A 60,948-nucleotide genomic window follows, 5' to 3' on the forward strand; every position below is an offset into this window, starting at 1 on the left:
ATTGCTTACAATTATCACGACTGATTTTTTGGCCGAGTTGTTACTCGCATCTATACGTCCATTTTAGCGAAGATGGGCTATGAGGATTTAGAGCAAGGGCGACCCTTCAATAAAGCAACTAAAACAACTGCTTTAGGCCCTACATTTGTGAGGGCCTCATTTTTTGTTACATCTAATATGTTATGTATAAGTTTTAAAAAAAGGTTTTGTGAAGTGAAAAAATTTAATTTCTTTCTTTAACAAGTATAGAGAAGAAGGATTTACTACTGCTATGATTTCTGCCACGAAAATTGCACTTGAAATGAATATCGAACCCGAATTTCGTAAGAAACGTATGATATATAGGAAGTAACAATTTGATGAAAATGTTGATAATAAAATCTCAAAATATTTTGAAGAGTCATTTGTAGTTGATTACTTTATACATAGTAGACAAGGCTGTTTTCTTACTTCAAAATAGATTTGAACAATTCAAAGCATATGAAAATATTATTGGTTTTCTATTTAGCGATAAAAATTAAGATCGCTAGATGATAGAAATTTGAAAAAATATTGCCTTAATCTTGAATGTTCCTTAAAGCATAATAATCAATTCGATATTGATGGTTTAGATTTATTTTCAGAAATAAAAATATTAAGAAAATAGCACAATTAGAAGACAACAGATTAATTGATACACTTGGCCAAATAAAAAGATTTGATTCTTTTTCAATGCCTATATTACTTATGGAATTATGTTAATAACTCTTGTTACACTCGTTTCAGCAGAAAGAAATTTTCAAAATTAAAATTGATAAAATCTTACCTAAGATCATCAGTGTCTCCAGAAAGGTTAAATGAATTGGCTATATTGTCAATTAAGAAAGACTTATTAAGAGTTATTGATTATAATAAAATTATTCATAACTTTGTATCTAAGAAACGATAAAAAAGTAGACTTCAAATAAATAAATGAAATTTAAAAAAAAGTTAAGGCCCCTTATAAAATTTGGCTTTAAGCCACAGAATTGGTCGGGCCGCCCCTGATTTAGAGTAAAAATTACGTGGGGTGGCCATTTTTTAAAGTGATATTTATTTTTTATCTAGCATTTTTAATGTTGAGTAAAAGTAGCCACTAGTCTATTAAAATTAATATGAAAAGACGGTGTTACCCTTTCTTCTATCTCTTTTCCTTCCCAAACGGCGTGAGTGAAAGCGTCGGATTTTCATGAGCTGTAACTTGGCTATAGTCTATTCTTTGTCAGCAGTCTTCCATCCGACATAAAATTCCTGCAAGCTACTGTTATGCTCGATCTTTAGGATTTTTCTTGTTAGGATAAAGATTGAGGAAAAGTAAGTATATAGCTTAAAAAGGTGAGTGTGAAGAAGAGAGAGTGGGAATTGCAAGTTGCCTGAAAAAATAGAGGAGGGCCATCGAAGTAGGGAGGTTATCGGAATAGTTAAGGACAGGTGATCCTTAACTTAGACTTACAAGCTCATAAATTATGGACAGCTAATCCTGAACTTACAGTAACAAGTTCATAAGTTAAGGACACTTGGTCCTGAACTTAGAGTTGGAAGTTCAAAAATTAAGGACATTTGGTCCTTAACTTAGAGTTACAAGCACAGAAATTAAGGACATGCAGTCCTTAACTTAAGAGTTACAAGCACAAAAATCAAGGATAGGTAGTCCTGAACTTCCAATAAAACGCCACGAAGGCTTTACTCTCTAAATGGGAGTACACAAAACCACAAAGGTTTTAAGTTTCCAGAATAATAAAAGTAACACAAATACAGAAATTAAAATTATTAAATTCCTTAAGCTTGTTGTTGTTGTTTCCTGTATAGTACTTCTTATCTGGTATAAATATGGAATGATGGAAGATCAAGTTTTAACTTTTCCACTCTTAGATATATATTATCCTCTTTATCAGCTACCTACAGCAGTAACATACGTAAATATAAATGATATAACTGAAACAAAAATTAATTCGAGCCCACTGAATTCACAGTGTTTCCTTAAGGAATTTAATCCCCTCCTAGTACCCAAGGTTATGGATTATTTCCTCCCAGGATAGAACGAATTACACACTGGTGTAGCGGTACTTCAAACCCCAGTATTTCAGCGAACGCAAAGTTCGGCAGCAAATCACACTTACAGTTGCTTTGTTTGTAGTTTTAAAACAATGCAGAACAAGGGAGGAGAACTCAGAAGTCAAATGGAAATTTTGAGAGGAAGGAATGCAATGTATAGCTGATGTTGAATTCTTACTGAAGAGGATATCAGATTGCAATTTGTTTTTCCAGTGTATACACAGTGTATACAGAGTGTAGTTTGAGCGTATACAGAGTGTATATCAATTATATACAGAGTGTATATCAATTGTATACTGAATGTTTCGAGTGTTTTTTTCCGGTGTGTTCTTCTTTCTCTACAACTTCTGCTCTATTTATAGCAGTCATGTGAGAGAAATTCTCCCCTTCCATGGTGGGACAAGCATTAGGATATCATGGAGGAAGCACTTACATGGTGGAATGAACACTTGCTTGGTGGGAGGAGCACTTGGCCATGGTGGGAGGTGCACTAGGCATCTTGTTGCTTTCTTGGTGCAACACAATACATGGATTGGAAAACATCCGTTACAAACACGGATTATATCACGTTAATATTCACTATTAACAAATAAATTTGGTCCAAATAATTAATCAATCGATCGATCATTTGATCAAATCCGAATCCAAATCCAAATCCAAATCCCATATCTCATTCACTCTCATTTTAAGACTATTTCATCTTAAACAAAAACTCAACAATCCAAAACTCAACAATCCAAAACTCAACAGTATTTTCGTCCGAGTGAGTAAAAATTTATTAAAGTCTTGGCTTAAAACTAAAGATATTTTAAACAGTGGCTTAAAGTAAATATATGTCTTATTACTGGCTAACTGTGCACTTCATTTGGACCGTGAAATTGGCTTGAAGTGCAAGTAAGAAAGCTTAGGGGCATTTGCATCTATACCCGCTTTTTGTGTTACGTTTTAACTTGTGCCCGCTTTGCAAAAAAAATTGCAAGCGTACCCACTTTTTCGCATAACTTCAGCATACGGGGCTGAAATAGCAAAGACAATCACGCAAAACTTCAGCATTCTAGTAGACGGGCCTGAAGTAGCAAGTGTGCTGAAGTTTTGAAGTTTTTATTTTTGTAACTGGCGAACTTCAGTTCTAGAGCAGAAATTTTTGTTTTTGTAACTGGCGAACTTCAACTCTAGTATTGAAGTTTTTATTTTGTAACTTGTGAACTTCAGCTCTAGAGCTGAAGTTCTTGTTTTTGTAACTGGCGAACTTCAGCTCTAGAGCTGAAGTTTTTGTTTTGTAACTCGCGAACTTCAGCTCTAGAGCTGAAGTTTTTGTTTTTGTAACTGAAGTTTTTGTTTTGTAACTGGCGAACTTTAGCGCTGAAATTTTTATTTTATAAATAGCTTGTATGAAAGAATAAGTCATTGCACCAGTTGAAGTAACCTTGGACAAATTTTGTTTATCAATTATAAGTCATAATTAGCTTGCTTAGGTTGATTAACTCTATTTATTTGAAAGAAAGATCAAAACTTAAGATGGAAAAAAAAAAAGAATTTTACTTCTGTTTCTTGAAAGTTTTGATGATCGTCGCAACCACTGAAGGATATAACCTCTCCTCCATTTGTTCCTTTCCATACTCCTGAAGCAGTAGTGTTATCAGTAGAAGGAAAGTCAAAATCTTGAAAAAAACTGAAGAAATTTGAAGGATAATTCTCCGGAGTGGGAAATGGGAAAGACGAAATTTCCATTAAAAGTACGGAATTTAAAAGGAAGAAGAAGAAGAAGAAGAAAAGGAAGGAGGAGAAGAAGGAGGAAAAAGGGGGCTGGAGTTATTTAAAAAGTGGGTACAAGTTAAAAAAATTTAGAAAAATGGATATAGGTTATATGGGGGCGACCAAATAAGGTGCCCCGTGCAATTTTTACGAAAGCCTAAGGTACTAAGAGTTGGGCCTCAACAAGATGGCCTGGGAACTAATAAATACATTTAATTGGCCCATTTATATAATAACTCAATCAATTTCATAAGTGTTTGGCCAAATAAATGGAATAATTTAAAAATGAATATTTTTTCATTCCTATACACTATTTAAAATCTTATTACGAAAATGTTCATATTTTTGAATTTACCCGACCTAAATACGGTTTAGCTACAAAATATATACAATCAATTATTAATACCTTAAATTAGGGGATTTAGTTATATCTTTTTCCTATTTTCTCTTCACTCATCTTTTAATAAGACTCTTTCCAATTGGGTATTTGAAGCCATAACAAACGGAACTATGTTACCCAATTGATATATGCCTTTAATTGGATGGAAGGTTTCTTCGCAGATTATATTCTGATAATTTCAGACAAGGCAAAGCATATTAAATTTAGAAGAGAAAACGAAGTTATGTTTATTATTGGGAAGATTTCTTTCAAGCAGATTCAATCCTTGCTTTGAACGCAATTTGCCAAATTTGTCCCTGTTTCCATCTCTACGATTGCTCTAGTTTATTTTTACTAAACAATTTCTTAATAAATTGTCAACCTACAACACCAGTCGCAGTTGAATCAAAAAACATAATTAGCAGATTCAAAGTTTTACTAGATGTCAAAATTTAATCGCCTCCAAACTTCGGATTCAACTTTGTATTAGTATTCCCAACAAGAATATATGCTACCTAGTTAATTTCTCACACAAAATTCAGATCTCACATAAAACTCAGTTTCTCCAAAAGTGCGACGATGACGCTTTAATGTGAAACTCGAAATTTCTCCACCTAAATCATTCAGTTCACATCAATATTCAAGTTTTTCAGTTCATACAAATATGAATCAATGCACATGAGCCTATTTGGAATTCATTCTCTATTTTATTTTCTTAATAAATCAATTGAGAAAAGAACAATATATAGCACATTAACATACAAATTATAAACAAATTTCATATAAAATTAATGCAAACTTGAATATCTACAACAACATGCATAGTAAAAAGGAAAAAGGGTCAGATTTACCCATTTACTATCAAATATTGTCTACCCCATTACTGTCTATTTTGGAGGTAAGAAAGTTTTTGCTCCTCCCACTTTTCATCTTCATTCAAACGAAGGAATTATGAGAATATGTTACGTTAACTTTCTCCTCTGCTAGCTCTTCCATTTTTCTTTCCTTGACCAGTGAACTGCATATATGAACAAAGTAAAGCATCGAAATTACATATGAAAGTCGAAGAAGGTTATTCCAGAAATTCCCAAAGAAAGGAACTAGAAATCTTTAAGTAACTTTTAGCATCACTATAATTTTCTGTTAACTTAGAGCATTTTCCTACTTTCATGTCACGTCAACTGTGGCATTATAATAGCTGGGTCCACTGCCACTTAGGAGCACCTTTTAAATTAAGGGTAGATTTGAATACTTTGCTAACGGTAGGGGTACTTATGTTCCGAAAGTACAACGGAGATTAAATATAGACAATATTTGAAAATAAAGGGGGTATTTCTGACCCTTTTCCCTAATAAAAACAAATCTCACAACTAATTATCTATTATACAACTTATTTACAAGTTATCTACAACTTTCATACATTATTTCTACATAGTTAAATACAATTACAATATCATACAAATTTTATACAATATTGTCTTTTGTATATTTTGTATCTGATTTATACATAATAAAAAAATAAATTCATACAACTAATTATATATTTTACAACTTATTTACAACGTATCTACAACTTTTACACATTATTTGTACACAGTTAAATACAATTACAATATCATACAACTTAAATATAATTTTTATACAAATTTTATATAATATGTCTTTTATATATATTTTGTATCTGATTTATATATATATTGTCTGTGGTGTATGCTTCTTCCTCTCTAAAATTCAATCAAAACTTACTCTCTTAATACAATTTTGATACATATCAATAACTTTGTGTAAAAATATTTTATTGATAACTTAAATACAAATTTTACTACAATGGTTCATATATTATACAATTATTTTTCAACTTTCATACAATATTCAAATAAAAAATATATATAACTACAACAGAATACAATTTACATACAATTATACTACAGCTTTACTACAATTTCGTAAGTATATTAAAATTCAGCCAAAATCAAATCTAATCTTCACCAAACACCCTCAAAATTGAAATATAAACTCCAAATAATATTCCCAATTGTTTGCAACAACATCCAATCCAAACAAATAATGATTTTGAAAATTTATATTCGAATTCAAAGTTTCAAAGCTTTTCAAAGTTAAACAAGTGTGGTGTCATAAGTCCTCCATTTGATGTTGGAGTTAAGGAGATTGAAGGATGGACTGCTAGATTACTCCCTTCTCGTCAGGTATGGTGATTAATATATTCACTTTGTTCCTTTAAACAATATGTGAAACTCCATTTCTGGTCATCTCCAATTACGGCTTCTATTCTTTAGCTTCCCCAATTGATTGTAGGGATGAATGTTTAGTTATGGTCATATAAGCTTGTGAATTAAACATTTGAAAAGTTTTTTTTTTTCTTTTTTGATCAATCATGATTTGCTTAATGCTTCTATACCTTTTTGGTTCGTCTTAAGCTTCAACAATTCTCTGTAATTGGGGCAAGCATCTGTATGCTCACAAAGAGAGAGACGGAAAGAGACAGCGCACACAGGAGAGAGACAGGAGGGAGAGAGAATAAAAATGAAAAATAATTGATTCTTTATTCAATGCCTAATCTAAAGGGATACTTATTTAATTCTTAAAGTGTATATAATTGGTAAATTGTATATACCTATGTAATTAAATTGAACCTTGAGCAGGGACAGTAATAAAGTTTCAAATAGTGTATAGGAATATAAAAATGCTAGAAAAGCTTTACACATGCTTTAAATATTAGCCCATGTATTCATACCCGAACCTTGAATTGATATACATGAATTTTAATAAAAGGATCATGTGTGCATTTCCGCGTCTTAATACCTTTAAATTTAGAATTATTATGCTTTAATCATGTGTACATTCCGTATCTTTGTTTAACATTCAATTTCAAAGAAGTACCTTGTGTGCATGCCGCATCTAGATCAAAATAATTAATAAAATACAATAATAAGTTAAGTGATAATAGGCATATCATAACCAGTGGCGGAGCCACATGCATTCAAGGGGTGTCAACTGACACCTCTTAGTCGAAAAATTATACTATGTAGTGATCACGTCAACTATGCCTATTAAAAGGACACGCGGACGTTGCAAATATAATCTGAGTATTCAGCCCAGAGTCCAACCCACAAGGAATCAACCTATCAATTACTTTCGTTGGATTTACTAAATTCTACGGAATCAACTTCCCAAATGTTGCCAATAACAATTGATGGTGTTTTTACTAACTAAGAATGAAAGTAAATAAGCAACTGAAAACTAACTATGATTAAGTTGTAACCAATTAAGAGAAGGTTCTAAGGTTATGATTTCCCCTTTTGATGGAATCCCTTCCATTTATATTTCATGTAGATTCACCAAATCATCTCTATCAATCATGAGCACTCCTATTACCATAAATCTCTCCCGAGTAATCACGATAATTTACTAGACGCACTCTCCCGAGATACGCTAGCTGACTTTGTTTATTACAACTCACTTTAGATTGCACTTAAAGCTTCGTTATCCCTAATCCCGCCTTTAAACCCGTAGTTATTGATCCCTCGTATACTTTGGGAGTGGTGTTGTTCAACAACTGTCTAAATATACACTCTCTCCCAAGTTATGCACACTAAATAGGCATAGCTAATTAAGGATCCTGTCAATTGAACAAATAGAGATTAAACTGGCAAACTATATTAACATCACAAGAATTTCACCCTTCAATAGGTTCCATCAAAACCCTAGACTAAGGAATTAGCTACTCATGACAAAACAAGATGAAAATACTAAATTATTCATAATGGGTAATTGCAAGAAAATAAAAGAGATAGAAAAACTCTAATATTTGGTTGTTCTTCTCACACTTGTTCTTGCCTCCAAAATAGTCTAAAAGCAAGCTTAAAACAATCTTGGGCGGGTTTCTATAGCTTATAAGGGTTTGGAACAAGTTTTTCCGAAGTTACACTTTGGTCCAAAAATTTCTGACGCGTGAACAGTGCACCGCGATCGCGGCTCGACCGCGGTGGGAGCTGATCATTCTGCCTCGAGCTTTAGTCTGTCGCGGTCACGGTGGAATTTGCTCAGGCCATTTTCTCGCTTCTTTGCGCTCGGGTACTTCTCGAGTGGGGCGTTTTCTTCACATTATTGCCTCCAAAACACTCTGTGGTGCTTCCTCACTTAGAATATTTCCTGCGAAACAAAAGAACTCCATTTAGAGCATTTTGTTGGCAATTTACCTATAAAACAACAATAAAGCATGGTACTATTAAGGTGTAAATATCATCTATATAGCCTAATATCAACACCCCACACTTAAATCATTGCTAGTCCTCGATCAATCCACCACACTCCATCAAAGTTCCTTCCCTCAGCTTTTCCCTTAACGACTCACACCTTGAACATTTTTCCAAAGTTGCACCTAGTAGTGAACAACCTTTACCTCAAAAGTCAAATCTCTCGTACCATGCAACATTCACACTTACTCAAACTACTCTATACAAGAGTCAAGACTTACCTTTCCTTTGTGAATCACATGCCCTCACATCACACAAGAGAGTAGTTCCACATATGATGATAATTAGAGCAATTAGGAACTTAGATAGACAAAATTCGCTCACTCTCAAAAAGAACATTCACATGCCACAAAGATGCACCATAAGCTTTCCCGTAGTATAATACTCTACTAATTGAGCTCACTCAGTCTAAGATCAATAGAACTTCACGTGGTTGTAATGTAGGCTAAAGGACGGGTAGGATATATTTGGATATAGTGACTAACCTCCCTAAGCACTTTTAATACAATTATATTAACCTTCAAGACCATACTTATGTCAACCAAACACTCCACCACTTTTATTTAAAAACATCCTTATCCATTAGGTGCAGTTGTAACAAACCACCACTTATCAATTACTACATTTTACTCTTTTTTTATGGTTCTCATTCTTTTACTCTTTAACACTCTTCACATTTTCTCTATTTCAATGGTTCCACTCAAAAACCAAACCACCACCCCACACTTGTGCTTTTTACAAAATTTCAATACCATTCAAGTGTTTATGGGAGGTAAAAGGGTTCAAACAGCATGCTATTCAAACAATTGGGTAAGGCTCGCAATGTGGTTGCCAAAAAAATAGGCTTATAGGCTCAACGGGGTTGACTAAGATGTATTACATTCAGGTGGGTTTACTTTATGTGTCTGGCTCAACAAAGAAATGTCTATATCACTTCTAAAACTGAATGAAACTACTATTTCACTTTGCAAACACACAAGACAAGTTCTAGGCATCAAATGTGAATCATAGAATATAGTAAAACTCACACACACATGGCACATGACTCACTTAGGATTGATTTATCAAGACATTCCCTTTTGAGTGTTCAAGTTAGATACAAATATACAATTTTAAGGCACTTTAGCAAGATTCAACCATTGAGACTAAGCGTTACACTCTAGTGTCTATTGTGTTCAAGTGTATCAACGCTAAGGGTTTCTCCTTTGATTTTAGCTCATAGTCCATTAATCCTAATCTAAAAATTAAAAAGAAACAAAATGAACAAAAACTACCTACACCTGGTTCAAGCTAAACCATTGAAAAAGAACTGTGGCCCAAAGCAAAACCAAGGGGGAGTTACTACACTACCTAAAAATAAAATAAAAAATCTTTTTGGTATTTTCTCTAGACTAACTTCCCTCAAGAAAATTGTCTAAAGGATCCGTCATTAGGAAGAGTCTCTATATTCCCTTTTTTTCTCGACTTAGTCCCTCAAGAACCCCGCCGAAAGAGATCCGTCGTCGGGACAAGTCACTTACCTATTTTAACTTACCTAATGAACAATTACTCAAAACACCAAAACAATCAAAGAAAAACAAAACAAACTCAAACAGTTAATTGTTACAAATACATACATACAGTGAAGTATCCCCCACCCCACACTTAAATTGTAGACATGTCCTCGTGGCTTAAAAATTTAAAGAACAGTGAGGTAAAGGAACTTCCCTAGAGGATCACTTCTGATCGGAGACGGTGTCTGGGTTCACATTGCAAGCACGACCTAGAGCTCTCAGCCAGCCTAAGAATTTCTTCTCCGACTTCACCTGCCAGTCAGCCACCGCGTCTACGCGGGCACCCAAATCAGTGACTGAGGTACGCAACCCAGCCATCTCTTGCTCCAAATATGTCATGCAGGTACTTCGGTGGAGCTGTGATGGGCCCGCCTCTTCAACTCTTGGAGGTGGTGGGACCTCAGCTGCCTCAGCATCATCATCATCATCATCATCAGATTCATCATCTGATTCATCAACATTCACCACCGGCTCCATCCCAATTATGATTTTTCTTGCCAAGAACGGGGCTTTTAGTGGTAATTTCCCATCAATTCTAAGGTCTTCAAGGACTCTAGCAAGGCGGCATAGCCTGGTGACTAGAGAAGGGAAGTAGAAGCCTTTGAGCAACTCAGGTGATCTAATGAGCATCTCGTCATGGAGGAGCCGGGCCACATCAAAATCCCTGTAAGCCATGAAACAGTAGATTGTTGACGCCCGTGGTAGATTGACATCAGTCGTGTTGCTGGAAGGCAACAACCGACTGTTGATAATAGTTAGCCAATACTTAGCCTCCCAATTGATAGACTGGGAGTTAAGTGTGATCCTGGGCTTTATCCATATGTATTCTCTGTCTGGCACACAGATAGTTTCAAGAAGAGTTCCCCACAAGGCATTTGTTCGGCTAAAAGTACGATACTTATCAGTTTCTCCCCTGAATACTGGCAGCCGATAAACCCAGCGGATGGCCTCGATAGATGCATTTTCCGGAGTATTGCGCACATTAACAACCCCATTCATACGCTCCAGGCAGTTCATGTAGAACTCCCTGACCATCTGAACATTGGCCACCTCCAGTACCTCGAAAAAGATGTCCAGCTGACACCTCCTCAATTCATTGAAGATGTTCGGGCATTCCACCTCTAAGGCTTGTCTGTCAATATGCACCTCATGTAGCAATTTCTTTGCTGCCTTTGCATTGTATCTGTCCTCTGCCGGTTAGGAGACAAACCTAGTGCTGTCAAACTGTGGTGCACTGGCCTGACTCCTGGCTCTCGAGGAGCATCCCGGTCCACTAGTGGAGGACCTGGTGTTGCGTCTCTTCCTAGATAAACTCATTGTACCTGTCAAACAGAGAAACGCCTATTAGTGAGTGTGTGAAATGTGTGACTATGGGTGGTTGCTTAGACTTCACCATAACCATGTCACATTAGCCCTTATAACTCCATTGGGGCAATTTCCCAAACACCTTGTGGCAAGGCACTATCCTAACACATATAGCCCTCATGGGTACATCAAAACATCCCCCAAATCAAAGATACTACTACACCATCACACCCCACAATACTTCATTCAACACCCACAAATATACACCTTTCCAGCACATTAAACACATAGCCCATTCACCAACCATTCTCAAAAATGAAATTCACAAGAAAAACAAGAAAAAACTAACAAAAATCGACTAACATTACTACAACATTACAAATACTAGGCTAGCATATACTACAATAAAATACAAAAAGAAAAGAGAAGGGAGAGATGAGTATTACATACCTGGAAGGGTGAAGGAGTAAGAGGAATGGAGATGGGGGAAGTGGGACGAGTGAAGAAGAAGAAGAAGAGAGGGATTTGGGATTTTGGGGGGTTAGGGTTTAGAGAGAGAGAGAGGATTGAGAGTTAGAGAGAGGGGTTAGTTGTTTATGGGGGGGGGGAGATTGTTTAAGTGGGGGTTATAAAATTAAAAAAAAAGATAAAGAAAGAAAAACGGGAAAAAATAAAAGAAATTAAAAATACCTGGTACCCACCGCGGTCGACCGCAGTCCCACCGCGACCGCGGTGGGTTTAAAAATCGGAGGCAGAAAGGTTAGTCTCACCGCGGTCGTGGTGGGTTCGACGATGTTGAGGCAGAATGCCTGGCTTCTACCATGGTCGCGCCGCGGTGTTGACGCTATTTTTTTTATAGGAAGTTACAAAAAAACACTAACAACAACATTCGTGGGTTGCCTCCCACGCAACGCCTGATTTAACGTTGTGGCACGACACAGACAAGTGCATTTAAGGCTCGCTCGACCTCTGAGGTTCCATCAGGTGGATCTCTAACACTTCCTTTGGTTCTTTCATGCCTATGTATAGCTTCAATCTCTTCCCAATGACTCTAAATGTGTAAGAGTCTTTCTCCGAGGTAATCTCCACAGCTCCTGAAGGGAATACTTCTACCACTCGAAATGGACCAGACCATTGTGACTTAAGCTTACTAGGGAATAACCATAATCTTGAGTTATAGAGCAATACCATGTCTCCGGGTTTGAAATGTCGCTCAACAATGTTCTGGTCGTGTAACCTCTTTATTCTTTCCTTGTACAACCTTGTGCTCTCAAAAGCAAGATATCTGAACTCGTCAAGCTCATGCAATTCAGTGATTCTCGTTGTGCCTGCAGCCTCAATGTCTAGGTTCAGCTGTTTCAGTGCCCACCAAGCTTTATGTTCAAGTTCCACTGGCAAGTAGCAGGCCTTCCCAAACACCAACTTATATGGTGACATACCAATTGGTGTTTTAAAAGCAGTTCTATAAGCCCAGAGATCATCTATCTTTTTTGCCCAATCAGTTCTTGTGGCATTCATAGTCTTGGTTAGCACACTCTTTATCTCTCTGTTGGGCACTACAACCTGCCCACTAGTCTGGGGATGATATGGGGTAGCCACCTTGTGGCGTACATCATACTTTGCTAGCAACTTCTCGAAGGCTCTATTACAGAAGTGGGTGCCTCCGTCACTGATAATCGCTCTTGGTGTCCCAAAGTGGGTGAATATGTTCTTCTTCAAAAATCCCACCACCACTCTTGCATCATTAGTGGGCAACATTACAGCTTCTACCCATTTGGACACGTAATCCACAGCAACAAGTATGTACTTATTGCCAAAGGAGCTGACGAAGGGTCCCATGAAGTCAATCCCCCAGATATCAAACACTTCCACCTCTTGAATCGGGTTCATGGGCATCTCATGGCGACGGGAAATGTTCCCGGTTCACTGACATTCATTGCAGGCCTTCACCCATTGGTGCGCATCTTTAAACATTGTTGGCCAAAAGAAGCCGGCCTCTAGAACTTTTACAGTTGTCCTGACTCCTCCAAAATGCCCTCCATATGCCGATGCATGACATGCCTGCAAAACAGAAGATTGTTCTATCTCGGGGACACACCTCTGGATCATATTGTCAACACATATTTGAAACAGGTAAGGTTCATCCCAATAATACATGCGGCAGTCACGATAAACTTTTCTTTTGTACAGAGGAAATGTCATAGGGAACTATACCGCTGGCCAGGTAATTTCCAAAGTCTGCATACCATGGCACTTCCTCAAGACTAGTAGCGAGCAGCTGCTCGTCTGGAAAGGTCTCCAAAATATCCTCGACCTCAACTGATTTTTCAGCTCCCTCAAGTCGTGATAGATGATCAACGACTTGGTTTTCTGTGACCTTACGGTCACAAATTTCGAGGTCGAATTCTTGCAGTAGCAACACCCAACGAATCAGGCATAACTTAGACTCCTTCTTCTTAATCAAGTACCTAAGAGCTGCATGATTAGTGTATACAATTACCTTAGAGCCAATTAGGTACGATCTGAACTTGTCGAAAGCAAACACCATAGCCAACATCTCCTTTTCAGTCACAGTGTAGTTTAGCTGGGCTCCACTCAGCATTCTACTGGCATAGTAGATAGGGTGCATCAATTTGTCCTTTCGCTGGCCCAGCACTGCCCCCATTGCGTAGTCACTAGCGTCACACATTAGTTCGAATGGTTGCTCCCAGTTGGGGGAAACAATGATGGGTGTTGTGAACAGCCTCTTTTTCAGCTCATCGAATGCTACCCTGCAATCATCAGAAAACAAGAAAGGGTGATCTTTTTCTAACAACTCACAAAGGGGGTTGGCAATTTTTGAGAAGTCTCTTATGAATCTCCGGTAAAAACCGGCATGCCCGAGGAAGCTCTTGATTGACTTGACTGAAGTTGGAGGGGGAAACTTTGCTATCATATCCACTTTAGCACGATCCACCTCAATTCCTTTGCTTGACACCCAGTGCCCCAAGACTATGCCCACTTGTACCATGAAGTGGCACTTCTCCCAATTAAGAACCAGGTTAGTCTCGATACATAGTTTTAGCACACGAGTCAGATTTATAAGGCACTCATCAAATGAGTTCCCCACTACTGAGAAATCATCCATGAACACCTCCATTATGTCCTCTACCATGTCAGTAAATATGGCCATCATGCACCTTTGGAATGTGGCGGGTGCATTACATAGGCCAAAGGGCATCCTCCAAAAGGCATAAATGTCATACGGGCAAATGAAGGAAGTCTTCTCTCTGTCCTATGGTGCAATAGAGATCTGATTGTACCCTAAGTACCCATCCAGAAAACAGAAGTGTGACCTCCCTGCCAATCTGTCTAACATCTGATCAATGAAGGGAAGTGGGAAGTGGTCTTTTGGGGTGGCGAGATTTAACTTTCTGTAATCCATGCAAATTCTCCAGCCCGTGACGGTTCTCGTAGAGATCAGTTCATTATTTTCATTTTTAAATACCGTTATGCCACCCTTTTTAGGTACACATTGAACCGGGCTAACCCAGCTGCTGTCAGAGATTGAGAAAATGATTCTTGTATCTAACCATTTTATCATTTCTTTCTTCACCACTTCCTTCATATTGGGGTTCAGCCTTCTTTGGTGTTCCCTGGAAGGTTTGTCTCCCTCTTCCAACAGAATTTTGTGCATACAGTAGGCGGGGCTGATCCCCTTTACGTCTGTCATATTCCACCCAATGACAGTCGTATACTCTTTGAGTACCTGCAAAAGTTGTTGTGCCTGCACATCTAACAAACTAGATGAGATAATAACAGGTAATGTGGAGTCAGGTCCAAGGAACTCATACCTGAGATGGGCTGGCAGTGGCTTCAATTCCAGCTTTGGTGGCTCTTCGATGGATGGCTTGGCTAGGGGAGTTTCTCAATTTTCCAGGTGTAGAGGCTCAAATTCAAGAGTTCTATCCCAAAACCCTCTGCCCTCTAATGCCAACACCCATTCCACCAGTTCTTCTCCATTTACCTCATCTAAATTCATCAGACATGCAGTAAGAGGGTCTTAATAGTCAGCATCTCAATCATCAGTCTCTACAATTACATTCACGACATCAATAAGATAGCAATTGGCAAATTCACTTGGTCGCCTCATAGATTTCTGCATATTGAATGTTATCTCTTCGTCGTTCAATCTCATCTTTAGCTCCTAGTCTCACAATCTATGGGAGTTATCCCAGTGGCCAAGAACGGCCTTCCCAAAATTATGGAAATCTCTTCATCCACTTTGTAGTCTAAGATCACAAAATCTGCAGGGAACACAAACTTCCCTACCTAAATCAACACTTCATCCAGGATACCAGAGGGTCTTTTTACAGTCCTGTCAGCCAGCTGCAACAACATGGAGGTGGGTCTAGCTCTTCCAATCCCCAGCCTCTTATAAATTGCCTGGGGTATAAGATTTATGTTGGCCCCTATATCGCACAGTGCCTTAGCAAAAGCAAAATTACCAATAGTGCATGAAATTGTAAATCTCCCTGGGTCAGACAGCTTTTCCGCAATTGGTCTAGTCACCACTGCACTACAGGTCTGAGTAAGAGTAAATGTGGCCAAGTCTTGGAAATCGAATTTTCCGAACATCAAGTCCTTCATCATTTTTGCATACCCAGACATCTCTTTCAAAGCATCAATCAATGGAATATTTACCTGGATTTGTTTCAGCATCTCCAAAAATTTCTTCTATTGCTCCTCTTTTTGGTACTTAACCAACCTTTGAGGGAATGGTGCAGGAGGTCTATTTTTTCCAATGATTTGGGATTGATCTTTGTCAGCTGCCACCTCAACGACTGGTTCTTACACTGTCTCAACTTCTTTCCCAGTCTCAATCTAAATGTTATTTTCTTCCTGGGCAGGCTGGACTATCACCTCTATCAGTTTCGTCGACTCATCCAGCTAAATAGGCACTGGTATGAGTGTCTCAGCCTGTCTGGTTTCTTGAGCCCTTTCTTGCTCTACATACAAATCTCTGCCATTACGTAGACTCACTACCATCAGCTGCTTTGGGCCTTGATCTTTTGGATTTATCTGGGTATCAACAGGTAATGTCCCATGAGGACGATTGTTCAGAGACATCGAAATTTGGCCCATCTGCATTTCAATATTCTTGATAGCTAAATTGTGTGAATCTACTCTTTCACTAATTTTTGCATTAGACCCAATAACCTACTGCATCATTGCCTCAAGTCTAGCAAACCCATCTTCTTGTCGTCCACCATGCTGCTGCTGAGGAGGGTGATACCCCTGTTGTTGATTCTGATTGTTATATCCTTGTGGCCTTGGGTAAGGTGCCATATTGTTAGGAGGTCTCATACCTCCCATGTTCCCATTGTTGAACTATGGCTGGACTGGCCTGTACGACTGATTTTGTTGGCCCTAATTCTGACCACCCTGTCTCTAGCCTCCATAATTAGACACATAGTTCATGTCTTCAGGGTAGTGATGATGATCATGTTCTGAATTCCACTGGTTATCAATTGGCTGACTAATGCAAGATGTGCACAAGCCCCCATTGGTAGTATCTACGATGTGTACCTGCTGCTTCTGCCCTGACTCTTCCACATTTTTAGTGAGTATATTCATCTGTGTCAATAAAGTGGCCATATTTTCAGCCATAGAGTTGGATGGATCTAAGGGCACTGAGTGAACCACTGGAGTGATAGGTGCATTCCTGGTTGTCCATCCCGAATTCTGCGTCATCTTATCAAGCAGACTCTAGCCTTCTCTCCATGTTTTGCTCAAAAATTCTCTAACAACTGAAGTATCAACAATGTTCTTCACGCTATCTGACAATCCCATGTAAAACCGCCACCCCAACATTAGATCTGGAATACCATGGTGCGAACATATAACCAACATCCCTTTGAAACGTTCCCATGTTTCATGCAGTGTATCCATTGGTCTCTATTTAAAACTCAAAATTTCATCAATTTGTTGAGCAGTCTTGTTGGGTCGGTGGAACCTGTTATGGAATTGCTTGACTAACTCCTCCCAAGTTATTATGGAATTTATGGGGAGTGAGTTTAGCCAGGTCTGGGCAACTCCTGTCACTGAGAATGGAAACAATAGCAACTTGATTGCTTTCGGAGTTATATTGGGCTGCCTTTGGGTTTTGCAGATTGACAGGAAATTCTTCAAGTGTTGTTGAGGATCTTCGACTTGTGACCCCGAAAATAGTCCCTTGTTTTGCAACAAGTGCAGCATGTTATTCGTGATTTGAAACGATTCAGCCTGTATCTGCGTGACTACAATCGATGTGGCCAGATTTTTAGCTGTGGGTTGTGCCCAGTCATAGAGAGCAGCCTCTGGCGCTATTGGTACAGTTGGGTCTACTTCGTGATCTCCCATGTCTGGTTCGAATTGTTCAGTTGTTTATTGTTGTTTGTTTTTATGGTTCGCCCGATTCAAGGCCTTGAAAACTTTCTTGGGATCTGATAATACTTCAAATACTTCACCAGTTATCGATGAATTTCTAGGCATACACCTGTACAACCAAGTCAACAGACGTTAAAATTTCAATGTATAGATTTGGTGTAGAGAAAATTGACTACACTAAGAATTTTTGTATTTCGTTCAATTGTAATTGATAACACCGTTAATTCCCCGGCAACTGTGCCAAAATTTGATCACACCCAACTATGCCTATTAAAAGGATACGCGGACGTTGCAAATATAATCTGAGTATTCAGCCCAGAGTCGAACCCATAAGGAATCAACCTATCAATTACTTTCGTTGGATTTACTAAATTCTACGGAATCAACTTCCCAAATGTTGCCAATAACAATTGATGGTGTTTTTACTAACTAAGAATGAAAGTAAATAAGCAACTGAAAACTAACTATGATTAAGTTGTAACCAATTAAGAGAAGGTTCTAAGGTTATGATTTCCCCTTTTGATGGAATCCCTTCCATTTATATTTCATGTAGATTCACCAAATCATCTCTATCAATCATGAGCACTCCTATTACCGTAAATCTCTCCCGAGTAATCATGATAATTTACTAGACACACTCTCCCGAGATACGCTAGTTGACTTTGTTTATTACAACTCACTTTAGATTGCACCTAAGGCTTCGTTATCCTTAATCCCGCCTTTAAACCCGTAGTTATTGATCCCTCATATACTTTGGGAGTGGTGTTGTTCAACAACTGCCTAAATATACACTCTCTCCCGAGTTATGCACACTAAATAGGCATAGCTAATTGAGGATCCTGTCAATTAACTACAACAAACACGTAGTTGAACAAATAGAGATTAAACTGGCAAACTATATTAAAATCACAAGAATTTCACCCTTCAATAGGTTCCATCAAAACCCTAGACTAAGGAATTAGCTACTCATGACAAAACAAGATAAAACTACTAAATTATTCATAATGGGTAATTGCAAGAAAATAAAAGAGATAGAAAAACTCTAATGTTTGGTTGATCTTCTCACACTTGTTCTTGCCTCCAAAGTAGTCTAAAAACAAGCTTAAAAAATTCTTGGGCGAGTTTCTAAAGCTTATAAGGGTTTGGAACAAGTTTTCCCGAAGTTACACTTTGGTCCAAAAATTTCTGATGCGTGAACAGTGCACCGCGATCGCGGCAAGACCACGGCTCGATCGCGGTGGGAGCTGATCATTCTGCCTCAAGCTTTAGTCTGTCGAGGTGGAATTTGCTCAAGCCATTTTCTCGCTTCTTTGTGCTCGGGTACTTCTCGAGTGGGCGTTTTCTTCATATTATTGCCTCCAAAATATTCCGTGGTGCTTCCTCACTTAGAATATTTCCTGCAAAACAAAAGAACACCATTTAGAGCATTTTGTTGGCAATTTACCTATAAAACAACAATAAAGCATGGTACTATTAAGGTGTAAATATCATCTATATAGCCTAATATCATGTAGTTCGGTACTTTCTTTAAAAATATGTCTATATACTATGTATTGACACCTCTTGACTTCTTGATGAATTTATTTTCTTATATTTTGACTCCCTTTCATGAAAATCCTGGCTCTGCCATTGATCATAACCAATAAAATACAAGAATAACCAAGAATTGATTTAAGCCTTACATTAGCCAATAAAAGCGACTGTGCTAGAACCACGGGAATGGAGGGATGCCTTACACCTTCCCCTCGGTCAACAAAATTTCTTACGCAGTCTTATGTTTTCGTAGACAATAAATTAGGAATCAAACCTTCTATTTGACGAGGGATCCAAATAAAAGGTGACTTGGAACACCAAAACTCAATTCCAAATGGCGACTCTAAATAATAAATAACCCCTTTTCAAAACGTCACTTTAATTGGAAAACTCTTTCAACCCTCCGGGGTTGGCCGGTGGTAATTCATGTTACTTATGTCTTCCTTTGCTAACTCTACGAGTCTTTTTCATTATGCTTTTACTATGATATAAGAATGATCGTCAATCGTTACTGCTCAAAATTATCAGTAGATACACTGCCTCTAGCTTTATCCTCACCGCTACTTGACCTGCAGCAATATTCCCATCCACCATATACTTGATATAACTTTTCTTTCCTCTAGAGAGAAAAAAAAGGTTTTGTATTGTAATGACCATCAGCTAATAAGGTTGCCTTGAAAATTAAGATAGTGGGGCCATAAATGGCATCTTAATTCTTGAAGATAAGATGGGAATAAGTCAATGAAAATATGCTATAAGAATAAAACTAGTACTACTAATATACTAGGGTCTGCCGTCCAAAAAATTACACTTGTGATCATAGCAAATGACATTCATTAAATTGAACTTATAATTTTTGTGGTCGTAAACTCCCGCGAGGATTCAAATTCAAAGATACGCACACAGAAACGCGACGAAAATTTATCTATCTATTTTATATTATACTAAAAGCGAAATATCGTTCGTCTTTTTTACTCTTTTAAAATAGAGTTTACATTAGACAAAATAATCACTGTTATCTTATTATTTTCCTAATATTTAGGATTGTTAAATTAACTGAAATTTTAATAAATTTTAGAAATTTAAATCTTTCCATGACTAAAATATTCTCAACATACTATAGAAGAAGTAATCACAACTAGGCGTTAATGATTACTTTAGTTTTCATTAAAAAAACATTTTTTTTAAAGAGAAATTCGTATTCTTTTATTTTCATAATAAAAATAAATTAGATTTGGAAAACCACATTGGGATGAAAAAATTAGCAATAAATACTCTCTGATATAATAAATAAAGCTTAATAATCCGAGCATCAAAGTTAGCCCCCAAACATCTTATTGTCGATATGTATATAATACTTTTCTTTTAAATTACCCATTGAAACAATGTCCTCGTAAGGCTAGTTTTAATGGAAAAGAGAAACTTGATAGTTTAACGGCGTGCATGATTTTGAAGAATTAGGAGAAAGAGAGATGAAGAAGACGACGTGCATAGATAGAAGAAGAAAGGAGGAAGAAGGCTCTGCTATGAAACCGTTTCATTGAAGCTTAGAAAGAAAAATGAAATACACATATATATACACCCCATATGCTTAGTTGTCACCAACTAATTAACCTCTCCACTAACTACTTACTTAAACTAACTAACCAACTTAAATAATACAAAGTACAGCTATTGCTTTAAGTCTTGTTACTCTCAATACTCCCCTCAAGCTAGGTGGTTCAAGTTAGGTGGTGCAAACACATTAAGCATCCCTAGCTTGGAACAAAGATATTCGTGCTGAACTCTGCTTAGCCATTTGGTTCGCAAATCTGTTGATTGCTCTTTGGTGGGAATGTACTCGGTTCTTATCAGTCCCTTTGTATTTTTTCTCTTACAAAGTGGCAGTCAATCTCTATGTGCTTGGTTCTCTCATGGAACACTGAATTGGCTGCTATTTGCATTGCTACTTTGCTGTCAATGTAAACCTCAACCGGAAGTTCCACCTTTATTTCAACTTCTTTGAACAGCCTCAAAATCCATGTTAGTTCTGCAATTGTGGATGCTAGGCTTCTATATTCTGACTCAGCTGAGCTTCTAGATACAGTACTTTATTTCTCGGACTTCCAAGATATTAGTGAATCACCAAGCTTGACAATGAAGCCTATTACAGATTTGCGAGAATGTGGACAGGCTGCCCAATCAGCGTCACAGTAGGCTATGACTTTTTTGTCTGCTTTACTTGACAGAAGTACTCCTTGCCCAGGATGGTTTTTTACATACTTGACCACTCCTAGAGCAACTTCAAGATGTGATTTCTTTGGTTGATGCAGAAATTGACTTAAGGTTTGCACACTGAATGCAATTTTTGGTCTTGTTATGGTTAAGTAGAGTAGTTTGCCTATAAGCATTTGATAGGAGCTTGCATCAGACAGTAACTCATCCTCCCCCTGGCTTGGACCAGCCAAGTGATCATCAAACTCTTTTGTAGTGAGCCTTGCATTTGTTTCAAGTGGTGTAGTTGCTGGCTTTGTTGCTCCCAGTCCTAGTTCAGAGATAAGCTCTAGAGTGAATTTTCTCTGGTGCATTAAGATTCCCTGCTTGAACCTTGCAAATTCAATCCCTAAGAAGTATCTTAACTCTCCTAGGTCCTTCATTTTGAAGGTCTGCTGTAAAGAAGATTTGGCTTCTCTAATCAATGCTAGATTGTTGCTAGTAATTAGCATATCAAGACTAGGATAAGTACAAAGTCACCTCCTGATCCTTTGATGAACAGAGAACGATCATGTTGACTCTGAGTAAAACCAAAGTGTAACACAACCGCGGAAAGTTTTGCATTCCACTATCTAGGGGCCTGCTTGAGACCATATAAGAATTTGATGAGTCTGCATACCTGCTGCCCCCTGGCTCACAAAGCCCTAAGGCAGGTCTATGTAGATCTCATCATAAAGATCACCTTGGAGAAAAGCATTTGACACATTCATTTGATGAATGTGCCAATGTTGCATAGCAGCAATGGAAAGAATAGTTTTGACTATAACTATTTTGACAACAGGAGAAAAGATCTTCTGATAGTCAATGCCTTCTCTTTGGTTATAGCCTTTGGCAACTAGCCTGGCTTAGAACCTGTCAATTTCACCAAATGCCCTATACTTTATCTTGTACACCCATTGCATCCAATGAGTTTCTTACCATGAGGTAAGGGCACAACATTCCATGTATGATTATCCTCTAAAGTAGCAATCTCAGACTTCATAGCAGCTACCCATCTGAGATCCTTGATTGCTTCAACATAAGAAACAGGTTCAACTTCAAGAGAGGAAGAAGCAATGGAAGCCTGATAATGAGGAGACAGGTGATCACAGGACAGATAGGTTGATAGGCCATAAGGAGTATGTTAATTGGCATGAAGAGAAATAAAGTCCTTCATCCATAATGGTGGATGCTTGTCTCTAGCTGATCTTCTAAGGGCAGGACGACTAACTTGAGAGACATCAACACCTGGTGATATATCAGCTGGTAATGATCTTGCACTTGAGTCGGTGCTGCTAGGAGAGGAAGAGCTTGCATGTGGTGAGACTGAAGAGTCATGTGCAGTAGAATTCTGGTTGGGTTCTGCTGAAGCATCTTGAGCATTCCATCACTTAGTAACATTGGTAAGACAGAAGAAGATGTATTAGGAAACACAGACTGTTTGTAAGAGGAGAACTGCTGAAATGGGAAGATAACTTCCCTGAGTGTTACATCTCTGTTAACAAAAAAGGAGTTAGTTGACAAGTTAAGAAGAATGTATCCCTTATGTGAAGAAGAGTAGCCCATGTGAACAGCAATGATAGCTGTTGGTTGAAGCTTATCAGCCTTATTGACAATCTTGGCATAACACAAGCAACCTAGGACCCTGAGGTGTCCAAGCAATGGCTTCTTTCTGTACAATAACTCATAAGGAGACATGTGACTTAGTTGTGAAGATGGCATCCTATTGATAAGATAAATATCTGCCAACACACAGTGCCCCCAAAACTTTAAAGGAATGCAACTTTGAAACCTTAGAGCTCTGCATACTTCTAGAATATGCCTATGTTTTCTCTCAACAACTCCATTTTGCTGAGGAGTATAAAGACAAGTTCTTTGATGGATAAGGCCAAGGTTTGTGAACAAAGTATGGCAGACAGAATTGACAAATTCAGATCCATTATCAGTCCTAACACACTTAACTTGTTTTGTCAAACTGAGTTTTCACATACATCAGGAAATCATGTAGGACAACACATACATCTGACTTGAGTTTTAAGAGAAAAATCCAAGTCATTCTAGAGTAGTCATCTACTACAGTTAAGAAATATCTATTGCCATCAATAGTTGTAGTGCTATAGGGTCCCCATACATCCAAATGTAGTAAGTAAAAGGAAGCTACACTTTTATTTGTACTGCTGGGAAAATGTAGTATAGTCAATCGAGCACATGGACAAACAGAGCAGTTTTTTACAATAGAAATACAGCTTTCCTATTTTATTGAAAATAGTTTGTTTAGGACTGAGGAAGACACATGACCAAGTCTTTTGTGCCAATCCACATATGTAGGTGTTCTCTTAGAGAGTATATCCTCATTCTGTGTGGCTGCTAGTGATGTTTCTGCAGCATGCTTGTTGACAGTTAATGAGTTCCAAGAGGGTAATATGTAAAGACCTTTATCTTCTCTACCAATCGCCTTCACCCTCACACTGAAGAGATCCTGGAATATGCAAAAATCAGGATAAAAGGCAACCAAACACTGCAGCTCTTTGGTTACCTTTGATACAGACATCAAGTTAAAGTTGAATTGTGGTATATGAAGCACATTTTTGATAATACTCTTGTCTGAGATAGCACTAGTACCAATATGTTTAACATATGAAACACCACCATTAGGTAGGAATACCTTCTTAGAGTAAGGAGGATCAATTGTATTAAATGAGGTTAACAGGCTAAGATCAGAGACCGTGTGATCAGTTGTACCTGTGTCAATAATCCACTCTTGAATATTATTAGTAGCTAAGAATGTAGTACTTATACCTGCAACATTGGCAGTAGATGAAGAGCTGGATTCCTTGTTGAGAAACTGAAGTATTTGATCATACTGATCCCTAGTAAGAGTTAATAGAGCCTGTGTAAATTCCTGATTCATTGATGCAGATGAAGCTGCAGCATTGCCTGTAGTATTGCCCTCTGTAAGGTGAAGGTGAGATGCTTCTGGAATGCAGCATGTAGTCACACACATTTGAGGTGTGGAATTCTTTACAACATTAGTAGTTTCAGAAAACACATTGTAAGCATTACTGACAGTGGTAGGTGCTCCCCCTTCCTTCTTGTATTTGTAGTCAGGTGGATAGCCAATGATCCAATTCTCTTTGCTATGTTTCTTAAGCTTGCAAAACTCACATTGTATGTTATAATTTTTCCTGAATTTCTGATCTATAGTTGGTTTAGAACTAGAAAATGCTATAGATTCATAGTGACTAGCATATTCATTAGGTAGAGGACCTGGAATGCCAGATGTGGCTGCTACAGCTCTTTGACTTTCATCACTAACTAGCATAGCATAAGCTTGATTCAGAAATGGTACTGGCTTCATCATAAGTATTTGGCTGCGTGCTTGCGAATAGGAATCATTCAAGACCATGAGAAATTGATAAAGTTTCTGTTTGTGCAAATACACAATAAAATCCCTAGACTTAACACAGTCACAACCAGGTTTAGGCACTAATGCTTCAGCTTCACCCCAAAGATCTTTAAGCTTAGAATAGTAAATAGAAACAGAGGAGGTACCTTGACTGAGAGTAGCAATTTCTCTGTGCAAATTGTAGCATCGAGTGTCATTTACCTTATCAAATCGCTCTTATAGATCCATCCATACTGCATGTACATTGGCGGCATAAGCGATTCCCCTGATTAGGTTTGGAGCAACTACATTCATTAGCCATGAAAGCACAATTACATTGCACCTTTCCCACTGATACCAATATTTTTCACGAAATCGTTCCTTTTTCCATCTGCCATCCACAATTCCGAGCTTGTTTCGATCAAGCAAAGCAATTCTCATAGATCGATACCACAACGAGAAGTTGTCCGTACATGTAAGTTGAAAAGCGATAAGAGAAATTCCACTGGTATCTCCAGGAGCGAGATACAGAGGATGAGTAGCAGTGACTGTAACTCCTTCTTCAAATTCATCATCCGATGAGATTTGAGAATTATCAGCTATAGTAGTTGTATTTCCTAAATCTAAATCATTTTCTGCCATTGTTGAACATATTAGGGTTTCGATGAAGAAATTGAGCAAAAACAACAAAAAACGAAATTGAGAGGAGAATTCAGAGAATGTAAAGCAGGTGTTGGATCGAATTGATTATGAGCTACAATCCATAGCTCTGTGCTCTAATACCATGAAGAATTAAGATAAAGAGAGATGAAGAAGACGACATGCAGAGATAGAAGAAGAAAGGAGGAAGAAGGCTCTGCTATGAAACTGTTTCATTGAAGCTTAGATAGAAAAATGAAATACACGTAACTTCTATATACACTCCATATGCTTAGGTGTCACCAACCAATTAACCTCTCCACTAACTACTTACTTAAACTAACTAACCAACTTAAATAATACAAAGTACATCTATTGGTTTGTCTTGTTACTCTCAACAAATTTACTTCTTGGATTTCCCTTTTTGATTTGCCTGAATTTGTCTTTCTTGTCTAGAGAGGCAAATAAGCAAAACGTCATATAAGTAGCTTAAAAGAAAGGAAAAAAGGGATCTACTTGACAACTCTCTTTGACCCAGAAACCTATTTATCTTTTTTTTCCTTTTTGCCTTTTCTCCCTATTTTTTCCTCGTATAGTAAGAATGAAAGCCTCAATTATTACTGCCTCAACGTTTCATATTCCTTAATAAATGCAGACAAGGAAGTTTACTGCTGGTTTATTAATTTAATAATTGCTTCTTTATGACACCAAATAACATAATTGTAGTTTACAAAGAATTTAGAGAGTCAAGAACTTCAAACGGCTTAAAGCACTAGGAAAAGCAAAGAATGTTTTCTTCAACTTCCCCTCACTATCTGATTATAAAATGCATGTCTTTGTATTTTTCGGTTCTATGGATAACTAAATTGCACTCTCTAAATCTCTTCCCAATTTATAATGGTTATTGAAGGATGTTTTCAGTGTGTGTTGGTTGTGCTTGGTGTGTTTAGCAAGGGTAGGTTAAAGGTGCTTTGTACTAACAATTGTCGTAATTGGAAAATGTTACTTCTGTTATTTAGCATTCCTCAACACATTATAGGAATTTATTTTGGTCGATACCAAAAGGAATGTGAAGAGTTCTCAAGCTTGTAAGATAAATCCTCGAATAAGTCCTCAGGCTTGCAAGATAAAAGGTCTTTTTGCTTTTTCGTTTTTCCCTTTTATATTTATTCATTATATTTGAAATTTGTTCTTTTTTGTTCACTATTTTTTCTTCTCTCTTAGGTAACAAAACTAAATTTTCTTGACGATTTTTGGCTTTTTGAAGAAATTATAAAAAAAAATGCACGAGCCAATCACAAATTAACCTGTAATGTATCTAGAGCAAGAGCTTTATATAAGTCCAACATGAACATTTGATATACTCCCTATTTACATGTTGAATTTGATTATCTTCTAAAATAAATTATAATATGTTTAAATAAAAAATATTTTCTCTAATATATAGTATTATTTATGTATACCTGATAATAGAGTGAGGTGTATAAAGCTCTTTATAATAGTATTCATGTACTTTGAAGTTTTGTATACGAAATGTAGTATTAAATATTTATATGTTACTTTTAGATAAAAATTTACTCACATCAAGTTATGTTCTATGAATTATAAAATGAGTTTTGAAGAACTTATAGCGACAATCTATGTGAAAAAAAGTAAACTGATTGTACTTTGTTTCAAGCCAATACGTCTTTGGTAATTCGTTTGAATACTCATTTAGCTATTAATTACTACTACAATATGTTAGTATTAATTAAACAAAAGATAACCGCAGAAAATAAGAAAGGGCCAACAAAGGTTGGTGTGATCAAGATAGTGTGAGTTAGTATTTGTAATGTGATAGTGAATGTTCATCAATTTCCTTTTTTTGGTCAATGTTGAGTTCTCGGTCAAGGACGTTAATGAAAAATAATAAGTTTTAAATATCTTTTTGTAATCTAATAGTATTATGAAATTATTATTTTATAAATTTAATGAGATCTTTTACGACCACGCGAAGCGCGAGCAAATTAACTAGTATAAGAATAATATACTAAAACTAGTACTACTAGTATACGATAGCGTATGCCGTCCAAAAAATTGCACGTGTGATTATGGCAAATGACACATTCATTAAATTGAACTTATAATTTTTGTGGTCATAAACTCCCGCGAGGATTCAAATTCGAAGATACACATAGAAAAAAAAGGGAGACGAAATTAAGGCCTTGTTTGTCCATAATTTTTTTTTTCAAAAATATATTTGTCCATAAAATTTTATAAGTTTTTGAAAAAAAATTCGAAAATGAGTTTTTTTTCAAAAATTACTTTTTAAAATTTTTAAGAAAAATTTTCTTCCTCACTCGCAAAAGTGCAATATTTTTTCACGTGAAATATGTGTCCAAACATAATTTCAAATTTCAAATACCATTTTTCAACTTAACTTCAAATACAAATTTTTTTCAAATATATGTTTTTCCTGTATATAACGGAAAAGAGAACTTGGATGTTTCACGGAGTGCATGATTTGCTTCTTGGATTTTCCTTTTTGATTTGTCTGAAATTGTCTTGTCTAAAGTGGCAAATAAGCAAAACGTCACATAAGTAGCCAAAAAGAAAGGGAAAAAAGGAAAATCTTATATGATTCTTCCGGCAGAAGGTTCTTTTATTTACTTTCTTGACAAATGTAACTTTCAAGTCCGCTGTATAAAAATACATCTCAAGATCAAGTGTAATCTGATACAAATAAACGTCATTTGGTTAATCGTTAACGCATTGAAAACTTGTTATTCAAACGCAATAAATATAATCTTTACTTGAATAGTACGATAAGCAAAAAAGTATATATATATATATATATATATTACAAACAACAAGTTGAAATTTAAAAATAATATACTCGTGGAGTGACTATATTAGAATTACCTATACTCCCGAATTTTATCAAAAAATTAAAAATTTGTGACACCTTAATAGTTTGTCCCTAGTACTCTCTTCCCCGCCACATGCCATGCCATTGTCAACTTGAAAAAAGTCTAAAATTTTATATATTGGAGTAGTTGGTTTAACATAAAGTAGGAATAGATAATGTGTTAGGGATAGCTAGAAAACATTAAGGCCCGTTTGTCTAGATTTTTTTTTAATTTCTAAAAAAAAACTAAAAAATGTGTTTGTTTATGAAATTTTACAAGTTATTAGAAATTTTTTGTCACTCACAAAATTGTAATATTTTTTCAAGTGAAATGCATGTCCAGACATAATTTCAAATTTCAGATACCATTTTTCAATTTGACTCCAAATACTACTCTTTTTTTTTCAAAAATTACAATTTTTATGTCCAAACACCTACTAAGTAGCACTCCTAGAGAGTGTTTGAATTAGCTTATTTTAAGTGTTTATTAGCTTTTAAGCACTTTTTTTTTAATTTTTGTATTGTTTGATAATGATAAAAAGTGTTTAAAAGCACTTGCTTTTAAGCATGAAAAGTACAAAAATAAGCCAAAAACCAAAAGTTAAGTATTATCAACTTATAACTTTTGACTTTTAGCTTATAAACTACTTTTTAAAAACGGACCCAAACACCCTCCTAGTATAATAGTTGCGAAATAGTTAAAGGGACTGATTCACAAATGAAAGAAGCTAAGGGGCAGAACTCAAATTAAGAACTTTTGACTGATAGATTAAAGAGAGCACATAAAGATCCGCAAATAGCAGGAGAGAATAAGCAACGTCTATTTCCATGCTTCTTTGGATTCTGAATTATGACTGATTCACTTGCTTTTTCAGGTTAGGGTTCTCTTTGATCATCTATTTCATTCTGTAGACAAATCATCTGTTGTTCATGCATTTCAATTCAATGCTGATGAATAAATCTGAATTTAAAACTTTTTTTTTTGCAGTTTTTTTCTTTATTTTTAAAATCACGTTCCTTATTTGACTTCTGAGTTTGTAACATTTGATGCCTTAATTTTGAAATCGAACTGCTCAGTTATAACATATTGAAAATACATGTGTTGATCAACAAATGGAAGTGGCCTTAATTTTGAAATCGAACTGCTCTGTTATAATATATTGAAAATAGGTGTGTTGATCAATAATGGAAGTGCTTCGTATGCAAAACTATATATGGGTAGAGTTAGTCGTGGTGTACGCAAGCTGACCAAGACGCCAAGGTCATAAAAATAACTAAATAATTACTGATATTCGTACTGAATTTTTTCAATTTTTTGATAAAGTATCCATAGCATGATTTTATTGAAAGAAAAGAAACTTTGCAAAATGCAACGAGAAATGAAATACTGACATTTCTTTTTTTTTTTTCAACAAATACTGACATTTCTGAACCCTCAGGGGTTGGCCTAGTGGCAATTGACTTGAGCCTTGGGGTTTGCTCCCTTTCAAGGTCTCAAGTTCGAAACCCACTGGGTGCAAACAATTTCTGAGGGTCATCGGACTGGGTAAAACCTGAATTAACCGTGGTGCACTTGCGGGAAACTCCTTGCCGAGGGCCTGTGCACCCCCGGGATTAGTCGGGGCTCTTAGAGACTCGGACACCCAGTGCAAATAAAAAAAAAAAAATACTGACATTTCTGATCGTCATAAAAATTGGAACTTTTCTTGTTGGATTGCCGGTCGTCAAATATTGTTTTAACTGAGTGCACTGTTTCTAGACCATTTTGGTGATGTCTGTGTGGAAGCAGTCTCTTTGCATAAATGCAAGGAAAGGCTGTATAGGGTATGTGTCCACTCTCTTCTAGCTCCCTAGTCGGGGAGCACTTCATACGCGAGATAAGCCATATTTTGGACTAGGAATAATAAGTGCTTTTAGGATATCAGAATCATGTAGAAGAGCAGACTAGAATTTAGTTGACATTAAAATCAAATACTTTTCCTGGTATATTGAAACATTGTCTTGCAACAATGTAAATCAGTATTTCCGTTAGCGAGGTAAATATCCAGGGGCAGGGAGCAGGGTGAACAGGTTGCTTTTGAGCAATTCATCTAAAACTGGACAGTTGCAAATGCTATAAATCTTGTATTTCGAAAATATAATTGCTCTGATAAATACAACAGCAGTAGCATCATTAATATCACTCTGGTTGTATACCTAGATTGGCAAGATTTCCTTTCTACTAAACAACACTTAGTGGGAATACATAAGCTTAGGGAGAAATTCAGTAAGGCTTTTTTTTTTTCATTCTAAAAAAACAAAAAAAGAGAAAAAGGGAAAGAAATCCAGTGAGGCTTAGCTTTGTGATTTTTATGAAAAGCATGCAGTCTGACTCCAGCCAATAGATTGTCTTACTTTTTCCATGAATTGTTCCAAGATGATTTTCACTTTGTTTCAATAGTCCGTTATTCATCGCTTTTTCAATATTATATGATTCCAATTGAATTGGACCAGATTATGTTTTTGCCAAAGTATTAGAAATCGCAAAATCATTCAGAAGTAGCTATTAACTATTATATCCACTTTTCCTTAAACTAATACATATATTAAACTAAACATGCCCAGCGAAAATAGGGACATAAGCACGGGATAGAGGGATTACACGTGAAGGGAGAAAATGCGAGTATGGGTGGTTTTGTTTGCAGCTCCCTACTGGGGATGTGCTTATCTTTAGCGTTCTCGCCTTGTTAGCTATCTGCAATTCTGCATAGCAGTAGTTGCTTCAGCTGCAAGCTTATATACTTTATAACTCTAGAAAATTATGCTGGAAATGGACTGCAGGGATAGTTTCAATTCTGTAACTTATTGCTTTTTTTTTTTATGACCGTGAAATCCGTCTGGGGCCGATCCTTTGGACCAACCGCTGCTTTCGAAACTCGGTGGATAATGGGCCCGCCCCTCTACCCTTCTCCACTTAAATACCAGGCTTTGCTTTGCATGGTGTGGGGCCTTGAACCTGTGACCTAAGTCACAAATCCACCACCCTTTGCCACTTGAACTAGGCCCTGGGGGCTTCTGGGACAGTTTCAATTCTGTAACTTATTGCTTTACTCGTTGCGTTCTGTCACAAATGGTGACACGTGTACTACTTTACATTCTTGAGTAAGGCATTTCACCATAGTAGTGGGAGAAGCTTAAGAACTTTTTTTTTCTGATTTTGTTAATGATGGAATAGTCCTTTTTTTTGGCTTAGAAAATATTGGGCTAGCTTATTAGCATATATTGTTCTTACCTTTTATTTTCAGAAGAGAAAAAGAAAGAAGAGCTAAACATGTTAGACTTATTAAGTAAAACTTGTTAGACTTTTGGGAAGTTGATGGTGCATTAGTTTTTGACCATATAGACTAGATTAGAGACTTTCTTTTTCTAGAGAATAGGGAAATACGTTAGTCTGTTGATTTTATATAGACTAAATTAAAGACTTTCTTCTACTGGTGAAGTGTGAAACATGCTAGACTTTTCAACCAGCTGATAGATCGTTCTCCTTGTGGACTAGATTCTAGTGGTGAGGTTTGAAACTTGTCAGACTTTCAAACAGCTGATGTGCATAAAGCTTTGGCCATATAGCCTAAATTTGAGACTTTCTTCTACTGGTGAAGTATGAAAAATTGCTTCCAACTTGTCGGTTGATGACAAGACAGAGAATGATGATAAACCTGGGTCTTGTTGATATATGTATTTTTCTATGGAATTATTTGAACCTTGCTTCTTTCTGTAATGGAAATTGAGAGGAGAGAATTAGGGGCCTTGATGCTTTGAATATAACTGACGCCATATTTATTGGTTCAACACAGGAGATATGTTGATTGATGGATTTGATGAAGGAGAAGGAGAATTTCGCAAACATGGGGAGGTACTCTGCTTGCTTTCCCTACTATAGTGTGCGCTCTGAGGAGCTTTTCTTTGTTTGTTGTTGCTTCTTTCTCTTTTCTCCAATTAACTGTGATGGCATGAGAAAATCGATGGGCCACATATACTTTAGGTGCAGCAATACACAATTGTGGCACCTTCATTAGGTCCCTCATGCAAAGCACTTAACAGTAAAGGCCTGTATCCTTTATTTGCTCTTATTCATGATTATAACAAGAACCATCGTCTATTAACTTTTGACAGTGGCCAAAAACCATGTAAGCAAAGTGTATTATGTTATTACTGGATAAATAGTTCGAAAGAGTTATACTGGATGAGAAGAAAATATTTAGTTAAGAGTCTGAGTGTTGTTTATGAGTTGGTTAGAAAAGAAAAGATCTTATGAGCTTTGTCGATTTCAGTTTTATGTATCTAGACAATCAATTTTGATGAGAATGTACTCTGTGTGAACTATTTGATTACAAATTTCTGTTTATGTTTATTATCTATCACTTTTGTGGGATTACATTGGGTTTGTTATTATTGTTGTTGTTATCTATTGTCACGACCCGGATTTCCCACCCTCGGGAGTCGTGATGGCGCCTACTGATGAGAGCTAGGCAAGCCAACCCTTAACTACCTTTTTCGTTAACAAATTACTTCCTTTAACCATTATCAGTAATAGCATGAAAACAACGGAATTAAATAAATAAGCGGGAGACTTAAATTAAAGAAACTGAACAATAATGCGGAAATCAACATAAGCCTCTACCCAAGAACTGGTGTCACATCATTCACGAACTACTAAGAGTACTAAATACAACCGTTTGATAGAAATATAAATTGTTTGTCTCGAATACATGATATAACAGAATGAAATAAAGATAGATGAGACGCCGGGCCTGCGGACGCCTGCAAGGCTACCTCGGTGTCTCGGTGGACTGAAGGTTGGCTCTCGCGCTACTGCTGCTGTCCAATACCTGGATCTATGCAAAATAGCACAGAGTGTAGTATCAGCACAACCGACCCCATGTGCTGGTAAGTGCCTAGCCTAACCCCGGCGCAGTAGTGACGAGGCTAGGACCAGACTACCAAATAAACCTGTGCAGTTCAAATATACATATATATCGGAAAAGAAATACAGGAAGTAACCAGTCAATATGGGAATGGGAAACATGTTGTGGGGGTAGTAACAGTTCCAAATGGAAAACCTCAATAAAAGAAAGAAACAACAAAGCCAGAATATCAACAAGAATCAGAAATCGACAATTTGCACGGCATCACCCTTCGTGCTTTTACTCTCGTCCTCACCAAATCAATCGTATCATAATAATGTGCACGACATCACCCTTCGTGATTTTACTCTCTTTCCTCACAATATAGTCAATGAATATCGGTACGGAATGGTACATCGTACGGCACGACATCACCCTTCGTGCTTTACACTCTTTCCTCACAATAGCAAACAGTGCACGACATCACCCTTCGTGCTTTACACTCTTCCTCACCCAAACAACAATCACAAACAAAGGGGCAAGGGAGTAGACAATTAATGGTAGAAATCCCGGCAAGGGAATACAATTAAACAGCTAAATCCGGGCAAGGGAACAATATCAATAAATCTCAACATCCCGGCAAGGGAGATAATCAACAAAACGACAAACATCCCGGCAAGGGAACAATTCAATAACTCTTTCGCTTTCTTTCACTTCTTACTTTATAACTCACTTTACCACTTGAGCCAATGCTCCAAAGGGTTCAATTATCTCATATACTTTCACAACTCGTATTATAACTCGAGCCAATACTCCTCGAAGTTCAAGGATTACAATTCCTTTCACATGCTTTTTTTTTACAACATATAGAAATCATCATTAAGACATGAAAGATACAACAGAATCAGAATATCCGCAATATAAAGACTCACGGTCATGCTAGACACCAACGTATAGATACTCGTCACCATGCCTATACGTCGTACTCGACATTTAGCACGCAGCAAATAAGACTCAACTCCTAATCTCTCAAGCTAAGGTTAGACCAAACACTCACCTCTAACTTCCACGGCAAAATCAATCCTCAATTACCGCTTTCCCTCTCGAATTCGGCTCCAAATCGATTGTATCTATACAATAATGACTTCAATACATCAATAAATGCTAAACAATGCGAACCCAATGCCTATTTATAGCTTTCCAAGCATTCTTCCCAAAATCCCAAAAATCGACCCCGGACCTGCTTGGTCAAAACACGAGGTTCGGACCAAAATCATATCACCCATTCGCCCACGAGCCTGTATATATAATTTGTTTTCAAATTCGACCCAAAACGAGGTCTAAATCAAGAAAAATCAAAAAGCCCTAACTCTACCAAATTCTCTAATTTCTACCCTTAATTACATGTTTTAGGCCTAGAATTTCAATAAATGTTGAAGGAAATGGAAGAAAATAAGCTAAGAATTACTAACCCAAGAGGTTTTGATGAAGAATTGCTTCAATGGTCGCCCAAGAGCTTGGAGAAGAAAGGTTTTGTGAAATTTTTGGTGAATCCCGTAATGATACTGTTCTGGAATTTTAAAATTTAACTGGGCGAAATTACTCATCGTGTTCGCGACAGGCTGGTCGCGTTTGCGATGAGTAACACTTAGCAGGCCATCGCGATCGCGAGAAGAGGAACGCGAACGCGGAGAGTAAAAATGTTGTGGCCCAGAAATTGTTCTATGCGAACGCGTGGGCCATCACGCGAACGCGATTATATGCACGCGAACGCAATGAGGAAAAGAAGACTCAGCCCTCAGCGTCAAATAACACTACGCGAACGCGAGGGCTGGAATGCGAACGCGAAGAAGGAATGGGGTCTGCAACAGCTGAAGCAAAATCTGCAATTTTCTAAGTCAAGGACCACTCCGAAACACACTCCGAAACACTTCCGAGCCCTCGGGGTAACACTGTATTCTGGGCCAGGCCCGGGCCAAACGGGCCGGTCTTTGTGGGCCTGGGCTCTGGCGGTCCCGGGCTTCGTGGGCTCACCTGGTGGAACCGGCCCGTGACGGGCCTAAGCCCATGTGGTCCTGGGCTAAACGGGCCGGGCTCGTGGGCTTCGCGGGCCTAGCGGTTTTTTTTGTTTTTTTTGTAAGGCAATTTATTGTAGTATCATGTCTATATTAAAAATATATATGTAGTATATATGTAGAAATCTAATTATTAAAGTGCTTGACGAAAAAGAAAAATAACAAAACAATAGTAAAACACTAAATTGTCATGCATAATAAATTAATAACAAAGTACAACATGAACAAAGTACAACATGAAGCATATATATATATAGTATACTAGTATAGAATGTTATGTATATATATTTCATTGTATATTTTCTTGTAGTATATATTGTATGTTATGTATATATATTCTCTTGTATATTGTCTTGTAGTATATATTGTATGTTATGTATATATATATCCTCTTATATATTTTCTTGTAGTATATATTGTATGTTATGTATATATATTCTCTTATATATTTTCTTGTAGTATATATTGTATGTTATGTATATATATTCTCTTATATATTTTCTTGTAGTATATATATTGTATCTTATGTATATATATTCTCTTGTATATTGTCTTGTAGTATGTTATGTATATATATATCCTCTTATATATGTTGTTGTAGTATATATTGTATGTTATGTATATATATTCTCTTGTATATTGTCTTGTAGTATATATTGTATGTTATGTATATATATTCTCTTATATATTGTCTTGTAGTATATATTGTATGTTATGTACATATATTCTCTTGTATATTTTCTTGTAGTATATATTGTATGTTATGTATATATATATCCTCTTATATATGTTGTTGTAGTATATATTGTATGTTATGTATATATATTCTCTTATATATTTTCTTGTAGTATATATATATTGTATCTTATGTATATATATTCTCTTGTATATTGTCTTGTAGTATGTTATGTATATATATATATATCCTCTTATATATGTTGTTGTAGTATATATTGTATGTTATGTACATATATTCTCTTGTATATTTTCTTGTAGTATATATCGTATGTTATGTATATATATTCTCTTATATATTGTCTTGTAGTATATATTGTATGTTATGTATATATATATCCTCTTATATATTTTCTTGTAGTATATATTATATGTTATGTATATATATATCCTCTTATATATTTTCTTGTAGTATATATTGTATGTTATGTACATATATTCTCTTGTATATTCTCTTGTATATTTTCTTGTAGTATATATTGTATGTTATGTATATATATATCCTCTTATATATGTTGTTGTAGTATATATTGTATGTTATGTATATATATTCTCTTGTATATTGTCTTGTAGTATATATTGTATGTTATGTATATATATTCTCTTATATATTGTCTTGTAGTATATATTGTATGTTATGTATATATATTCTCTTATATATTGTCTTGTAGTATTGTATGTTATGTATATATATTCTCTTGTATATTTTCTTGTAGTATATATTGTATGTTATGTATATATATATCCTCTTATATATGTTGTTGTAGTATATATTGTATGTTATGTATATATATTCTCTTGTATATTGTCTTGTAGTATATATTGTATGTTATGTATATATATATCCTCTTATATATTTTCTTGTAGTATATATTGTATGTTATGTATATATATTCTCTTATATATTTTCTTGTAGTATATATATTGTATCTTATGTATATATATTATAACTTATTACTTATATATTTTCTTGTAGTATATATTGTATGTTAGGTGTATATATTACCTTATATATTTTGTATGTTATGTGTATACAAAAAAAAAAAAATTTAAAAAAAAAATCCGTTGGGCCCGCCAGGACAGGCCCAGGCCCGGCTGACGGTCCCGGGCTAAACGGTCCCGGGCTCGTGGGCTAATCTATGAAGACCGGCCCGTCACGGGCTTCTCAGGACCACCAGGCCCGTTAGGCCCGTTAGGACTGCGGGCCCGGTCCGGTTGAGGCCCGGCCCACCAAGCATCATTACCTCGGGGCTCCTAACCAAACACATGAACTAACTCAACAACATCTTACGAACTTATCCGAGCGATCAAATCGCCTAAATAATCTCAAAAACAATGAATCAAACCTCAAAATCAAGAATTTTTCCAAAACTTCATCAAGTTGAAAATTTAGAACTTTAAGTCCAAAACACGTCAAATGATGTCCGATTTTAACCAAACTTTACAGAAACACCTTAAATCATATATAAGACCTGTACCGGGCGCCGGAACCAAAATACGGGCCCGATACCAACACGTTCTAATCAAATTTCATTTCACTTTTCCTTAACAATTTCAGAAAAACAATTTCCTTTAAAAAATTCATTTCTCTGGATCGGGACCTCGGAATTCGTCTCCGGGCATACGCCCGAATCCCATATTTTCCTACGGACCCTCCGGGACCGTCAAATCACGAGTCCGAGTCCGTTTACCCAAAATGTTGTCCGGAGTCAAATTTATTCATTTTAACATCAAAATTTAGCATTTTTCACGGACTTTTTATATTTAGGCTTTCCGGCTACGCGCCCGGACTGCGCACGCAAATCGAGGCGACTCTAAATGAGGTTTTCGAGGCCTCGGAAGCACAGAATGAATAAGGAAACAGGTGATGACCCTTTGGGTCGTCACATCTATCACTTTTGTCACCCAGGTCTATAGCGTTTCTGGCTGCTGAGGTCAGGACTCTACAGTGATCATAGGCTTGTGATATATATTACACCTTAAATGCCTTTGCCTTTATTAAATTTTTTGAATAATTGATTAGAATTCATTCTTAGTTCTGTTACTCAAGTTCCTTTAAGAAAGTGTACCTGCACACCAGTTTAAGCCTTTTGGTTTTGAGTTATTTGGCTTATTTATTTGATTTTAGATAATGCAAGGGGTTTGTCCATGTTTTATCTTTTAACTATTTCCTATAAAAATTCCTTTTAATTTTGGCCCTTTAATTCAGAAAATGACTGCCTCATCTAGTGCATTTCTTTTGCGCATGAGAAGCTACTTATAGTATTCAATATGAAAATAAAATGTGATTTTGAAGCCTTTCTGTTTAGCACCTATCTAGATTGGTCAAAATAAGGTTTGCTCAAACGTATGCTTCCATAGTATGTGCAATTTATGGAACACAGATACTTTTGATCTTTGTTGTCCATTTCCTTTAGATTATATTTTTTTCCCTTTTTTTTATTGGTTATTTCTTGTTTATGTTATACAAGAAAGCTTGTCCACTTATTCCAAATCAAGAAGACTGATGGGCAAGTCTAGATGGAGTTCATTAGTTTAGATAATCCTCTTAACCAATGTACTGCTGATGACTTTTTCCCTTCCCCCCTTTTTCTCCAGGTTAATGTTGACCCAGTGAAACTTCCATCTTTGACTTGGCAGCGCAAGTTAAACTGTGATGATATTTCCCTTTCAGAATTCAGTCTTAAGCTGAAAGAAATGGTTTCTCTGGTATGTGGATAAACTCTGACCTGGTTTCACTGCTCGAGCAAAGTCTTTAGCGGTAACGTATTGAGAAGTATTTTAGAAATAAAGCTTTTGTGTGAATACAGTGAAGAAGCATGTTTTCCAGTCTTTAGATCAAATTCGGAGCCAGCTAAAAGCCGTTTTAGCTTTGTGGGAATTTTGCTGATCTAATCCTAGATTTGTGTCTAAGCCAATCCTACTCATGTCTTTATGTGACTGATTATATACCTGTCTACAGAAGTATCTGAAGCAAACTGTAACTTAAGTGCATGCATGAACTTATAGCTAGTTAGACATGTTATCAAATAACATAGGTACATGAAAATGCTCGCACCACGGGTGTAAGTTGGTAATGTGATATCTGTGAAAATTTTCTCTCTTTTCAGCTTGAGCTCATTGTTTGTTTTCTTGTGGTGCTTTTTGTTTCATGTAGGCTCCTCTAGGTTTCCGCCTGTGGAGATTTCTACAAGAAGAAAAAGCCAAGGGAAAGGTGATTTCTTTTGTTGCAAGTTTAAGTATCATCTTTCTAATTATAAGATGCATTTGTCACCTATAGTTTCGTCTCGCAGGATGGTCTGTTTATCAATCCTTTCATAAAAAGGATCTACTCATCATGCCAAGGAGTTCCTATTGGTGGTATGGGGTATGTCACAAGATATTGAGCATTTTTTTGTCAAGAGAAATTGCTGTAGTATTACAATCTTCTGCTAATGGACTTTACCGTGATTTGACTTGGAATATTGTTCAAAATACAAATTTGCTGCACCTACTGTTGCTATCTTAAATATTAACATTTTCGTCATGCTTGCATGATGATCCATTCTCTCCGTACAAAATTATATTACATTTTCATGTTACCGGTGCACTGTATTCTGCTCCCATTACAATGTTAATGAATTCATATCATTTGATGGATCAGCAAGAATTTCTTTTCCCTATTCACTATAAAAGGGGTTAGTTACCCTACATTTCTGCACACTGATTAAGAAGATATGTGATATATTGCTAATCTGTTCCAGCTAGTTCAAATGAATTATTTGATATGTGTTGTATAAAAGGGGGAAAAAAATACAGTGCAGGAAGCATAGGAAGAAGCTTCAAAGGTGAATTTTTGCGCTGGCAAATATTTCCTAGGATATGTGAAGATACACCAGTTCTGGCAAACCAATTTTCTGTAAGTTCTATGAAGTATGACTATACAATGCTTTGCATTTCACAAGTACATACTGTTTCCTTCAATACTTCAGATGATCTACTTTAACAAGAAATTTGATGGGGAAGTTCAAATACGATATTGCTAGTTGCTACTTTACAAGAATAAAGCATTCCAATCACTTTTGTACGCTAAACAAGATATTTCTTAGGAAAGGCTTACATGAAATGCTGTTCACAAAAGGTTGCATTTTTTGTAACTGTATCCTTCCATTTCCATTTCTTTCAAATACATAACAAGAAAAGATCTGATAGAGGACTTCAAATGAGCAGGTCACATTCAACTTTAATTAATGCAACATTGCTACATAACGAGAATAAAGCATATCAATCATTTTTGTAACAAGATATTTCTTGATCCCTTAAGCGTGATGCTGGTCACAAAAGGTTCTGGCATTTCTTGTAATTATATTCTGCCATTTCCTTTTCTTTCAAATACATAATAGCTGAGATAGGTCATGCGCATGATGTCATGCTATGTGCATTGTTTCCAGAGGTAATTTTTTGGCATTTGAACACTTTGGCTAGGATATGTACATAAACCTTTATTGCTTCTAACCTTGATTATCTACGACGACCTTTATTTGATCTTATATTCCTATATTTGTTAATTCTGTTTCAACACCCCAGCAGCTTTTGGGCAATTTTACATTGTTACTGGTTCAGAATTTGTTTTGTCATATAGACTTCACATTGCACGTCATCTTTTGAAGGGTAAAGAGCCATTGCTTTGTCGCTTAAAGCAATGTGAAGTGAGGCGCTTCATAGGCGAAGCCAAGTGATTAGAGAAGTTTGCATTTGCACTTCAAACAATGGTGCACAAAGTGATTGCAATGAGAATCAATCACTTCTTTGAATCTCAACTTTGTGGAGTTGGATTAATATTTGCAGTTTTGTATATTGGATACTGAAGTTTGTTTTATTTAATTCAAATTTAATTTTTGTTGTACTAAATTCATAGATGTTTGATATTTTCAAAATTTCTTGTAATTTGTGTGTTTTACTCAAAGAAGCGTGTGCTTCACTTTTTTGCTTCAAGGCCCATGGACCTTGTCGGTTTTGGCACTTTCTGCTTCTAAAAATACTTGAATATACCTTTAGCTTGGTCCACTTTACTAGGATCCAATGTACATAGACACAAAAATAGTAAACTTTGAAAGATCATGCAAAAAGATTAATTAACCAACGAGTTAAACAGTTCTATATATGAGTACAATTCCTTTGTATGGTAAAGAAGGTATAGGAAATCTGAAAATTAGAGCTTCACTTTGTGATGGCAAGAGAAAAGAGAAATTTCTCTAGCATGGAGTTTCTATGCTTGTTAATTGCCACCTTTATTAAACTAAAACTGTTATATTAGTCACTGCGAATAAAACATTGTCACTTAAAACATCATTATTCTGAAAGTCCTTAAAACTGAAAAGCACGGAATACCTTATTTGCTGTTATTTTTCAGCATGTGGCCTCATTTGAATATGGATAACTTTTGCAGATATTTGTTAGACGTTCAAATGGTGAAAATTATTCTACTGTGTTATGCCCAAGAACTCCAAAGTAAGAAGCTATTCTTCTCTTTGCTCTTAGATGGTTTTAGTTCTTGCTATTATCTTGGCTTCTCGCAATATTATTTTTATTTTTTTTGGTGATAATGTTGTGTTATTTGGAAATGTTGAAGAACTAGTCGAAGGAAAAAAAATTGTATCTATTTTGAGTATATCTTTACGGAGGAGATTCAGTAGTAAGGTCCATTAATAGTTTGTGAGTAAACAGTGATTCTGCAGCTTGTGGAATAGGATCCTGGGACTGGAATCTGGGTGGCCAAAATTGTACATATCATGCTCTGTTTCCAAGAGCGTGGACTGTATACGAAGGTAATTTCATGTTTGACCAGCATATTCACTAGTTTGATGTGCTTCATAAGGTTTGTCTTATATTTTTTATATTTATCAAGGGGAACCTGATCCGGAACTCAGGGTAGTATGCCGTCAGATCTCTCCTTTTATCCCCCACAACTACAAAGAGAGCAGCTTACCTACAGCAGTCTTTACTTTCACGGTTGGGAAATATCAAATCCTCTTTTATCCCTCCATTTTTCTGGTGGGATGTATTTTGTAGCATTAACTTTGCAATTTGAATTTGATTTGTTTCAGGTTCATAACTTGGGAAAGACGTCTGCAGATGTCACTTTGCTTTTCACCTGGGCAGTAAGTTCTCTTGCGTGACTTTGATTTACTCAGTATTTAGATTATGAATGCTAATGCTTCTGTTTCCTTCTTTGGTAATTGTTGTATTTACTCATTCTTAAGAATGGGAAGATAGTTGTAAACCATTTTTTTTTCATCTTTCTTTTTTGTGTTCCCAGAATTCTGCTGGTGGAGATTCTGGAATTTCTGGCCATCATTTCAATTCAAAGTTTAGGTCAGATCACTTTTAGCAAGGTTATGACTTAGTCTTTAAGTCCCAATACTTTATTGTACTTTCTTTTTTGTCATCAGTAGACATTGCCTGCTTTTCTAAAGCTGAAACTTTACAGAGTACTATTTTCTGAACGTAATACATTGCCTATCAGTTTTGCCATGTCCTAAAGTAGATGTGCGCCTTCTTTTCTGAGATCTCCCCTAATTTTTCCTAAAACTGAAACCTTTGGCCCACAATTCATGCATAAATGGTTAGACGGACTTGCTTTTACATTTCTCAGTATGGCTTCATCCTTCATTTTGTCCGTGAAAAGTCAAAAAGTAGCTTGCGGTCCTAACATATTCCCTATTTTACAAAAGCTAAGACATTTTGAAGTCTGCCCTGAAAGATCCTGCCAAATCCTTACAGGTAATTCGATGTGGGACAGTGTATAAGGGACACACTTCACTCGTCGATCTTGCTCTAGCTTTACGGGCATTTCACTTACAACTTTAAGCTTTATTCTTGAAATATGTGCCAATTAACCTAACACAAAAATAACAGGAAATGGAGAACTAACTATGTTCTTGGAAATATTGACTTGCTATTCTAGAGAAACACTTCCCATCCACAAAAGAAAATGTTTAATATTTTCTTTAAAAAATCTTCTTTTGGTTTTTGATGATGATTTGTTCTTTGATGATGAATTTTAGAATGGAAGATGGAGTCCAAGGCGTACTCTTGCACCACATGTAAGTTTCATCTTCTTGTTACAGGAAAAATGAACGGAAAAAAAAATGAGAAACTTGGTTAGGAAAATTTTCACACTTGAACAAAAGATTACGGGGTTCTTGAAAATTGGATTACCATCTGTGAATGCAGGACTTCCAAAGAACGGCCTTCTGTAACTTTTGCAATTGCAGCAGAGGCAAATGATACAGTTCACGTCTCTGAGTGCCCTTTCTTTGTGATATCTGGAGACTCCCAGGGAATTACAGCAAAAGATATGTGGAATGAAGTAAAAAAGGTGGTTGCAATTGCTTAAAATTAATCTATCTTGTTCATTTCAGATTCTTTTTTTCACGGAGTTCCATATCTGGACCTTTTCACTGCCTGCCATATTACACGTACATTGCCATTAAATCAATGATGATTTTAATCATTTATGCTTATTTTCTATTTTTAGCTAATTTTCTTTGTGATTTAAGATGCTGTGTGTCTTGAAATATCTTCTGATCATTTCTTTCATTCTAAAAAAGATAGATAGATAGACGGGCAGGCAGGCAGACCGGACTGGAGAGAGAGAGAGAAGGAGAGGGGGGGGGGGGAGAGAGAGAGAATCCTCAAAATCATACTTTCTACTCCCTCCTTAGCAAAGAATCTAGAAAAGAGGACAAGAATCCCTGTGTCTAAAGGGCCTCACTGATTACCATATTTCCATTTATTCAGCTATTTGACCAGTACCAGAAATAGGAAGAAGGGAAGTGTCTAATTAGTAGATGGCCTAAAAACCCTATTTAATTGCAGATTAGAATCTATTCATGATGCTTCCAAAAGTGGCTTAACAATTCCATTATCTGCTTAATACTCTCTTTGAAATTTTGTATACTTGTCTCTGTGTGGCTATATTTGATACTTTGTCTCCTTCGAGCTATCTACCAGGAGGACCTACGCAAATTTAAACATGCGTCTGGTGTTAGAAGTTTCCGCTACTGCTGGACGACTAATTGCTTACTCTGTGCACCTAAAGCAGTTTTCACATCATTATTACTAAGGGTTCTGAAGACTTCATGAGGACAATAAGAATATTAGTTTATAGAATATAGAGCCAGCAAACAATCAGTTTGTTATGGTCTTTTTTCTGAATTTCTTTTTTGGTGTTGAATTGATATTATTTCTCATGTCCACCTTGAAGGGGAAGTGTACATGGTTTCAGTGGCATACGCATGATTTTTTGTAAGTGGTGTCACCATTTTAAAAGTGAACAAATAAACAAATTATTTTAATAACATCATATTCAAAACAAACAACACCAAAGGAAAAAAAAACAATAACAAAACTTACAAAGTAAGCAGCAGCATCCACTGCTTTGGTGATTTGATAATGGCCTAATAGGTGAGCGGTTCTAACCCCTCTGGTCCATTTTGGTACATTTATCGGTGGCGTACGCAGGAATTTTTGTAAGCGGTGTCACCATTAGACGTGAAAAACAAATAAATTAAAATAATATCATATTTTAAAAAACAACCAATAAAAATACAACTTAAAAAGGAAGTTGTAATGTGTTGGTCTCTTTGTTATAACTTCGGATCCACTAAATTCCGTGCTTGAACATAAAATGTTCCTAAGGCAGGTTTGAACTCGCGACCTCACTAAGAATACTTCAGCCTCTGACCGGTTATGCTATAGAGCTCTTTGTGACAAGTGGTGTCACTTTATTTGTTTTTATTGTTTTCTTGTTTTTTCATTTGAATTATATACAAATAATTAGTAAAGATTTTCGACGAAGCGGTGTTACGTGACACCGCTTGGGTTAAGATAAATCCGCCCCTGACATTTATAAGATGAGGCGCTGAAGTATTAAAATAAAAATGAAGCTATAGCGGTTCAAGCCTGCAGCCCCGCATAGGAAACTTAAGCGTCTGACTGAATGAGCTACATAGCTTTTTGTTACAAGTGGTGTTACCTTATTCTGTTTAACCTGTTTTTTTGGTTCTACATTTTAATTATATATACATAAAAAATCGACGAACAGAGTCACATGACACCACTTGGGCTAATGTAGATCTGTTCCTGCATGGCTTAAACTCATTCTATATTGAAATATTTAATAAAAGAATTGTTTCTCATTTGCTTATCCAGTTCTTTTCCTTGTCTTTATTTTAATATCATTCTTTTTTAGGTTCTCTAAATTTTGGTATACTGCTTGTATACTAGAGATTTTCCTGTCATTAACAAAATTAGATTTTATCAAAGGAAAAGAAATCATCAATCTTGACAGAATTTGACCTGTTCCTTTTCTGATAGAATGGATCCTTTGATCACCTCCAATCTGAGGAAATGTCAATGCCTTCTGATCCGGGATCACTTGTTGGAGCGGCAGTTGCAGCTTCACTAACTATTCCAGCAGATGATGTAAAAAGTGTGACATTCTCATTGGCATGGGCCTGCCCTGAAATTAATTTTGCAAGTGGTAGAACTTATCACAGGCAAGTAGTTATAACTTATAACTTTCTACAAGTTTGTATACATGATATAACATGTTTCTTGTGCTTTTCCTGATTAATGTTGCTGTAGGCGCTACACAAAGTTTTATGGTACTACGGGGCATGCTGCTGCAAAAATTGCACATGATGCTATCCAGGGTAAAGTTTCATTAAAGCTACCATATTCTCAACTTGTGCTCCTAATCATTTAAAGATGGACTTTCGGATATACTGGGTTCCATTTGATATTGTCTTCATCTACTGATACAATCATCTAAGATCCTCAGGATGTACATATCCAAAAATACTTCTTTTATATATTATTTTATTGATGGAACTCAGAGCACACCCAGTGGGAGTCACAAATAGAAGAATGGCAGAAACCTATAATTGAAGACAAGAGGCTTCCCGAATGGTGAGCTTTAATTTTCTTATGTGCACCATGCATTACCAGATTTTGAGAACTTCTCGTCTTTTTTTGCAGGTATCCAATAACTCTCTTCAATGAGCTCTATTATTTAAATGCTGGGGGGACAATTTGGACAGGTATTTTGGTTTCATGTGCTTTAGTGGTTCTTTAATAAACTAACTGTAGCATTCATGTTCTTTTTTTTTTTATTTTAATTTTTAGATGGATTGCCACCAGTTCAAAAATTATCAACAATTGGGAAAAGATTTTCCATAGATAGATCTAGTTTGGATGTAAAAGTAAGTGCTGATCCAACCCAGTCAGATGATACTGCTGTTCTCATTCTTGAAAGGATGGGCTCGGTGCTTGATGAACTTCAAACTCCTGTCTCAGTAAATGCTGCTGTCGGGACAAATCTTCTTCAGAAGGGAGAGGAAAATGTTGGCCAGTTCCTCTATCTTGAAGGGATTGAATATTATATGTGTAACACATATGATGTTCATTTTTATGCATCTTTTGCCTTGACTATGCTATTCCCAGAACTTGAACTTAGCATACAACGAGACTTTGCAGCTGCTGTGATGATGCATGATCCAAGTAAGAGATTGCTCTTGGATGATGGAATGTCTGCGACAAGGAAAGTTCTTGGCGCTGTTCCTCATGATATTGGAATGGATGATCCATGGTTTGAAGTAAATTACTATTGCCTGTATAACACAGATAGGTGGAAAGATTTGAATCCAAAATTTGTTCTTCAAGTTTACAGGGATTTTGTTGCGACAGGTGATAAAAAGTTTGTCGAAGCTGTTTGGCCATCTGTGTATATGGCAATGGCTTTCATGGATCAATTTGATAAGGATGGGGATGGGATGATAGAAAATGAAGGATTTCCTGATCAGACATATGATGTATGGTCTGTCTCTGGTGTGAGTGCATACAGTGGTGGCCTATGGGTGGCAGCTTTGCAGGCTGCATCAGCCTTAGCTCGAGAAGTTGGTGACAAGGGTTCTGAAGACTACTTTTGGTTTAAGTTTCAGAAAGCAAAGGAAGTTTATCAAAAATTGTGGAATGGTTCTTACTTTAACTACGATAATAGTGGCAGTGCCGTAAGCTCGTCCATTCAAGCTGATCAGTTGGCTGGACAATGGTATGTGTTGGAGTCTCTTTATATATATATATCAAGACCAAAGGATAAATATTGAAACAGAATGTCACCCTTGTTTTTCTTCAACGTTTTAAACATTTGTTTTTATGTCATTCCATTTATTGGATCATTATTTTTCTGCACCATTCTTTTCATTTTGTGGTACATGCCCCTGCATTCTCCTATGTGCATTCCACACGGATCATGTCTCTGTTATACCAATGTAGGTGATGCATTTGATTAAGTTATGGTGCCTCTTCTTCTTTCATGATCACCATTTGCTTTATCTGTAGGTACGCTCGAGCATGTGGTCTTCTACCAATTGTTGATGAAGAAAAAGCTAAAACTACATTTGAGACAGTGTTCAATTTCAATGTCATGAAGGTCAAGGATGGGAAACGAGGAGCAGTGAATGGGATGCGGCCCAATGGAGAGCCTGACTCATCTAGTTTGCAATCAAGGGAGATATGGTCTGGAGTTACATATGCTGTTGCGGCAGCCATGATTCATGAAGACATGGCTGATATGGGATTTAAAACTGCAGCTGGAGTCTACGAAACCGTTTGGTCTGAAGATGGCTTTGGGTAAGCGAAGATCCTGTTCTTTTCTTCATTTGTTTAAGGCAACTTCAACTTTAAAAATCTATGTTTTGTATGCTTTTGGTCATTGGACTTCAAGAATTAGGGCTAAAACTTTGCATAGTGGTACGAAGTATTTCAGGCTGTTAGATAATACAATTGTCCCTAAAGGGGATTATAATCTATTGGGCTGCTCCACTATGTTGCGCGGACTCTTCAAAATACTGCCGCACCCGTGTCGGATTCTCCAAAAATACACTGCTTTTGGAGAATCCAGCACGCACCCGACAATATTTTCGGAGAGTCCGAGCAACATAGCTGCTCCACCATTGCTTTAAGGTTTTGAGTCGGATGTTCGGATTGCTTTAACATGATATCATAGCCAAACTTTGGTAAGCCCACTTTCAGAGTCATTTTCTCTATACATTAGTAAATTTTTTTTTTCTATGGGCTTCTCTCTCTCAGTTCAACCGGTCGAGACACTAACTTTTCTCCATACCCATTCCTTGGCCCATTGAGCCTACTCTCTCTCTCTCTCTCTCCCTCCTTCAAGTCTAGTCTTCAGATTTACTCCCCAAAAAAAGCAATAAAAGTCTTCAAGTCTCCAGACTTAATTCTATTCAGCCTATCTCTTCACTTCAAGTCCACTCTTCAGTCTTCTCCAAAAAAAAAAAAAAAGAATGAAAAAAAGTCTTCAAAGTCATGTGTCAATCCTAGAATTGTGTTACACGTGGAGGAAGGTGTTGTTGGATAATAAAATTGTACATTGGTTGTGTAAGGATTTTGAAAGGGATTATGATATCCTGGGGTACCCCACCCATTGTCTTAATGATTTAGGTTGGGTGCTCAAATTCTTTCACGGAGGCCAAGTTGAATGTATTTTGTTATGAGCCAAATTATGAAATCAATAGTTAGGGAATTGAGAGTTATAACTGCATTTCAAGTTTTGAAATTAATAGGATTTTTTCCCCTAATCATCGGGTTATTAAAATATGAACTTTTTCTTCTTTTTTCCTCTAAATTCTCCCTCTCCAATTGATTGATGTTATGGATCTCCCAGTAGTTTTTGTTCAGTAGCAATTCTTCTCCCACACTTCTTAGAAGACTCGGATTTTCTAATTTTCTGAGACATTACTGTTATGATGAAAACAAGAAAGGACAGAAACTTCTTAAGAAACAGGGATGGGAATTACTCCTGTACAGAAGTGTCAATAATTGCACAGAGCTTTCCAGAGAGAGGAAGACTTTCAATAACAAAATCAGCAAATGAATTTGGAAACAAAGGCTGGATTTGGAGGTTCAGGGTGTCACATTGTTTTTAGCATAGTGAATATTTACACGGCTCAAATAGTGTATACATCGGTTCGGTTTGACCTATTTTCAGTTTGTTTTTGGGTTATTCGTCTTTTCGGGTTTTATAGACAAACCAATGGAACGAATAAAAGTTGTACTGAAACTGCTCTCCTAGAAAAAAGGGTTTTTCACTATCTATTGATAAATGATAATGGTAGATACAAGCAAAATAATGCAAAGTTGAAATGGGGTAATATGAGATTTTGATAGCATAAAGAAGAAGAAAGAGAGAGTTACCAAGAATTAATAAAAGGAAAAAGGTCAATAGGAATTAATTGAAAGAAAAAGATCATCAGGAACTGCCGAAAAAGAAAGAAAACAGAGGAGAAGCCGTCTCCTTGTCCTAAAGGCAGCAAACGGAATAAATGATAAACAGTGCACATGACTGGGATCAAACTCCCATCTTTGGGAGCCAAAGTTGAGACTTTGCCGATGCACCCCCTCCATCCTTAATAGATCCGCCCCTGTTTGAATTTCTTTCTTCCCGGAGTCGCTGGAATTTATGCACATCGATAAATATCTCACGATTGCTCTGATACCATGTGAGAATGCACGGGAGAAAAATCTTATTGATTGATAATGACAATGATACAATGAGCCCTATATATATAATACATGTCCTACTCCTAATACATATGGAATTAGGGTTATTTACTACTATTTAACTATCAAACTAACACTCCCCCTCAAGCTGATGCATATAAATCATATGTACCGAGCTTGTTACATATACAACTAATACGAGGACCAGTGAGGTACTTGGTGAAAATATCAGCAAGCTGATCATTCGACTTCACAAATTTTGTAGCAATATCTCCCGGGAGTATCTTTTCTCTAACAAAGTGACAGTCAATCTCGATGTGTTTAGTTCTCTCATGGAACACTGCATTTGACGCAATATGAAGAGCAGCTTGATTATCACACACAAGTCCCATCTGACTAATCTCACCAAATTTCAACTCCTTGAGCAACTGTTTGATCCAAATTAGCTCACATGTGGCCATAGCCATTGCTCGATATTCTGCTTCTGCACTAGACCAAGCAACCACATTTTGTTTCTTGCTCTTCCAAGACACCAAATTTCCTCCTACTAAGACACAATATTCAGACGTAGAACGTCTATCAGAAGGTGATCCTGCCCAATCAACATCTGAGCATCCAACGATCTGCTCATGGCCTCGATCCTCAAACAATAAGCCTTTGCCTGGAGCTGATTTTATATACCGAAGAATGCGGACAACTACATCCTAATGACTATCACTGGAAGAATCCATAAACTGGCTCACAACACTCACAGGAAAGGAAATGTCAGGTCTAGTCACCGTGAGGTAATTTAATTTACCAACCAACCGCCTATATCTTGCAGGATCGCTAAGAGGCTCCCCTGTCCTGGCAGAAGTTTAGAATTCGGATCCATCGGAGTGTCAACAGGTCTACAACCTGTCATTCCTGTCTCCTCAAGAATATCTAAGGCATACTTCCGTTGTGAGATCACAATACCTGAGCTAGACTAAGCGACCTCAATACCCAGAAAATACTTTAATCTGCCCAGATCCTTAGTCTTAAAGTGCTGAAAGAGATGTTGCTTCAACTTACTAATATCATCCTGATCATTGCCGGTAATAACAATATCGTCAACATAAACGACCATATAAATATAGAGATTTGCAGCAGAATGTCGATAAAATACAGAGTGATCAGCTTCACTACGAGTCATGCCAAACTCCTGAATAATTGTGCTTAACTTACCAAACCAGGCTCGAGGAGACTGCTTTAGACCATAGAGGGACCGGCGCAACCGATATACAAGGCCACTAGACTCCCCCTGAGCAACAAAACCAGGTGGTTGCTCCATATAAACCTCATCCTCAAGGTCACTGTGAAGAAAAGCATTCTTAATGTCCAACTGATAAAGGGGCCAATGGCGAACAACAGTCATGGATAGAAAAAGGCGGACTGATGCAGTTTTAGCCACGGGAGAGAAAGTATCACTGTAATCGAGTCCAAATATCTGAGTATATTCTTTGGCAACAAGACGAGCCTTAAGTCGATCAACCTAGCCATATGGACCAACTTTGATTGCATACACCCAACGACAACCAACAGTCGATTTACCCGAAGGAAGAGGAACAAGCTCCCAAGACCCACTCATATGTAAAGCAGACATCTAGTCAATCATAGCTTGTCGCCATCCGGGATGAGACAGTGCTTCACCTGTAGACTTAGGGATGGAAACAGAGGACAAAGATGACACAAATGCACAATGGGATAATGAGAGACGATGATAACTTAAACCGACATAATGAGGATTAGGATTAAGCAGTGTTATTAAAAGCGCTCGCTTCTCGCTTTAAGCGATGAAGCGACGCGAGGCGCAGTGGTAGCGCTTTTCTGTTAAAAAGGTGACTCACATTCAAAAAGCGTGCGCTTTTCTCGCTTAAGCGAGAAACGACGCGTTAGAAAAAGCGAGAAAAAGCTCGCTTAAGCGAGCAGAAGGCATCAGCTAGGGCTTTTTTAAAAATTTTGGGCAAATAAACCATCTGTTACCAAAACATACGCTCTTCAAGGTCTTCTCCAGCGAACTCCAGCGACGACCACTGCTGCTCCAATGACTTCTTCTCCAGATCTTGGTAAGTTTCTTCTTCTTCTTCTGTTCTTCTTCTTCTTCTAGTCTTCTTCTATTATTCTTCTTCTCTTCTGTTCTTCTTTCAATTTTTTTCACTTTTTAAGCGCTCATTTTTTTCCCTAAACGGCTTCTTTTTCTTCTGTTATTAAAAGTGCTCTTTATGCTCTGTTTTCTTCTGTTATGCTCTCTTTATGCTCTGTTTTCTGTTATTAAAAGTGCTCTTTATGCTCTGTTTTCTATTTTCTTCTGTGAATTAATTGTTATTTTTTTGGTTGTTGATTGTAGTAAATTTAATTTGATTATTCAATGGCATCAAGCCAAAAAAGAGATCCAGCTTGGGCGTATGGAGTTGTAGTTGGCAATAATAACTCAAGAGTGCAATGTATCTTTTGTCAAAAAATTTATAACGGTGGAATACATCGTCACAAGAGACATCTAATCGATGGTTTTAGAGATGTCAAAGAATGTCCAAGTGTTCCGGATACTATTAAGAAAGAAATGTGAGATTATGTTGAGAAAAAAAATGAGTTAAAAAATCCAATGAGCCATGGAGCATCTATGATTAATCTTCTTGATGAATATAGTCAAATGGATGAGGATGACCTTGAAGTCAATGATATAATGAGGCCACCTCCCTCTAAATCTCAAAGAAAGAATTCAACAAGTGGAAGTGGATCATCCACCGCCGGTAGCAATGTGAAATGTCCTCTTAATCTTTTTTTCTCACAAAAACCAAATGAAAAGAGAAAGGGTGAAGCTGTTGACCTAGAATCTTGTAGGAAGAGTTTGAAGGAGCGTGTTGTAGCTGCTTTTGCAAGGTGGATGTATGATGCGGGGCTCCCTTTTAATTGTGTGAATTACACCCGATAGTTTTGGTGAATTCATTGAGGCCGTTGGCCAATATGGCCCGGGAATGAAACCCCCTACCTATCACGAAGTAAGAGTTCCTTGTCTAAAAAAGGAGGTGGAGAAGACAGACAAGATTGTCGAGGAGCATAAGGCGCAATGGAAAGTTTATGGTTGTTCCATTATGATGGACAAATGGACTGCAAAAAATGAAAAAATGGTCATTAATGTTTTGGTGAATTCTCCGAGAGGTAGTGTGTTTCTTGAATCTTATGATGCTAGTGACTCCTCAACCAATTCCAATAAAATGTTCAACTTGTTTGAGAAGACAATATTGAAAGTTGGACCGGAAAATGTGGTTCAAGTTGTCACTGATAACGCAAGTGAGAATCAAAAAGCGGGTGACACGTTGAAAGGAGTTTTCTCAAATATTTATTGGACTCCTTGTGCTGCACATTGTATCAACTAGATGTTTGGTGACATTTTCAAGTTAGCCCCATATTCTACAGGCGAACAAGCGGTTCTTATTTTCTATTTTAAGTTTTTAACGTTCATGTTAATTGCTTATACTTATTAACTATGAAATTTGACTTCCTACAGTTTTTGCTAAGGCGATCAAGATACATTCTTACATTAGTCAAAGGCCGTTATGTTCAACATGATGAGGAGATACACAAAATAAAGAAATTTAGTGAAACCGGCTAAGACAAGATTCGCAACAACTATCTTGACCTTGCATAGCTTTTACCTGCAAAAGCAAAATTTGCGAACCTTGTTCTTGTCAACCGAATGGAGTGAGAGTATCTATGCAAAGGAAGCTCTTGGGAAAGAAGTTGCGAGATTTATTATTGGTCCATATTTTTGGAATGACACTGTTCAAGCACTTAAAGTTAGTAATCCTTTGGTTATTGTACTTCGTTTGGTGGATGGGGAGAAAAAACCACCAATGGGATACATTTATGAAGCCATGGATAGGGCTAAAGAAGCTATTGAGAAGGCATTTGATCATGATAGGAGGAAATATGAGAGAGTGTTTGAAATCATTGATAAAAGGTGGGATGATTAGCTTCATCAACCTTTACATGCAGCAGGGCATATTTTGAACCCCAGATTGTTTTACACAAACAATGAGAACAAGACTTTAGATTTAAACGTTTGGAAGGGGTATCATGCATGTGTTGCAAAGTTGGTGCCAGATGAAGCGATGCAAGACAAAATAGGGCAAGAGCTTGGTGTGTATATGCAGCTGATGGAATTCTTGGATTAGCTTTGGCCATTAGAGGCAGAACCAAATTGGCACCACGTGAGCAACTTTTTTCAATTGTTTTACTCTTTAGAGCTTTAACTTTCAAGTTATTAACTTCTAAAATAATACTTCTACAGTTGAATGGTGGATGCAATTTGGTTATGAAGTTCCAAACTTGCAACAATTTGCTATTAGAGTTCAAAGCTTAACTTGTAGCTCATCCGGATGCGAGAGAAATTGGAGTGTTTATGAACATGTGAGAAGCTATATTATATTATTACTAAATTAAAGTTTATCTCAATTGTCCTAAGTACTCCTCTTAGTTACTTTCTACATCTTATTATGCAGATTCATACTAAGAAGAGGAACAGGCTTGAGCTAAAGAAACTCAATGATCTTGTGTTCATAAAATATAATAGAACATTGGCTCGTCGTTACAAAGCTCGCAATATCATTGATCCAATTTTATTGGATAACATTGATGAAGCAAATGAATGGTTAACCGGAGGCACCAAAAATCATGAAGAAGAAGTGTTTGAAGGAGAAGGTCTCACTTTTGGTCATGTTGCTATGGCAAGTGGAGTTGAAGAGAATGTTTATGGTTTTAGGGGAAGTACTTTAAGGAGCAGAGAAAGAGTATCTACAAGTATAAGTACATGTACAAGTAGAACCCTAATTAATGAAGCCTCCGATGAAGAAGAAGATGATGATGACCAATATAATAACTCGAACATGATGACACTTCAAGAGTTTGGAGATCTTGTTGAAAAATAGGATGTTGCTCCTTTTGTGATTTTGTTTTGCATTTGCTTAATATGTTATGACTTTTTAGGATTATTCACTATCTAGTTTTAGTATCTATTATTTGCTTCTTGATTCATGAATTCAAACATTTGCTTAATATGTTATTTTTAATGAGTTCTTAGCCATTTATCTATGCCTATTTTTTTTTTATTTATGTGTTAAATTGCGCTTCACAGCAAAAAAGCGCGCGTTTTGCTTCTCGCTTCTGTGAAGCGAGGCCTCGTCGTTTTTTGCGCTTAACGCTTTCCAAAACACTGGGGTTAAGTGTGGACCGTATACCTTTTCGTAGTGCAATCGGTGATTAAGAGGAGACAAGTCCACAGTATTAGGAGGGTCAGGTGCAAGACGTGAATCAGCTGGGCCTGATGCTGGGGGCGGACGACGATGATAAGTCAGGAATGGTGGAGCTATAGAAGGTTGAACTAGACTAGGTGGTGGCACTGGAGCTATAGGTAGTGGAACTGCAACTAGAACTGTAGGTGGTGGAGCTATAGAGGAAGATGAATGGGAGATAGGGACTGAATCTCCAAAAGAAGGGACGGGTAGCACCTCAGAAATATCTAAGTGATTAACTGGACCTGTGAAGTATGATTGAGTTTCAAAGAAGGTAACATCAACAGACATAAGAAATCACTGAAGGTCAGGAGAATAACATCGATATCCCTTTTGCATTCTCGAGTAACCCAGAAATATGCACTTAAGAGCACGCGGAGCTAACTTATCTTTTCTTGGAGTAAGGTCATGAACAAAGCACGTACTCCCAAAGACACGGGGTGGTAGAGAGAACAAAGGTAAGTGGGGAAATAGGACAGAGAATGGAACTTGATTTTGGATAGCTGAAGATGGCATACGATTAATAAGATAACAAGATGTAAGAACTGCATTCCCCCAAAAACGTCGCGGAACATGAGATTGTATGAGTAGGGTACGAGCAGTTTCAATAAGATGTCTATTCTTTCTTTCAGCTACCCCATTTTGTTGGGATGTGTACGGACAAGATGTTTGATGAATAATCCCTTGGGAGTTCATAAACTGCTGAAATGGAGAAGACAAATACTCTAGGGCATTATCACTACAAAATGTGCGGATAGAAACCCCAAATTGATTTTGAATTTCAGCGTGGAAAGTCTGGAAAATAGAAAACAACTCAGATCGATTTTTCATCAAAAATATCCAAGTGCACCTGGAATAATCATCAATGAAACTAACAAAGTAGCGGAATCCTACGGTAGAACTAACCCGACTAGGACCCCAAACATCTGAATGGACTAAAGTAAAAGGTGACTCTGCTCGATTATCAAGACGTCGCGGGAAATGGGAGCGGGTATGCTTACCGAGCTGACACGACTCACACTCTAGAGTGGACAATTGAGATAAGCCAGGTACTATTTTCTGAAGTTTTGACACTGGGATGTCTTAACCGTTTATGTAATAAATCTGGCGAATCAGTAACGGGACAAGTTATTGGAGGAAGACAAGATGCGAATCCATGTGATTTTGCAAAGATAAGGTAATAAAGTCCATCTGATTTACGTCCGGTACCAATGATCCGCCCTGTACTGCGTTCCTGTATAAAAACAAAGTCATCAAGGAATAAAACAACAGATTTAAGTGATTTGGCTAAGCGACTAACGACTATAAGATTAAAAGGACTACCAGGAACATAAAGAATTGAGTCTAAAGGTAAGGAAGGAAGTGGACTTGCTTGACCTATTGCAGTTGCCATGGCTTGAGACCCATTGGCTAGAGCTGCTTATCGGGCGAATTGGGCGGTTATTTACTCTTAACGGTTTGGCTTATCGGTTATCGGCTTTTAAATGTATTAATCTGCTAGCCACCCGATAAGATATCGGGCGGATTGGTATCGGTTTAGCTCTTATCGGGTGGTTATCGGGCGGTTTATCGGCCTAATTCAATCAAAATAAAATAAAATTTAGTCTCTGTATGTTTAAATTTGTGGTCGACATACTAAGAGGGACGAAGCAGAAGAGACACCGTGATGGATAAATCATCAGTCTAGAATATTATTTATGTTTATGCACATTGGCCTTAGTCCATGTGAAAGATTTCCAATTGGCCGTTGTTAAAACAAATGTTCGTCATACTTAGAATTCTAGGATGCCTTAAAACCCAGGCAAAGTTGATGAAGCAGTGGTGTAACTGGTGTTGTTATCTTGTTTCAGACAACAAATTCTGTCTTTTGTCACAGTTAGATGACTCCTTTTATTTGGCTTCTTTTATTCTAATTCATTTTGATAGAGTACTGGAGGAAGAAAGGTTTTTGATTATTTAATATATATATATATAGATAAAAATATATCCGTTATATGTGTGTGTGTATATATATATATATATATATATATATATATATATATAAATATATATATATATATATGGGTTAACGGATTATCTGTTAAGAAAATTGAATAATCCGTCCCCAAACCGATAAGCCGTTAATAAAAAATTTCAATCCGTTCCCCGTCCGTTAAACCGTTAACTCGATACCAATAAGCCAATAAGCTTCAGTTTCGGTTCGGTTTTCGGTTTTGAACACCTCTACCATTGGCCATTGTGACAGTTGGAAGAGATTGAGAATATGAGATACTAGGGAAAAGAGATTTGTTACCAGAAATATGATCAGATGCACCTGAATCAATGACCCAAGACTCAGAAGGTGAAGATTGGGAGACACAAGTCATGCTACTATTTGTTGGAACAACGGAGGCTAATCCTGAAGATGTCTGTTTACGTGCTTTGTACTGAAGGAACTCAATATAATCCGATAAAGAAACCATCTGGATTGGATTTAATGCATTCCAACGAATTGTGAGTCAAAGGCTTATAATAAGAATGACATTATAATGTTCACGCCGGAAAAGGTCAGAAAATTGTTTGGAAATCACTGTTTCACTGTTACTGTTCACCGGAAACACTGTAGCTCGCTGGAAAATAAAAAAGTCGTTGGAATCTGATGTAAACTTGATGGATAGGCTCGGAAAGGCCACGCGAACAGGCTGTCTGAAGGAAAAAATTTGAAATTTGACCGGGAAAAGGCCACGCGCCGGCGCATGGGGAAAAACTCGCTGGAAAAAAAGACTTCTGGTCCGCGCGTGAGAGGTCTGTTGCCGGAGATCTTTGGTGGGGTTTGGTTGCCTAAGCCTTGGGAACCCTATGGTGGTGTTGGTTTTTGCACAACACCAACGGAAAGTGATTTTGTTACGGACAACCTCTTAAGTCGTCGGAAAATTGCACGGCGACGAGGTCTTTCTTCCCGGAAGTCGTTGGAATGACGCACAGCGATAATTTTCTCAGTGAAGCTCTGATACCATGTGAGAAAGCACAGGAGAAAATATATTATTGATTAAAATTGACAATGATACAATGAGCCCTATATATATAATACATGTCCTACTCCTAATACATATGGGATTAGGGTTATATACTACTATTTAACTATCAAACTAACAACTTCATTGTTTGAAGTGACCTTGTCCTCAAGGATGAAATGTGGAAAGGGAAATTTGGATCCTCCAGCAATTATAAGAGTTTGAATATGCTGCAACAAAATTTTCAATTGATCCCTTATCCAGTAAAGGATCACCATATACTAGCATGGAACTGTTATTGCTCTGTTCTTTTACATTGCTAGCAGAAGAAACTGGCCTTGTAGAAATTGGGAAATTGGAATTTAAAGGATGACAGTGTTTGCTTCCTCATCTAAATCCATATGTCTCATTTTCCTTTTCTTTTACGAAGAAAATTCCTGGGGAGCACTATTGTAGAACAGTTATAACTGTCAATTCCCTAACTATTGATTCCATTATAGGCTCGTAACATGCATTTTCTTTTACTTTGCTTATTTTGATATTTGTCCCAGTACCAGCAGTCACATGCCTAATCCCAGGCCAAACTTATTTGTTCTAGCTGCCTCAGATGAATTCTTGGAAAAAGAGGGAGCGAGCCTATATAAAGTAGAAAATTAAATAAGGAAGTTCCATGAATAGATAGAGTCAACAGTACAACAAACAACGCTGCCTACACGCCAATTAGCTTCTGAGGTTTGAGTAGTCTCAATTTTACTACAGGATTTGCAAATGAATGTTGGGCTGGGCCATCTCGAATGGCATGAGCAGCACACAAGGAGACACACGGTTTTTGGGGCGATCTGCTCGCCCTAATTACACCCCAAACCCAAAAAAAGTGTCCCTAGGTTGTTTGGTTAGTGGATCTCTTTTCAACGTCATATAGTCCCTTTTATTCTGCTACTTAATAAATGGTATTTTAGTACAAATGAGGTTCTATCAAAATTAGAGATTCTCATGCAGTGGGTGCAGACTTTGAAGACCAGATTTAAATCCCATCAGAAACAAACAAAAAATACTGGGTGATTCTTCCCATGTGTCTAAACCTTGATGGACAGAGTTGTTCGGCATTTGTCACACAATTTCTAACCAAAGTGTCTCCTGTCAACACTAGATCTAATGTCAGTGCGTCAATCACGAATAATCTTCTTCCTGACTAATTTGGGATTGTGGCATAGTAATTGTTGTTGTTGTTGTTGTTGTTTTATCCTGATTTTAGTTAATAACTCATTTAAGTGATTAATCCTGCACTCTGATGGGCAAGTTGAAAAAACTTAGAGTTTGATCTTTGACATTAAATTGAACTACTCTTCAATAATCTTAGTGTTTCTACTAAATAAATGGATGACGCCTAAAGCTTTAGCACTTACGTGTTCAGATTGTGGGACATGGTTTCGTACTTTTGTTTTTCTTTTTCTTTTTCAGTGTTTGTGAGATTTGTCCTTATTCCTTTCTTGCTATACTGTTCTTCTTGTTCCCAGCTATGCTTTTCAGACCCCAGAAGGCTGGAACACAGAAGGCCGATACAGGGCTCTTGGTTACATGCGTCCTTTGGCAATCTGGGCAATGCAATGGGCATTAAACCCACCTAAGATTCCCAAGCAAGAGGTGAAACCAGAATTGGAGGCAGATTCATTGTCTAGACAACATGCTGGTTTTCAGACGGTAGCTCGTTTTCTAAAGCTGCCCAAAGAGAAAGATGCTAGAAGTGTTTTTCAGGTCCTTTTCGATTACACCTGTAAAAGAATGACAAACTAAAGGAGGCTCTCTGAAAGAGCCTGCAATTCCCAGATACCAGAACAATAATTATTTTTGATCAATTCATAGTACATAATCTTATTATTCATCTGAGTAATGGGCGGAAAAGGTATAGTTACAAAATGATGTTATGTGGTTGGACAAGTCAGAATTCATGTTGAAAGCCAGTTGCCAACTTGTGCTTTGATGGAAAGTGTTTCATAGATTTTAACATACTATGTGCCTTTTCCGATTTTGTGATGCACATGAGTGCAACTGTCCAAAACCCTGAAGATTCAGTTACCTCAATGTGCATATATCTTAAAGGTTTTAGAGCTCAGAGTGCCTTGATAGTTGGTCTTTAGCGATAGAAGTAACAATGAGAAAGCCATTGCTGGCATGAAAGCACAAGAACCCATTGGGCTTTCATGTTGCCGCTATTGAATTTCCTTCCCTGACATTATGCTGGCATTGTTTGCATAAAATCCTGCATGTGTTACTGGACCCGAGGGGATTTATCTCTCTTTGAAACGGAAAGCTTATTCTTGCTCGCTTAGAGGAATGTAGTATTTTCCTCCTGCAGTTAGAGAAATATTGTTGAATTACTAGCTAGGCTTTTTACTGGCGCCTTTCGGAAAGATGGCCAATCCTTTAACTTAGTAAAATGGGGGGCTGAGGTTTTAATTAGAGCATTTTTGTATAAACTGTAATCCAGTACTATGGAGGAAAAAAGAAGAAGAGTTTCATCTTACAAGTTACAACCAAATTAAGAAAGCTAATAATATAATTTACTGGACAAGTGAGGGTTGCTCAGTTGGTAAAGCACCTCCACCCACAACCGTTAGGTCCTGGGCGCGAGTCACGCTGAAGGGGAAATGTGGAAACACTACAAATCCTCCTAAATTGGGAGGGAATTTGAGAAAAAAATATAATATACTATTCCCTCCGTTTCAATTTAGATGAGTTAGTTTGACTCGACACAGAGTGTAAAAAATAAGACTTTTGAAACTTGTGGTCTTAAAATCTTAAGGGGTAAAAGTTTTGTGGGACCATGACATTTGTGTGCTTATATAAGCTTCTCATTAAAGGTAAAATGGATAAATAAAGAATTTAAAGTTGCATTATTTCCAATTGTAGAAACGTGACATTTATTTTGGTACGGACTAATAAAGAAATTGTGTCGTC

The 60,948-nt window shown here is 36.9% G+C and overlaps 4 protein-coding genes across 6 annotated transcripts; 2 read left to right on the forward strand and 2 right to left on the reverse strand.

Annotated features, from left to right (window-relative positions):
- Positions 1-22,180: 22,180 nt before the first annotated feature.
- On the reverse strand, positions 22,181-23,213 carry LOC142162247 (uncharacterized). Its single transcript, XM_075218576.1, has 3 exons — positions 22,764-23,213; positions 22,455-22,599; positions 22,181-22,302 (listed from the first exon to the last, which is right to left on the reverse strand). Exons 1-3 carry the CDS (start codon positions 23,211-23,213, stop codon positions 22,181-22,183), a joined length of 717 nt encoding a protein of 238 aa, XP_075074677.1.
- Positions 23,214-23,655: 442 nt separating this feature from the next.
- Positions 23,656-25,784, reverse strand: LOC107786669 (uncharacterized). Its single transcript, XM_016608185.2, has 2 exons — positions 24,315-25,784; positions 23,656-23,994 (listed from the first exon to the last, which is right to left on the reverse strand). Exons 1-2 carry the CDS (start codon positions 24,919-24,921, stop codon positions 23,960-23,962), a joined length of 642 nt encoding a protein of 213 aa, XP_016463671.1. The 5' UTR covers positions 24,922-25,784; the 3' UTR covers positions 23,656-23,959.
- Positions 25,785-29,140: 3,356 nt separating this feature from the next.
- On the forward strand, positions 29,141-59,997 carry LOC107786670 (uncharacterized). 3 transcript variants are annotated; one of them, XM_075217527.1, is made up of 20 exons: positions 29,141-29,301; positions 32,260-32,318; positions 38,718-38,828; positions 39,277-39,333; positions 39,413-39,486; positions 39,918-40,017; positions 41,548-41,609; positions 41,826-41,926; positions 42,007-42,110; positions 42,206-42,259; positions 42,418-42,473; positions 43,166-43,204; positions 43,335-43,479; positions 45,480-45,661; positions 45,750-45,817; positions 46,001-46,073; positions 46,143-46,204; positions 46,290-47,214; positions 47,505-47,795; positions 59,508-59,997. In XM_075217527.1, exons 1-20 carry the CDS (start codon positions 29,277-29,279, stop codon positions 59,782-59,784), a joined length of 2,865 nt encoding a protein of 954 aa, XP_075073628.1. In that variant the 5' UTR covers positions 29,141-29,276; the 3' UTR covers positions 59,785-59,997. The 3 variants fall into 3 exon arrangements, with proteins under 3 accessions (XP_075073628.1, XP_016463672.2, XP_075073629.1); XM_016608186.2 differs by lacking the exon at positions 59,508-59,997 and adding an exon at positions 48,943-49,206; XM_075217528.1 differs by having other exon boundaries at positions 29,153-29,301; positions 41,837-41,926.
- LOC107786671 (uncharacterized) lies at positions 51,809-56,919 on the forward strand. The gene is made up of 2 exons (XM_016608188.2): positions 51,809-54,116; positions 54,209-56,919. The coding sequence occupies exons 1-2, from the start codon at positions 54,009-54,011 to the stop codon at positions 54,632-54,634; spliced, it is 534 nt and encodes a 177-aa protein (XP_016463674.1). The 5' UTR covers positions 51,809-54,008; the 3' UTR covers positions 54,635-56,919.
- Positions 59,998-60,948: the final 951 nt, after the last annotated feature.

Source organism: Nicotiana tabacum, chromosome 7 (assembly GCF_000715075.1).
Source record: "Nicotiana tabacum cultivar K326 chromosome 7, ASM71507v2, whole genome shotgun sequence".
NCBI classification, from domain to species: Eukaryota; Viridiplantae; Streptophyta; class Magnoliopsida; order Solanales; family Solanaceae; genus Nicotiana; species Nicotiana tabacum.

What these genes read in the sequence shown, in the direction of transcription:
- LOC142162247 (XM_075218576.1), bottom strand. Translation starts at nt 23,213, where the DNA reads ATGTCTCCTTATGAGTTATTGTACAGAAAGAAGCCATTGCTTGGACAC. An exon ending in ACCAGCTGATATATCACCAG is followed by an intron (nt 22,600 to 22,763) that starts GTGTTGATGTCT and finishes CCTCATTATCAG; the next exon opens with GCTTCCATTGCTTCTTCCTC. An exon ending in TGTTGTGCCCTTACCTCATG is followed by an intron (nt 22,303 to 22,454) that starts GTAAGAAACTCA and finishes TTGTCAAAATAG; the next exon opens with TTATAGTCAAAACTATTCTT.
- LOC107786669 (XM_016608185.2), bottom strand. Translation starts at nt 24,921, where the DNA reads ATGGTCTTGAATGATTCCTATTCGCAAGCACGCAGCCAAATACTTATG. An exon ending in ATCTACTGCCAATGTTGCAG is followed by an intron (nt 23,995 to 24,314) that starts GTATAAGTACTA and finishes TGCATATTCCAG; the next exon opens with GATCTCTTCAGTGTGAGGGT.
- LOC107786670 (XM_075217527.1), top strand. Translation starts at nt 29,277, where the DNA reads ATGACTGATTCACTTGCTTTTTCAG. An exon ending in TGGGGGGACAATTTGGACAG is followed by an intron (nt 46,205 to 46,289) that starts GTATTTTGGTTT and finishes TTTAATTTTTAG; the next exon opens with ATGGATTGCCACCAGTTCAA. An exon ending in GATCAGTTGGCTGGACAATG is followed by an intron (nt 47,215 to 47,504) that starts GTATGTGTTGGA and finishes CTTTATCTGTAG; the next exon opens with GTACGCTCGAGCATGTGGTC.
- LOC107786671 (XM_016608188.2), top strand. Translation starts at nt 54,009, where the DNA reads ATGCAATTTGGTTATGAAGTTCCAAACTTGCAACAATTTGCTATTAGA. An exon ending in ATTGGAGTGTTTATGAACAT is followed by an intron (nt 54,117 to 54,208) that starts GTGAGAAGCTAT and finishes CTTATTATGCAG; the next exon opens with ATTCATACTAAGAAGAGGAA.